Here is a 72089-nt window from a genome sequence, read left to right on the forward strand (position 1 = left end):
TTTCACATCACCTCGCAAAATATTGCCACGCACCGAGGAAAAGATCTCCCAAAGTTTCTCAGGGAAGTCTTTTTTGAGAGCGCTAGCTGAGCCTAGCCGAGCCAAGCCAAAGGGGTCTGTTTTCAGACATAATTAAAGTTTTGACAGGGAATTACTTTGGGTTCTTTGAAAGCTTGTGTTTGAGATGAGGATTATTTTTGCAGCGTGGGTCGATGAGGGTGAATAATTACCGTGATGTTATTTTGTGGCTTTTGGTTCCAGTAATTCATGGCCTGCAGTTTAGAGTGAAATGGCTCTGACCTCTATGGTGCTTGCTGAGAAAATTCAGCATGGTGTGCATGAGATAGTTAGATATAGGGCCGATGGGGGATGACTTTGGGTAAATAAACCATGAACTTAAATCTTGACTTCAGTGAACTATTCTAGCAAAAATATCTTGAAGAATCAGAGAGTGAAATAAGGGTATGATGTAATACCAGCAGGGTATACAACCACATCATCCAAAAACTTTGTTCCAAGAAGATTGTAGGGGGACTCCTTCTTAGTCACATAAAACTGTTTAGCTTAAAGGGAAGGATGTGCTGAAAGCCAAATCTCTCAAAGCACATTCCTCCCGCAGCAAAACTGGACATCTCTTTGTGTTTTCCAGTCCAGAACCCAGGGTCCACTCTCCCAGCAGTGGAAATGGCTTTGACATAGAGTCAGATGTATACAAGATGCTCCAGGACCCAGAGGAGCCAGTGTCGGCTCCCAAACAGTCCGGATCTTTCCGTTACCTGCAGGGAATACTTGAGGCAGAGGATGGAGGTAATTGAAGATTGTTTTTGCCTCCTTATACTGCCTGCTTGTCTGTCTGTCTGGTTATGGGGTTTGATGGATGTGTTTTTAAACTTGTGAAGTACACTGCAAATGTTTAAAATACCTACATATACACAAATACATATGACACACGCAAATGCATACAGGCACACCCACACACACGTACTTCTATGCTTTAAATACAGACTCCATGTTGACTAAGATTTATGTTTGTGACGTAAGACGCAGTGTGTCTCTCACAAGTCATTTAAATGAGCTTTGTGCTATGTGGGTCAACTTGTTCCAGAAAACCACACAAGCACACAAGTATAGCTTTCCTTTTCCAACCTCTAAAAGGTTGAGAAGAAGCCTGAGAAACCAGCCTGAACACACAACTCCAAAACAACTCCTAAATGTCCCACCCTCTCTAAAGGCTCTCTCCACTGACAGATAGCTACTAGACCCAGGTTTGGTGCTGAGCTGGCAGGGCTCTATGCTGGTTCAAAACTAGGTCCATTGCAGAGTGTGGTTCTCTCTGTGACCCTGTTCTACGTTTTGCAGTTCACAAAATTCACTGCAGGTTCTGGACTTTGACAGGAGGGGAGCCTGTGAATGAGGTGAACTCTCTCCACCTTTATGCGCTCTTGGTAAATTTGGCTTTGAAATAGAGATTCCCTCTTGGCTGATAAACAGTTTCCAGTTTTACCTCTAATTGAATGCTTGTGAAAAGTAATTTTGTCACTTTTGTTTAAGGTTGTGTCCGCATGATGCAAAACCAAACAAATGTAAAGATGAAATGAAAACGGCAGACAAAAACAGACTTTATTCAAAAAGTGATGATTTGACAAGTGCCATAATCAAAGCTGTTTTCATTCCCTGTGTCAGGATTTTCCCCTTGGATAATGAATACCGCGTGTACTTATACATGCTGCTGTGCAAAAAGCTAATTTCTGCAGTTCTGAAATTGTTGTGGTGTGTACTTAAGAGGTTTGCCAAAGGCAGTGGCATTCTTTCCATCTCTGACCTCCATCGTTTCACTGAAAGTATTTCACCAGCTAAGATGTGATGCTAAGTCACACTCTTATGGTCTCTAATCGCTTCTTATGGTTGAGACGAGTGAAAGCACACAGCTTCTCATGGTTGAGAAGAGTGAAAGCACACAGGTTCTCAAGCTTCTCATGGTTGAGACTAGTGAAAGCACTCAGGGTTGAGACAATTGAAAGCAGCAACAAAAATGTGTTTCTTTCTGTCTGAGTCTCTGTGTGTCTGAACCTATGTAAGTGTTCGCCAAACCGTATTAGAGGTGTTGAACATGTCTAACAAACATCTCTGAGACTCGAGCAAGAATCACAGAGAGCCGAGCACCGCAATCTTAATTCACATGTGCTGGAGACTCCACACATGAAATCAATCTGTATGCCAACAGCTGGCCTCCTCTTAGGGTAATGTGCCAGCCTTTGGCAGCTTCACAGAACCCAGCAGGTTTCAGTGGGCATGCCTGTTCTTATGTGGTTGCGTGGGCGTGCTGTGGTGTGCCAGTCTCAAGCCCAGATTTACCCACAGCCCTCTCTCTAGGTGTGCCCTGACATGTAACACTACGTCGCAAGGTTGAGCAATGTCTGTGTGGTGTTTGCACACTGACCTGCTATAGCCACTGGGAGGCAAATGTGAAAAACATTCATATAGTCCCCCTTCCCCCCCCGAATGCACACATGAATGCACACACAAACACACAGGCACACACACACACACAAGCACATGTGCGCATACACACACACACACACACACACACACACACACACACACACACACACACACACACAAGCACATGTGTGCATTCACACACTCACACACAGGCACACACAGACACACACACACACACAAATTTTGACAGAGTATGTATATCGTTGTTTGTGTGTTTCCATGTGCTCAGGTATTTCTCCTACAGACAGATCTTGGCAAGTTTACATACTGTTTCCAAGCTTCCATTAAATCTTTGTGTGTGTGCGCGTGTGTGTGTGCGCGTATGTTTGTGCGTGTGTGTGCGTTTGTGTGTGTGTGTGTGTTAAGCTGTCTCTCCCACAGAGAGAGGGATGAGGGGCATGCGCTCCCCTGTTCGATCCCCTTTGCCCAAACTGGGAGGTCCGGCTCAAGCACCGATGCCCAACCTTCAGAAGCTCCCTCAGTGCACGCGCTGTGGCAACGGCATAGTGTGAGTTCAGCGCAGCCCTGACAACACACCCTCAGACAATATAACACACAGGAGACCGTGGTATAACATATATTGTTTATATACATATACAGTTTATTCACAGACTTGTTTCGGCTTAGGCCGAATCGTCTCTGTGAATAAACTGGTCGAAATAAAATAGTAATGAGACAAGCTTGAGAGTGCAATCTTTCACTCGCACCCAAAACCGCCTTTATTTTGGAAGTAGAGCGCGCCTATCCTTACAAATTACATAAATATATCACAACTATTGTTAGCACGATGTGTAAGACAAATAGTTTCCATGTTCGTGGCACTTTCCCATTGTGTCCTCCCTTCTTTATAACGTATAACTTTATAACTTACAAGCAGTTAATTAATATGCCCATAACTCTCTCCAGAATCCTCAGGAGAGATTAGCTTTCTTTTATTTCTGTCTGTTGTTGCTCCAAATCAAGCGTTATGACCCCAATCATAACGATCCTGCCAGAGCTTGTCCCACACACCTCTTCACAGTTCACACTCCCTCTGCCTGACAGTCTGGTGAAGTATGAAGGCACCGTCATCATATTTTAATCATGGCCCATCTGTCCTCGACCTTCTTCTCTTCCACGGAACTATGAGGTCAAGGTAAATCCCCGCCCGGGAACTGTTGGAGTGCTGGCGCGTCGCTGATGTCATCCCATAAGCAGTGGAGGGGGAAACCGAGCACAATGTGTCCATTGTGATCCTTTTAACACGCGGGGGCTGAAACAGAGAGGCTTTACTCACGGCATGCAGCGGGAGAGGCCGACAGGGAGCCCACTGCCGTGACCCATCTCTGGAGAGCTAGTTAGGAGTTCCCAGCCAGCGTATGACACACTGTTTCTCCACTGCGCCGCAGACGGCAGCCAAGCAGGGGAGAGGGAAAGATATTTAGCCTGTGTTGCTAATAAAACATTTTGCTCTTTGATGGGATAATCCAAGTTGTCACGAAAAGTCAGTGACCTTCGGCGGTGCCTGTGTTTGTTGTGTCTTTTCCAGGGGCCACTATAGTGAAGGCATGAGTAGAGTTAATATATACTACTATACAAACCTCGGCGATGCTCTCGTACGGGATAGTTAGAAAAATAAGGAGGCGCAGGACAGCCACTCCGAGGTGCTCGGTTAGAGCGGTTACAATCGGAGAGGCGTTCCCTGTGTCTGACTCCCTGTGTCTGTGAAATCGGAGTAGCATATATTTTGCTTAATGCAACGCCAGTCAGTCAGCGCGGTGACCTTTGACCTGTGTTTGTCGTGTGTTTCAGGGGCACGATTGTGAAGGCACGAGACAAGCTGTACCACCCTGAGTGCTTCATGTGTGATGACTGCGGCCTGAACCTGAAACAGAAGGGCTACTTCTTCATCGAGGACAACCTCTACTGCGAGACCCATGCCATGGCGCGGGTGCAGCCGCCCGAGGGCTACGACGTGGTGGCCGTCTACCCAAACTCCAAGGTGGAACTTGTCTAATCCCCACGGCAACCATCCTACTTACCTGACCCTCCCCCCCCTCAGAGCCCCAATCAGCAATAACCTATCTATGCACTGTATGCCCTCCAGCCATCTTCACTACAAGAGAGAGCGGAACAGACAGAGGAAGAGGAGAGAAAAGAAAAGAAAAGTAAAGATTGAGAGTGTTTGCCAGTTTTAGGATTGCTATCTAAGCCTATTCCAGCTCACAGCTATCATGTTCTCATTTTGGTGTTTTTATGTTTTTGGTTCTTTTAATGGACTCTCTCTCTCTCTGTTTTTCACTCCTGCTGATTTTAATATTAGAGTGTCAGAATTGAATATATTCAATATTGAGTGGAGCTCTGCTCGCTTGTGCCAGCTGCTCTGCCGGGGAACGAATGGCGTCTATGAGCAGCATTGCAGAACACACTATTTACTGACCCTATTTCTTAGGACAGAAGTAACCAGTCTGTCCCAGAGTGGAATCCTTAAAGCAGGCATATGTCAGAGGTTGAGGTGTGAAAGCAGGTACTTTTCCTTATTGCTTCTTTTCAAGCACATTCCATCGCAAGCTGTCCTGGGTACGGAGCACTCACCTTACAGAACACTACAGGGAGCCGAGAGAGAGGTAGAGATAGAGAGAGTGAGGGACAGAGAGAGAGGGAGAGAGAGGGAGAGAAAACAGGGCCCTGGAAAATGTTGAACACCAGCCTCCGTACCCACGAGGCATATGGAACCAATATTCATTTGTTTTGGGGTTTTGGCACAGTTTGCTGAGACTGTCAGTGTGGGTTATGGCAGTTTTGAAGATTATTGATTTATTTAGTTTGAAAGACCAAATCCACTTTCAGTTTTATAGATGAATTGTTTAATTCTTAAAGCACCACCAAAAACATGCCATGCATCTTTTGAGGCCAATATACCTTCTTTTTTTTTGGACAAAAGTATGAAACAAAAAAATTACATTTTGAAGTGATACTTTAAGGTAAAACAAATGCATATTTGCAGTGGTCAGCCGAGAGGATGCCAGTGGATTTGTAAATTATGTCATTTTTGTGTCTTGAGTTCTGTATATATATGAATGTGTGTACCACTGTGATTGTCAAACAGTAACGTGCCATAGCTCACTATGCTCTCTCTGTGCTTGCATACTGTTGAAACACTAACGGATCGAGGTAGACGACTCCTTTACGAATTTCTTAACTTATTGTTGTGCCTACATGTTCTTCTGTTCATTTTTTTGTAATTTGAATAAAGAGTGAAAAAGTAAGCCTTTTTTCTCCTCCAGTGTTACACAGTCACCGGTTTTCATTGCATTCCTGCTTTAGTGCAGCAGCCGTGAGATTTGTGTCAGTAGTCAAAGTTCGTTTTGAGTAAACAGCGCTGAGGGTGAGGACCTCGGTGGGGAGGCCCCCCCGTCACGTCAAGGCCATAGGTCTGGGACGGACCATGACCGCAGATTTGATACTGGTCCAGGGATAGTCTTCTTCAGTTTCAGTGTGTGTGTGTGTGTGGGGGGGGGGGGGGGGGGGGGGGGGGGGCTGTGTCAAATAGTAGGTCTGGGGCTGGATTCACAAATATTTTCATAAGTTTGGAATTTCTTAAGACTGTTCTTAAGTGCAAATCCATATTACTTTCTTCCAAACAGTGTTTTTTTTCTTCGTTAATATGAACTTTTTGGTCAGGATCAGGCCAAGGAACCGCTCCACATCTGAGGCCCTTTTGTGTGCGTCTGTCAGAGTTAAAAACATCGCTGCTCCCTCACAACAGATTCGCTGCTAGTGGTTTTATTGCCCCGTGTAACAAGAACCGCTTGTTTTCATTCACGGCCAAGAAGATGCTTGTGAAAGGACTATAACGTTTTCAAACAGAGCGTCTCAAGCACTCTAAAATCAACACGTCCCCATCATCCTTAGCCTTTATTTACCCCATGCATCAGTCCACCCATGGTCAACTGTCATGTCATAGCATTTTAAGTTCATGCAACAGACGTGCGTTTTTGAATAACATGAGGCCGAAGAAAAGATGTGGTGGTGTGTAACGTGAGAGTTTGGATTATTTCAGGGTAAGTGCAGGGAGCTGTCAGTTGCATGACGAGTGGCCTTGACTTAATCAGAAACATCAGGGAAAGTGGCTCACACAGTGCCTCCCTCCCTAGGCAGCGGCTCACTCCGGAACAATCCAGATCGGCGCCAGATGTGGGCCAGCTCATATCGGGGGTCCAGACTTTAACATGGAGATCTGGAGAGCCAATCGGGCCTGAATGGTGGTCCCATCTGTAACACTTACCAACGACAGGGGTGACATGGCAAGCAGCGTGGGACTTTTTTTTATGGGTCCTGGAGTTCCTTCCTTGAAAACAGCCTGTGTGTGTAAAGTTTTCCAAATCTGTGACACACTGTATAAGTGTGTGGGTGTGTGAGCCTGTGGCTACTAACCCGTCATTTACACACACACACACACACACGTTCCTTACCCAATATTCATTTCATCATGACATCAGTCTTCCCAGAATAAAATAATTCAGTGTTCAGCAGGAATTTGTAACTCTGAACCTTAAGCATCATTAAAAAGGGGGGAAAACAAGAAGGGAAATTGCAACACCAACACAGGCTATTTTGTTTCTGGGAAACTGAGCTAGAGAGAGAGAACGGAGGCGAGAGAGAGAGAAATGTGCCTACTGTATGGAAAGTATTACCTTTGTTTCAACACATCTCAATTTCGTATGTAAACAGTGAGCTGTGTCGCAAGGTAAACATTTCACTGCTCTCACTAACGGTCAGTGTAAGAGGGCCACGCTGCCAGTACTGCTCTAGAGCCAGCTGACTGACTGACCCAGCTCTGCTGTTAACCCAGACATGACAAACATGGCTCAGAACAGCACAGGACCTTCACAGGGACAAAACAACAACAAGCTTTTATTAGCGTGAGAGGGGGAATGGAAGAAAACGATCGAGGAATGAGATGAAAAATTGTACAATAAAACTGAACTGAGTGACTACTGTACAGGCCGAGGTGGGAGATATTATAAAACAAACAGTCCGTCTGAAAGAAGCGAGTGCAGTCTCATTTGAGAAGGGCTAAGTGGCTGAAAGGAATGGAGTGGGTGAATTAGAGAGGACATAAAAACTGATACTGAAAATAATGGTTGCTGTGGCCTACGGTTTAAGACGAGGCAGAGGGGGAGAGGGCAGAAGGAGAAGATGTGTCTGTGTGTGTGTGGGGGGGGGGGGGTGAAGAGGAAGACTATGAAACTATGATGAACTATGAAAACAAACCTGAAAGGAGTAACTGCTGTATGGACTTAGGAGGGGGGAGTGCGAGGGAGATGAAGAGAAATGAAGAAGTAAAACTGAAAGAAGTGGCTGCTGCGCAGATGCTCCAGGAGGTGTGGGGGCTTGACAGGCAGACCCATTCATCCTCACTTCAAACGGACGAGTGCAGATTCGAGCCTGATATCTGGAAACCACCGGGTGCATCGTTTGTTCTGGTTTCTCACGTGGCTGGGTAGTTAATCAAGCCAGATAGTAGCGCAGCCTGGACCGGAACTGGACCGGACCTGGTCCTCATTCGGCGGAGATCGGACCAAATCCTTCCCAGATTCAACAGCTATCTAGGAAGTACAGCTCACTGGAATGCTCATATTTCACTTGGAGTATATCTGGCTTTCTCTCTCTTTTTCTTTCTCTCTCTCTTTCTTTCTCTCCCTCTCTTTGTGTCTTTGATCTTTCTGTAGTATGAGTTGCCGTGGCACAGTCCTGTTATCAGACTAGAGGCGTTATTATTGGACAGAGAGTGGATTCCACAGCCCCAGCACATGCTGCTGATGCCAGCTCATTAGAGAGGTGACATGAAAACAGGAAAGTCCATCTCAGCTCCCACACTGACACGGCTGCAGGGGCAGGCCCAAGATCTGAGGAACAATGTACTGGCAGGAGCACAAGAACAGCAATCCATTCCTCCCTTTTCTCCTCTAAACCACCCTTCTCAATCGCTTTCTTTCTCACTCCCGTGCCTTCTCTCTCTAGCTCTGTCTCTCTCACTCCCTCTTTCACTCTCTCTTTCACTTTCACTGTCTCTCTCTCACTGTCTCTCTCTCGCTCTCTCTCTCTCTTTATCTATCTCTATCACTCTCTCTCACTCTCTAGCTCTCTCTGTATCTCTCTCTCCCTCTCTCTCCTTCTCCGGTTATGGCTTCCTCATTGTCTCTCTGTTCCCCCAGACAAAGCAGCCTGCATGTTTCCTCTGTGTCCATGGCGACCGTGTGTGGAGTGCCACCAGTGGGAAGTGGAGCAGTGGGAACCACTGCTGCCTGCGGCCTGTCAAACACACAGCCTGCCCTCCCTCTCAGCTCAGAGAGGACAAAACCTTGGCTTTCTCTGGAGAGTTCATGCCCTGGCCACACTAAAAGGGAAACTTTCCTCTCCCCTTAAATGCAGTGGGCAGCCATTGAAATCTCCATGTTACAGAAAACCCTCACACATTTGGCCCTCCACCAGCCCACGCTGAGTGCTGAGTGCTGAGTGCTGCACGCCGAGCGCACACTAACGTTATCAGCACCAGTGCCAGATCTCCTTCAGCTCGAGAGGCTCTGCGTGACACGTCACCTTCGTTAACCTCAGATGAAGTGTCGTTGGAAATTTTAATTAGTGGGTGTAAGATCGCTCACAGCTCAAAATGTGGGAAAAAAGAAACTGATATACCCACAGATGAGCAAAAGTTCTTTTACCAGTTTGATTTATGCCATGGGGAAAGCCTTGTGTGATTTTTTCCCTCCTTGGCACTAGCTCAAATGCTAGCCACGGTATAAAGTTTCATGAAATGGAAAAAGGCTACTTTGGTTATAGCCCACTTTCAGAACAGCCACCCATGGCCTCGTTTCATCCTGAGAGCTCCTCTTGAAATTGCTTGGGGTAGTTTAATTATAGTTCAGTGGATATGACATAATAGCAAAGTCATGTGCAGATGTGCCTGCTTTTCTTAAACAGCGCTTGGTAGAAACCAAATCTATATATTAGACCCACAGGAGGGGATGATGTCATTGTGAGATGGGGGCTCCTGGGTTGAAGCAAGGTGCTTTGGAAGAGGAGAGAGAGAGAAAGAGTCAGAGAGGAAGTTGGCCAAGGGTACGGAGGAACAGAAGCTGGGCCTTGGCTGTGATATGCTGTGCAAAGACAGCTTACTGAGTGCCAATTGGGCGACAAAGTAGCCCACAGAATGTAACTGTATCATCACTTAAAAGTCTAAATAGTGTCAGATGAACAATTTCTGGAATGACTCACATGTGCACCTATATCTACTGAACATAGCTTTTGCAGATGTGAGGAGACTTTTCCTCCCCCCCGTTTATCTGTCAACTAGTATCACACAGAGTAGACCCTCTGCCCTGAGAATAAACTGGAACATAAGCTTTAAAGAGTTGGTATAAACTCACATGAAAGCAGTGAACTTGGCAACCTTGGAGTTTGTTGCCATGAATATGAGTTTCCCATTGTCATCTCCAGTGCCAAGTTGTAACTGAAGACTTTAACTGAGGCTTCACTGTCACTACTGATTGTATCGCGCCTCGTTGCTCTTGGACGTCCAAAGGTTGGTGTGCATTGTGTCCTCTGATCCTTCTGGCATTCCAACGTGAATGCACTCAGGAAGCAGGGGAACGTGTGAAAGCACTTCAGTGTGGACCACGGGACTTTCAGTAGGGTGCTCTGAACCCCCCCCCCCCCCCCCCCCCCCAAAGATCAACTGGTGGAACAAGGTGCTCCGCACACCGAGGGCATACATTAGCCTCTTAGCGCACTAACTGATAGGAAAAGAAATACAAATCACTTTGGAAAACCCCTCTTGAATTCCTCCTGATGTCTTCCCTGGTCAAACTGGAGGGTGACTGAGTGGATGTCACTTGTAGTTTGCTGATTTGGGGTGCACTGGCAACAGGAAAAAAACATGACAAGAAATAAAAGTGCCCCCCCCTCATTCCCTTATTCCTGTGCCTATTCAGTAGGGTGAATTACATTTCTAATAAGACAAAAGCTACAACATTTGACCATGAACACCTCAAGTGTTAGTGGCAAGGGCATTGTTACCGGTTTCAACAGTTTTGGTCACAATTTTGATATCTCTTCCTCTGTTGCCTCAACATCAAATCAAGTCAATCAACAGAAAATGGCAAAACAATGTGAATTTCCAGTGCTGAAACCGAAGACTGCATACCAGTTGGTCGAGGGGTCCAGAGCCAGGGTCTTAATATCAAGATTGGAAAATTTCAGAGTAGAGTCTAATGTTGTGCTCTGCACTGCAGATGACCTGAATGAGCTGTGTTTCATATTTGCGAACGTTGCGGTTTTGATTACGATAGTGGGAGGCAGTCAGAGGTCACCAGTGATTGCACGCCTGACACACCCAAGTGTGTCAGCCAGCCGAGTCTCGCTTTCTAACGCATGTCCCAGCATCTAGCTGACGCCAGGCTGAAACGGGCACTGAGAGCTTGGTGGCCACGGGTGTGCCTACACTGGCTGGCAACACTACCACATATAGCTTAAAACTAACTCTTGACTGATTAGTCTCCAACTTTTCTAAACAGGAGGACTCAGTGAACCTTACCCAAGTGATTTTAATGGCATCGTTGTTTGACAGTAATAACACTGTGCCTCTCAAAAGAAACACACTCTCCCTCTTTGTTCAAATGAAAGCGAGATCGTATAGATTTGTGGTGCTTGATGCTGCGTTTTGGTTGCATGAATTAAAAAAAAAACGTCTTTGAAGATACCAGTACTGTTTATACCAGCACAATTAAAAACAGAAGGCCTGCAAGTTACTCAGACAACAAATCATACTTTCTGTACAGTTGTCACGTCCCTGTCTGATTCACTACAGAGATCACTTTAATAATCATACATTTCTTTGCACAGGCAGTAACATGTGTAAACACTTTTATTTTTTGTTTAATAAGGATTCATAAATTCTCCATACTGACTTTGTAAAGGAAGGTCATAAACTTTCTTTTTGGACCTTGAATCTCTTATCTGTGCATCCACAGGAAAGGAATACAAACAAGGATGATGTGAGGAAAAGAGAGGGCGGGCTTCCACATTTCATTTTGGTGCTTGGAAAACCGATAAGGTCTGACATATGGCAGGAAAAAGCTCTTGGTGCAACCTTGGACAGAAATGTGTCTATTGCTGCATGCTTTGCACATAAATCTACTGACCACTGAGTAACCTTTGGCATGGAATACCTGGTTTGTGTCTGCCAAATCACAGTCTGATAAACCTTGACACTGGGAAAGAAGTAAACACAATTCCTTTTTTTCAAGAGACTAGACATTTATTATATCTCGACTTAAGCAATATCTGTCCAGCGGACTGGATAGGTTCACGGTAATAGTTCTCTATTAAGCATGTGTGTGGATCCATGCCGGGATAATACATTATGCACAACACACTACAACATCACCTTATATTATTAATGTAAAGCTGCTTTAGATCATCATTTAAAAACAGTGCTTGGCTCATATACTGTTTAAGTTGAATCTCAGCATGGAATGCTTGGATTTTTTCCCCCATTACTTTTCATCTGGGCTTAAGTGTTCACTTCCCACCCGACCCGAGTGCTGTATCTTGTCTGAGCCCTGAGCTGCAGACACATTGATTTTGCTAGCGCAGGTGAGCTAGAGAGAGGACACACAGAGATTAGTTGCTCTCAATGTACTTAAACTGAAAATATGCAGTATAACACAACAGTTTAGGATAAAATAGATAAATATAATATATTATATAATAACTAATAAAATAATTTAATATAATAATTTTTCAACTGTTCATTAGAGTGACGGCAAGGGGGGAAAAAACTGTTCCTGTGTCTAGTGGTTTTGGTGTGCAGAGAACTTATCTGTGTTTGTCTGTTGAGATGGGATGTGTGGTGATGAATATGGGCTGCATGCACATCCCCTAGTGGCTCATGAAGGATAGGCCATGACACAGGCGTTGTGTATGTTGCATTGCTAAATTCACTTAAAGGACGCAAGGACATTTGTAGTAGGTAGTTTATAATAGGATCGTATAATGTGATTGTGTTTCATGATCCTTTATATCCATACAAGGAAAGTGTAACAAAAGGCTATGAAAACATTTAATATTTAAGGCACTATGGTTTACAGGACCCCTCAATACCTTGTGCTCGCCTGCTGAACCCTTGTAAATGTGCTCCAACTCAGCCACCTAGTGGCTTGATTCTGAAAAAGTTCTTGATATGACATATCATTGAGATAGTTTTTTCCTTCCACCGGGGATGACAATAAATGTGAGTTTGAATTATTCTGTGAAAGATTTTAAACATCTACTTTTACAAATTAAATGACAATCAAATGGGATGACCAGAGGATTCATTTTGTGGTTAGTTAAATCACTGGAGTGCTGAAAAACAACCACTATTCAGCATAACCCTTCGTGGTACACAGAGTAAGCTTTTAAGGTTAATATTAATGGGTTTGTTGCACAATCAGGGCAAAAGCAGGGCTTTAGGTGAAAACTATTCCCACTATATTAAATGTATGAACTGACAGTGGGAATGCGGAGATTTATTATCCCTATTCATTTACCCAACCAACCTCTGCTACTATCAGAAAGTTCAGTTGGCCCAGATCACTGGAATTTTCATCAACTGAAACATTTTCCTGAAAAAACAAGCCGTCATATCCTAATGAGATTGAAGGGGGCCAGTATTTTTCAGAAAGAATCGTAATCGTGTTTTGTGTCTCGTATGGATTGTGTGTTTGCACAACAACACAAACTAAATTATTCTTAAGGTATTGGCCTACCACATTGCTGATGTTGAGGTCAGGTGAGTGTTGTGTGAGGCCTTGCAAGGTCGCAAATGCCACAATGCCAGCACTACCAGGTGTTAAGTTACTGCTTTTGAACACTTTTTATCCTTTGATGATTTGTGGATAACAAACGTGTCTGTTCTTATAATTACCTCAGTGAAGTTTGTTGAAAAGGACATAGATGTCACGTCGTCGATTTACCATAAAGAATTGAGGAAAGACAACTAGGAAGAATATACCCCAAGTACGTGAATCGTTAGCGGAAACACGCGTCATTAAAAGTGACCAATCAGAATGTGATGACGCAAAGGCGCATATAAATAATTCACAGTGACGCAGTAAGTTGTTGAAGTACAGTACCTACGCCATGTTTTGTTACAAGAACACGAAGGAAAAGTGGTAACGATACTTTGAAAAAACGCCGTGTTGGTTCAGGAAAGGGAAATACGAAGAACATGTAATGAGTGAATGGACTTTGTATATCACTTGGTGTATTTCGTTGATCCATTTAATCGTAACTTTAAATAATACATCGAATCAAAATGTCGGACGACGCGGCGAGGGAAGATGCCTGTCGAGAATACCAGTCCTCCCTGGAAGATTTGACTTTCAACAGTAAACCACACATCAACATGCTGACCATTCTTGCTGAGGAGAATCTTCACTTCGCCAAGGATATCGTCGCAATAATTGAAGCACAAATCGTCAAGGTTTTTATGAAAATAGAATTCTTTTCAAGCCAATATGGCTTCGATGAATGGTTCGTTTGCTAGCAGTTAGTGCTATGATTACATTGAGCAGGCCACGGGAATATGGCGGCCACGTTCTGCTAAGGGTAGCTTGCCAGAAATGTAGCCAGTAAGCTAGCTGATATCGCAAATTTTGTGGTGACCTAGGGTAACCATTGTTTGTTTTTTCTCTCACTTGACTAGTTCCTTTATCAAAGTTACTGAAAGTTGTGAAGCAAATAAGTCGCTTAACTTCATGTTTATTAAAATTTAAATGTAGACACTTAACTGTGGGCAACTATTATGTTTTCGCTGACGTTATCGCAGGTCTTTTAGAGACCTTCAGCGAGTCAGTTAAGCCAACGTTACTTGATTTGGCTAACGTCAGCTATCATTGCATAACGCTATGCTAACATTGATGGCGTATATTAGAGCATGCCACACTTACGATTGATACATCGTGTCAGTTAGCTATATTTTGAAATAAACTAATCAAAATGTCCAAATTGCTCCACCTGTTAAGAGTTATTTTATATAAATTATATGTCAAGATGCCGTAAGCTACCGTTAGTCGATTGAAAATTATGGTCGATGGCAACCAGCTAGGTATCCTGGCTAATAAAGTGTCAATAGCTTAGCAGAGGCCTAAAAGGGCAACACGATCCCACGGTATTTCAGAAACTTAGACAACTGGGGAATCTACCAATCTAGTGATTCGAAAACTTACACATTTCAAGTATCACGTTTTTTCAGATTAACATTTATTCAGATTTAGTTACTTCAAGTTTTCAAGATATCTTGACTAAATAATGTTTGCTCACTACCGTCTTTCGAGAAATGTTAGCTAACACTGAACGTCTCTGGGTAACTAACGTTACCATGCATGCTTCCGTTTTATGAGAACTTTAAAAGTAAACACATTTCGATAGCTAACGCTAGCGAGATTGCTTAATGTATCTGTATAACGCATACATCTATCCATAATGTAGATTAACATAATATTAGCTACCATATATGTTATCATTCTTTATTAGTTGGCATTAAGTAACTGTTGCTATATGTTGAATTAATGTAGGTTATATAGATCGCTTTAAAAAGGGGAGGGGGGCATGCTAACGCTTGTATATATAAGATAGTTAGCCAGGTACGTAATGGTTACAATGTGGATAGTATACATTGGGTTTCAGGGGATGGCCCAACTAGAGCCCTGCATTGCATTCATATCATGTTGCTGAGGCCAAATTTAGACCCCACTATGTAGCAGATGTGCAGTTAAGGATTGCGGTTTTCAACTACCTATTCTTCAATTCTCAATTTCGAGACAACTGTTCAGTATCAGTCAGCCCCCTTCGACAATGACTTAATTAAAACATGCAGTTTTATTTAATCAGCTTGTGAATTAAACATAGGCTAGCGGTACACTGTTGATGACCAAGGCAGAGTTCATGGTCAATAATAAGTTGGCTAGGTAGACCTTTCACTTGAGCGTACAGGTAGGCTAAGGAGTTGACGGTTCACCACTGAAGAATTATCTTCATAACATGTGGTGTGAGACCTGTACTACACTAGACGCCTTGGACTGCCCTGTTACTATCTGAAGACCCTTTTAATTCAATTTTCGCAGTTTAAGGTTCACAATTTGGTTGAAGATAGGGCCAGTTAAATAATGTGTTTGGTGTGCCAAAAAGAATGTACCTCAGACACATGTTTGTAGGGTATGCCATACTGAATCCTTGTCCCATGTGATTAAAATAAGGGAATGTGATGGAATGCTAGTATTCTATTTTGTTGAGGTGACTGTTAACAACTGAAGGCTTCATGTAGTTTATCGGTTGCAATACTTCAGGATTCTGCGCCTTTCATGTTTATTTTCTTCCAGTTCACAAATACAGATACACTTCAGTAGTAGGTTTCTGTTTTATATGAATTAAATGTGAATAAATGGTATTTTAATGTGACAATAAAAAATATGAAATGTGATTTTTGTCTTTTTCTTTCCAAGTGTAATTTTTGTATAAAGAGTCACAGCTTCTTAACCAGCAATCAAACTTGTCTTGACTAAAAAGTGTGGTTTAAACAAGGCACTGCCTACATTTCGATCTTTAGTGCTTGCTCTTAGTGTGGAGGTAGTGCTAACAGTAACTTTACAGCAGTGTTTTATCTTGGGGGACTTGGTTGTTAAAGCTGATTTGTATGTTTGCATTGAATACAGAACTTTTCTTTTTTTAAACTTTTTTTTTGGGGGGGGGGGGGGACCTGACCTTTTCTACATCTTAAAAAGGGTGACTTTTTTTTTTTTTAAACCACCTAACAGGACTGAAGACGTGGTTGGCTTTTGGCCAAATCCATGCACATATTCTGAGACTGTACCAAAAACCTAATCTTATTTCTGTACTTAACAAAACATCTCAAAGGGTTAACATTGAACCTAAGACACTTCACTGTGCCATTAAAATGTGCCATTCTAAAAACCTCAACACAACAGGACACAAGTCCTCCTCATTCAAACATTGAACCCCCCAGGAAGAAAAATGGACAATTTCCTCCCTTTTTCTTTTTTTTTTTTCACCCCCTTTGTGGAAGATGTTTTGCAGAGAAGAATCCCTTGCTGCTGTGTGGACTCAAAAGACACTAACGATTTTTGCAATCTCGGACTCCTGTTGCCTACGATGTGCCGGATTTTTTGTGGCTGAACTGCACATCCGTTTTCCCTTCTGTGAAGACCTGAGTGATCACCTTTTTTCCCTCTTTTTTAAAAAAAAAAAACAAAACAAAACTTAAGTTTCCCCCTAATTTCTCCAGCCTGCACTTTTGTCTTTGACGCTAGACTTAACCTTCCCTTTTTGAACCATTAGCTCATGATGTCTATACTGGAAACTGTAAAGATTCTGTGCACTAAACTTGTGTTCTTACTCCAGGCACCAACTGCAGAGAAGCTTCCTGTTTTGTACTTAGTGGATTCCATAGTGAAGAACATTGGCGGCGAATACCTTGCGGTGTTTGCTAAAAACCTTGTCACTACATTTATTTGTGTGTTTGAAAAGGTATACAACAATTTAAAGCTATTTTTAACATTAACATTTTTGTTGTCAAGTTGATTTAGCCAGCTTTGCTTCATCATTTGTGCAATTGACATTCTAAATTTGACACACCCATGTAAACTAAAGCATACAATGCCAAATATGTGGGTCAAGCATTTCCACTTCTTTTGAAACCGAATAACTTAGGTTGACCGTATTGGTATACTTTTGGTCGAGTTAATGTTTAGAGGTTTGAATTGCAGCACTTGCTGTTTCCATGGTCACACATTGAGCACTCTCTTAGGGGACATGTTAAGTTAGTCAACACCTGAGTTTTATTTTTATTTTTTTGTTTTAGGTGGATGAGAACATTAGAAAAAGTCTCTTCAAGTTGCGCTCAACATGGGATGAGATTTTCCCAGCAACAAAAATGTACACGTTAGATGTGAAAGTCAATTCAATAGATCCTGCCTGGCCAATTAAGCCGCTGCCAAATCCAAGCATTCATGTCAACCCAAAGTTTCTAAAACAGGTAAGAACAGAAACACACACACACACACACACATCTTCAAACTTACCACACTAATTATTAAAAAACATCGGGTCCCGTTGAATTGGATTTTAAAGAGTGACGATTTTTCTTTGCTTAGACTGAGGAAGCTACCGCTACTCCTCCTGCTCCAGCTCCTGCTCCAAAGGCCTTTACACCACAGCCTCAACCCAAACCATCAGTGGCTGAGAAAAAAGGGACGGAGGAGCAGGCCATTAGGCAGCAGCTGCTCGCCAAGCAGAAGGAGTTGCTTGAACTTCAGCAGAGGAAGATAGAGCTTGAGCTTGAACAGGCCAAAGTGCAACTGGTAAGTTTTTAAATAAACATAACGTTTCCCTTCCAGGGCCAGTGTTGTAAAAGAGAATGTATACGAATAGTGGTATCCTCTCAGAGGTAGAACAGGTGATGCCTTAAACTAAGTTTGACATTTAGGCAGGCTGTATGTCCGCAGTATTTCCCTATGGGGTATGTGCATGTAAGTTCCTTGTATGTAAATTGGATTTAACACCATATTTTATTATAATTATTATATTATACAAAAAGCCCTAATGCAAACTAACCTTACGTTTGAAACGATATGTAAAGCTTCATATTCAATTAAAAAAGTTTTAGGTGAAGGTTTTTTTTTTAATGCTGTTTGCTTTAAAATGAATACAACAGACGGATCGTAGCTGTCTTTAAGCCCATTACACAACTTGGTTTGGCTTAGAAATGTACATCAAATAATAAACTTTGAACAGTGGCATTGACCACACAAACAGCTTTACAACACAAGCACATTTGAACCAAATATTTTGCGTAAATGAATATGCTTATGCAAACAAGTGCAATCATCTTATAAAGCAGTCCAAAGGCACATTGAGGGGAGAAGGACAAGCCAGGCATCAGTTACTGGCAAAGCAGAAGGAGTTGATTGAACTTCAGCAGAAGAAGATAGAGCTTGAGCTTGAACAGGCCAAAGTGCAACTGGTGAGTGCAGTAACTGTCTTTTGTTTTCCCCCCACAGACAAAGAGCTTTCATAAGAGTGGTAGTTCTCTAACGTCACAGTCTTGGAGTTCAATAGAACAGTTGACACAATTAATGTGTTTGTGCAAAAGATTGCCCGGAGGCAAAAACAGATGAAAAATGAGTGGGCTGTAGTGTTTGCAAAATCCAGCAGAGTTGTGTTGATTTCACCCTTCTGTCAAGAAGAGCACTGTGCATGCTTATTAACACTAACAGAGCAGGTAGTGAAGACTGGCAAGAGCGGTTTGATGGCAGAAACAGTTCTGAACTGTATTCACTGTTGCCCCTGCAGACAGCAAGAGTTTAGTCAGTCGGTCTAGCAGTGTTACAGTCTCTCAGTAGTATCACTAATATATGTGTAATGGAAACGGGTCACTTTCAAATCTCGGGTTCTTGCGAGTGGTGGTGTTATTGTTGTATTATCTGATTGTGCAAACAGTGTCTTCTCACATCCATCTTTTCCATGAGTCATTCCTTTGTGTGTCAGCTGTATCCACAAGCACACAGGCGATCGTGTGCCACTCTAATCATTTGGCTGCTATTCTTTGTAACTCGAAACTATGCCTGTTTCTGCATGCACAAGTAAACCTCTTGCCTAAACACTTAGAGAACTCTTGTGTATTGGTAAACACTGTGATCCGTAAATGACATGGAATTGTTCATCTTTTATCTGTCAGTTGTTAGTGAAATAAAAGCCTTGTCAGATTTTCATATTCTGCATTTCTGTTGATGTATGCAATAGATAGACCTGTGATATCCAGTTAGTCATGATTAAATGTTACCCTCAGACTCCTCTAATTAACCATTTTATGGGTTATGACATGGATGTGAAGGAACATTCAGTGTTAGTGGGGTAGTCCGATTCCCAACTCCTCCTTACCAAGTGTGTAAGTGTCTTTGAGCAAGACACTGAACCCCTAAAACTGCTCCTGATGCATAAATGCAATTTCCTTCTAAGTCGCTTTAGATTAAAGCGTCTGCTTAATGACTAAATGGGAACATTTTCAGGTGCATCTTTCATTAGGATCTGAATTACACAACCTATAGGCCACCGTCTCCTTGTTTCACATGGTAATGTGTTGTAGTGTTGGGTCAAACTCTGAAACCTTTCCTCCAGAGTTATATAAGTATACAGTGAATAAGTAGTTTTATTACAAAGGTCACCGTGCAAGCCTCACCCTAAATACATTCGATAAGAACATGCACCTGTTTAAGTACAGTAGCGAATGATTTACTATTAAGCTATAGTTCAATCTCCCATAAGTCGGGAAGAAGCATTGAAATCTTTCAGGGCATTTAATACTTCTATATTGTAGTCCATGTTAGCTACACGTTGTGTAGTTCAGTCAAGAAATGCAAATGTGATACAAATTAATTTGTCGTAAACCCTTATTAAGTCTGTTGGATTGAAGCAAAAAACTAAAATATAAACCTAGTTTTTCCCTGTCTGTCTGCTTCTTTGTGTTTTCTTCTAGGCTTTCAATCGAATGGGACCAACCAACCCCCATGTCAGTGCTGCGAACCATCCCTCACCCACGGCTACACAAGCAGTGTCCGCTCCACCCAGTAACCACTGGCCACCCCCGCAATCGGAAAAGGTGGTGACGAGAGATCCGCGCCTAAACAGACCTGGGGCATTCGTCAAGGAGCCAGCGATGAATAAGAGGGAACCACAAGGTTTTGGCGGTCTGCAAAACATGTCTGAGAAGAGAGGGCCTCCCCCAGGAGAAAAACATAATAGACTGGAGATGAAGAGGATTCCTCGAAAGGAACCACCAGCTGAAGAGAAGATGAGGGCAAGTAAGAAGGAGATGGCTGCCGTGGAGAGGGCAAAGCTCAAGTCTGCATCGCCCGCAGGGAAGGAAGTTCTCGGCAGAAGTAAAAATGAGCCGGAGAATCTGAAGACCCCAGAAATCGTCAGGAAAGACCCCAGGCTGCGAAGGCACGTGGTCGAGAAGGTGGAGCCAGAGGAGGACGTGCCCAAAGAGAGGAAAAGAAGTCTGGACAAAAAGGACAAGGACAACGCCAGCAAGATGTTGGAGCACCAGAGGATGGCCAACGCCAGAAGCAAACTCTCCAACGGCTCTCTGAACAAGCAGGAGAAGCCAGACTTCAGGATTAATAAGTTGAGTGGGAAACGTTCCCGCTCCAGGTCGCGCTCGCGTTCACCGTCTGTGCCCAAGAGGAAGGAGCGCAGATCGCCAAAGGGCGTAAAGAGCATGTCTGTGTCCCCTCCCAAGTTCAGCAAGGGGAGACAGGGCGCTGGCAAAGACTTAGGTCACCATGGCAACGTCAGAGAGGACCGAATCGCTCCCAAGAACGCGCCGGAACCAAGAAGGCCGAAAAGGTCTCACGAGGATAGAGCTGCAGAACCGAGAGATGCTTACTCAACAAGAGACCCTCCCGAATCAAAGGAGAATATCAAGAGATGGAGAAGTGGATGGGAGGACACTAGACAGTAAGACTCTAATTATTCTCCTTAGCTGTTTCCTTAATCAGATGTTGGCCTGTTACTTTTTCCTTTTGCTCTAGAGCGCTTCCTCCTGTGCTTTTGTAAAATGCCTTTAGAGAGTTTTCATGGAGCAACATATCTTTCTCTCTTCTTTTAGTCCAAAACATCCAGAGGAGTCTCCACCTTCCAAACCCAGCATCCCAAGGGTCAAACCGTGGATTCCTGGTCAGAGATCTACGCCTTCCCGAGTGAGACAAAATCGCCTCAGTGTTGACGCCAATCTGCACATCCCAGACGTTCTTAACTCCGCAAGTAAAGCAGACCTGCTCAAAAAGGTATGTTTTCGTTTCTACCCAAGTGTGTTGGGCGCGAAACTAAAAGGACTTTTAAAGCCATACTATTGGTTAACTCTTGTTAGTAACAGTTCTCACACACACAACTCAAAATATTGGTTAATTTGATTTTATTCAAGGTTAGCCTCCAATCATATTCTGCGTGAGTAACACACTCAAAAAATATGCCATGAAAAAATTGCATTGCTTTGAAAACTGAGTTTCTTCCTCCGTTTCCTTTTATCCAGGCTAGTAAGAGACATGCAGATGGTGAAATAACCAGTGAAGAATTCCTCAATGTGGCCCACCAAATCAGACAGCTTTTCCAGTACCAGGAGGAAAAGCAGCGTTCTCATTCATGGGAATCAAGTGATGATGGATTAGTGCCCTCCAAAGACAAAAAAGACATGTCCCCACACCCCCCGATGGGTAATCCTAATGCAGAGCAGTTATACCTTGAGCACAAATCTAAACTAATAAGAACTCGAGTGCAGCGACAAGGTAAGGGTACAAGGCACCTTAGGTAGATTTAAAATACTGTTTAAAATGGAATGATATGGTATACAGTTATGTTAGAATAGAGGTGCTTTTTGTTAGTTTTATGCCCAGTGGATATCTACTTATTTGGTCAGTGAATGGAAGATGGAAAGACAAATCTCCCCCATTAGGTTTGCTGTCTGCCCTTCCTGTGTGATGTGTTTGTAGAAATGTAGGTCATGTTTGTCGTCTTCAGATTAGTTTTGATCAGCCATTACCTTTTCACTTGCAGAAAGCTGTAGTTTTTTTAATTTTATATATGCCCTGTTCACATAGTGAATATCTGCGTGACCTTTGTTCCTCCTCAGCTGACAGAAATCTACAGCGGCAGGGGAGCGAAAGGACATCTCACCCGACACTGGAAGGGGACTCAGAGGCACAGAGGAGGTTATCTGACGACTCTCCAGAACTGTTCTCCAGGCATGATGCACTGAGGAAAGGTGATCGATCTCTGCCAAACTCGGGCCACTTTTCGAGAAACACCCCAAGCCCCGGCAGCCTGGACGAATACCCGAGGCGTTCGCCTGCTCCACCGGCGTTCGGCCGCTCGTCTCCACTGGGTGTGGAGATGCAAGAGGACCCCGCCAGCGAGATGAGCCCCATTCCTCGTTTCGAGAGTCCAAACAGCGTGCACTCGGACGAGGGGATTGAGATCGATCCGCCGATGGTTCCCCAGAGACCCGCAAGGAACATGCAGGGGGGGCGGATGCCTGGTGAACCTGCCACGTCGGCGCCTCTCCACCTGGCAGATGAAGCCGTTGCACAGCCGAGCGTGCCCAGGAATGAGGTCCCCAACGTCTTGCAGAGGTTTGAAGGCCACAAAGGGCCTCAGTCGTCTTACGACGGTGCGCCAGGACATCTGGGTAAGCCCCGGGCAGAGGGGACGCCCAGAGCGCACCCGCCAAACGTCTACGAAGGCCCGGGGTCAAACAGATACGACGGACCTGGGGGCGGAAACTCGAGGTTCGACGGCCACGGTAGATACGACTCCAACTACGGCCCACCCTTCGAAGGACCGCCGCAGCATGAAGGGCCGGGCAGATACGACGGCGCCATGCCTCACCGTCCAATGAGATTTGACGCGCCTCACTCCCAGCAGGGCTTTGGGAGGTTTGAGCGGCCCATGGGTCACAACAGGTTTGAGGGGCCTGGCCCTGGCCCAATGCAATTTAACCGGTTTGAGGGCCCGCCGAGGGGCCCGTTCAACAATCCTCACATGCAGCAAGGGCCTGGGAGGTTTGAGGCACCCATGAGGTTCCCGCACGGGTCCGTGGGGTACGAGGGACCACACAACCAGCCCGGTCCCATGAGGTTCGAGGGCCCTGGCAACCAGCCTTCCGGAATATGCTTTGAAAATCCCACCGGTCCACCTGGACCAATCAGGTTTGATGGGCAGCCCCGATATGAGGGCCCTGGCCCAGTGGGTCCCCCCAGATACTGTGGCCCCCAGAACCAGATGAGGCCGCAGGGGCAGCCCATGTTTAACGTCCCCCAGGGCCCCATGGCCAATCCCGGGTGCCAGCAGCCACCCAACTTCAACATGCCCAACAGGTTTGCGGAGCCTCACAACGCTTTTGGAGGGAACTCCCAGCCTTTCCTTGGACAGCCGAACGTTCCGCAAGGACCAAACTTCAGCGTGCCACAAGTCCCCACCTCCACAGGATTCCCTAGCTCCTTTAGACCGGTTGGTCCCTATCAGGGGGCTCCAGTTGGAAACCTCCAACAGCCTGTAAGTTTGACATATCATATTTACCATAGGCTTTGTCTGTGGTCTTCTAGCCATTGCTTTTATCAAAGTATAAACACATAGAAATATTTAAAAAACGAAATTATACTTTTAAAAAGTTTTATTTTTTTTGGAGTGGATGTGTTCCTCACTGCATACACTTGTGATCCTTCAGATGAACATGATGCCCAACCTCGGTCCACCCTTCATGCCACAGAACCCAGTGCCTTTCAATCAACCAAGTAAGTGACTTCATATCGTAGCCCGATTGATCACGCAAAACACACATGCAGATGTCCACAAGACAAATCCCCAAGGGCCAAAGTACTGCAGTCACACACGGTAGTGACACTCATTCCAAGATGGCACTGCACAAGACCGAGACACTTTATACATCTGATTATATGTTTCTTGTTACTTTTGTGTTGTGATGGTCTGTCAAAACACATATGGTCAGGGATTTGCTTTGAAGTTGTACGTTTTAGTCTCATCATTTTTCACTTAAAGGATTCAACACGTTGATCACACACAAGGAGTTTTTGCCGTATTGTGCATCCCTGACTGAACTGTAAACGTGTGCCCTCAGATCCTCAGTTCGGGCAGCCTGAGAGTCACCTCGGGCAGGTGGACGTGAACGACCTGCTGTCCAAACTCATCTCCACGGGCATCATCAAGCCCGCGCCCACAGAAGCATCTCAGACGGGTGAGTCAAATGTGGAAACTAAATATTGTAGGGGACGGATGTTGTCACCTTCACGTTTGCATTCACGTCCCTGGAGTTGAAATAAAAAGATGGAGAGCACTGGAGAGTTGTTGTGTATCACCTTGTTAAGACAGACAGCAGACAGATTGTTAAATTCATTTTTAAATATATTTTACAAGATTTTTAAATTGTGGGTGAATTTCCAGGCTTTCCTTCTAAACCTCGGAGTTAAATGAGTCGTATATTTGAAGGCTACCACTTTTACCAGGAGTGTCAGGTCACTGTACCCTGAGGTGCTCCTGCAGTACATCACAGAACGTTTGGACTGCTTCGCTAAGTGTTCCTTGTCTTGTTAGCAGAGTCTGCTGCTACGCCTTCCTCTCCGAGAAGGGTTAAAGAGGAGGAGGAGGAAGAGGAGCAGGAAGACGACGATGATGGTGACCTCCCAGACCTGACAAGCTTCTCGCTGGACGACATGAAACAGTGCGTACTATTTCACTGCATGGGGGCTGTACAGACAGCTTGATTGCTACTGTAGTAATGATGATGTTGTGATGTTGTAGCGTGTTTGGCAGATGTAGACGGTCACCCCTCTTACGCCCCTTGAGCAACGACTGGAATTCAGTGCTTTTCAGACAGAATGTTCTATATTGTTAGATATCAGTCTTAGATTATGCATGGTAGTTGTCAGTGTGGCATGCTTTAGAGATGTTAGACCATCGCCCTTTTGCTCACTTTGAGCAGCTACAGTGATCAACTTTTGCTGTTGAAGAGTCGCCTAAACGCCTAAATCCATTTACCTTGACAGGAGGTACGAGAGCACTGTGACCAAACTCTACACAGGTATCCAGTGCTACTCCTGTGGCATGCGCTTCACCTCCTCTCAGACCGACGTCTACGCCGACCACCTGGACTGGCACTACAGACTGAACCGCTCGGAGAAGGACATCAGCAAGAAGGTCACGCACAGAAGATGGTACTACAGCCTCACGGTACGAACGTCTCTACTTGCATCTCAGGACTTGATGTGCTGAATTAACCTTCTGCGACTACCTGGGTTTAATGCAGTCAGATTGGTGGTTGTCAAGCCTTTTCCTTACATCTTAGTTCACAGCACGTCAGACACAGAATGGCGGGGGGGGGGGGGGTGTAATACAAGAAGCCAATCTGCCCAGTCCAGGCATGTGTTGGGGATGATAACATGATAGCCATTTTTCTCCTGCCAGGACTGGATAGAGTTTGAGGAAATCGCAGACCTGGAGGAGCGAGCAAAGAGCACGTTCTTTGAGAAGGTCTTTGAGGAGGTGGTGCAGAAGACCCAGGAGGCGGACAAGGAGAAGGAGTTCCAGAGTGTCAAAGCTGCGCCTGATGTTGTTGACGAGGTAAGGGATGCCATTGGTTTGGGGTGCTTGTCAACCAACTAAATTACATGTTACCATTTTTGTTGTGGTCGGTGATGGCATATTTCATATTTTTTGCTTGTTTGTGTGTCCAAGTCCTGTGAGATTTGTCAGGAGCAGTTTGAGATGTACTGGGAGGAGGATGAGGAGGAGTGGCACCTCAAGAACGCAATCAGAGTTGATGAGAAGGTGGGTAACAGTGGCTGCAAACAGGCCGTCTCATCCAGCTCTGTGTGCTGAAACATATTCTCCCAGAGAATAAATATTCAAGATTTCAAGGGTTTTATTATTTAAATAAACCATTCATTTTTTTCTTCCCCCACAGACATATCATCCATCATGTTTTGAAGACCACCAAAATGTAAGTGTAGTCATAACTTTTTCTTACCCTTAAAAGGCCACCATGTTCTGTTAAATGCAGCATGTCATAAATGTTCAGACCAGACCTCTCTTCAAAACTCTTGAGCTTGTCCAAATCCAATGTCTAAGTATGAGTTTTATATTCAGTTATTTTGAAATCCAGGTTACTAAGCATGTTTGTTAGTTAGTCTATTTCAGTCAGTAGACCATGGCACCACATCTACAGAAAACAGTGCATCAATTTAGACTGAAATAAAACCCCAAAACTATTGCTGTAATTGGACTCCATATTGCTGTAGCATGTGTTGAATTGTCTTGTTAACGATCTTGTCGATGAAAACAAATGAATATTAATGTTCTCTTTCCCTGCAGACGTCTTCTTTTGGGGAGTGCACTCCCTCACCCAATAAGGTTCTTACAGAGAATCCGCTAACTGCTTTGATTAAGCAAGAGGAAGCTGATGAAATTAGCAGTTGCAGTGTTAAGCAGGAGCCCGTGGCTTTAAGCACAGATGCTCAGGTGACTGAGGAGGACGTAAAGGTTAAGTTGGAGGAGAGCTGCTTCCCCCCTCTCTAAGTGGTCGGTTATTTAGCTGTGTGTGAAGGGAATGAGAGAGAGGCTATTTCTGTACTTGACAGTTCTGAGGCCAAGTTCCTCAGCTATGGATACTCTAAATACATTTTTGTATTTGAAATTGCCTGCTACATTCAGGTGTTTTTTGCTGTGTGAATGCTTATCTGAGTAAAACAAGGTGTACTTTGGAGAAATGTGTACATTTAATTTATAAATAAAGATATTTTTGTTATTTTTGTGTATTATTGATAAAGGGGAACATGGGAATTCTTGTTGACTATATCAAAGGGTGTCTTCTGAAAGTGCACATGGTAATTGTTGTTTAAAAGCAAACAACGGCTAGACGTGGCAATTCTGGCAAATATTTTTGACTACTAATCTATTAATGTCCTGGAGAAAGTACTATGGATAATTTATTGATTTAAAATGGTTAGGAGTAACCACAATTTTACACAAGCTTTGAATTGTAGATAAACTTAAACATCTCATGACATGTAAGTTACATGTCTCAAGCCTGGTTTCGTCACTTCAGTTGAATAATAATTTTAAAAAAGGTGAATAAAGATTTTTTTAGTTTTTCATTTGGAAAGATTGATTTTTTTGTTGTTGCAGAGTATTCAATAAATTCAGTTTGAAAATGGTACGTGTTTGAAAAGTGTTTGTGGTGTGCTTCTTGATCGTCATTGAAATTATAGATTTTTCTTCTTTGCAGAATTTTAATAAAATTGAATTAAAGAACATTCTTGTCCTGTCTCTTCTGTGTGTTTGTGTTGTATCAAATACTATTCATGGTTATATTTGTACCTCTTTATCCTAGGCTAGAGCGCTTATCCCTGAAATTAACCCCTCTTGACCAAGGGCCTCATGTACGACCCCTTGCGTAGGTTTTATATTTTAAAAAGCACTATGTATGTGTGGGCCAAGAGCTACCGTTATACAAAACCCTTGCAGGGGCGGCCTTTCCTACAGGCGCCAGGAGTGAAGCTCGCCTAGGGTGCCAAATGTGCCAGGGCCGCTCCTGCTTGCAAACTTCACCAATGGCCCATGTGGCACAGACACAAGCGAACTGGGGTCTTTTGAGGATATTGTTGAAACTGAGTGTGAAGGCATTCCTTACATTTTCCACAAGGTGTTACGACCCAAGCCACAGGCATTCATAGTGCATAGCCTGGGTGGCTAGTGGGAACGATCGATATTGAAAAATATTTCAAGGTGATGCTAAAAGTAGTTGGTCATAAAAAAAAACGTACCTCAAAGTTACTTTAAATTGTAGCACAGCAAAATAAATTGAGATGTATGCTCGCAAGGGCCTACGCACCTTTTCCTTCTACCTGATCAACCAGAAATGGAACGCACTGGCACGAGCATCACTCCCTCAATCACACTCACGTTTGATATGGTAATCAATATAAATAGGCCTAAATCACCCCGTCTTCAGATTGAGACAAAATGGCATATGCACGATAGACCGCTTACTATTGTAATAACCAGATAGTCAAGTATAATTATGATCAATTAATTTCCTCATTCTGATGATTTTATTGGTGTTTGTGAAACAAATATTAGCCTACAACTAATTTGTTTACAGTTCTGAAACCTGAAGATGTTTTGCCAAGTCGCCTCAGAAATAGACTTAAATTGAAACTTTTATTCTTTTACATCCACAGATTTGTTCACTTTCAGTGTAATCTCTCAACTCTATGTTTGGCATAATAGCCAACGTTTTTGCCTATAAACATATTCTAACATAACAAACACTATCCAGTCACATAATGTTCTACAACCCCAAATCAGAAAATGTTGGGACGGTATGGAAAATGCAAATAAAATAGATCACTGTTTACAGTTTTAATTTTAATTTAACATACTGTTCCAACTTTTTTTTTCTGATTTGGGGTTGTAAATATCTGTATAATGGCAAACTGTGTAGCCAATGACATAAATAGTTGTGCCATTAAAATCTGGCAATTATTACAATTATATTATACAATTATAAATACTAACATGTCACATATGAAAAAAAACATGCTACTTAAAATGGCAGAACAAGAGTGATGCTTCTACTTCATCCACAAGGAGGTAAACAGCACTAAATAGCACTTCAAGTACATTACTATGGAGCCCCTATCTGTCTATCTTCTGTAATCAGGCCCGTGGGAAGGGGTGGGGGGCTTCGGGGGCTACAGCACTCCCCCGCTGGTGGGTTGAAGTATTGCAGTAGTATTATAATCAGAATCAGAACCAGAATCAGAAGAGTTTTCACCTACCAGGATTTTTTCGTGGTACGTTTGTGCAAACAATAAACAGACACAATGAACAATACACATATTAAGTTATTATACACATAGGAAAAACTAAATATAAAAAAAAAATGTACAGAATATGTCAAAGGGAAAACTGAAAGAGCTGTGCAGTCTATGCAGGAGTGTGCAATTAAGAGTTCAGGATAAGAGTCCGTGTTGATAACTATCAGACAGGAACTTTTAGAGCTAAGCAATTCCAATCACATCGCAGTAGATAATGGCATGAGTAAGCTTGTCGCGTAATATGTTGATGCTACTGTAATTGGGGAGCTGTAAAGTGCCATAACAGATGTTGGCCCAGGGGAAGTATTCGTCAGAGCTGTCCATGTTCAGCCTCACAATTTTCAGGCGGCGCCTGGCCAGCCCTCCAAAAGGAAGCCGGTTAGTTCCATAGATGAAGGCTGACATGAAATATGTTAAGATAGTTTTTAACAGATGAAAGAGTTGTTCTCAAATATGTTTGAAAAGCTGTTCTCATATATATTTCAGGGGATGTCTTACTTTTAAGGTAAATGATGTGAACTTACTCAGAAATTTCAATTTATCCTCTTTCGACAGCTCAAACAGAACTCTCCAGAAATTCTGTATCAGCATATCTGCACTCTCACACCCCTTATACTCAGCAATCTGCAAGTCAGCAAATCAGTACACACTTTAATATTCTTGTAAAACATTTATTCTTGTTTTTGCTATTTTGTTGGTATGTTATGTGTTTTATGCCCTATGCACCAACCACCAAGATAATTTCCTGCGTATGTAAATCTACTTGGCCATTAAAAATTATTCTTATTCTGATCTGATCATTTCACTTTTTGGTGTTACAACTTGAGGTGTAGTATAATGCCTTTTTACCTTCCTGAGATCCTCCCACTCATACTCTGCCTCTCCAAAGATGAGCATCCTTAACTCATCAGGATGGAACATCTTCCATGTCTTGGCAGGGCAGGCTCGACCAAAGCCTTCTGCAAAGGCCTCAAACTGTCGTTCCACGGATTTGTTAAACACAAAGTCCACGTACAGATCAACAAATGCTTGCCTGAGGATAAACAGTAAACAGTCTGTTAGAGAGTTAGTATAGGCCTACCGTCCACCGTTTTATTGTTTCACAGTTGTTCACGATTGTTAATCAGTTTAGTTTTTTTTCTTCAAAAAACCTTTTCAAAATGAAGGCACACAAAAAGGGCATATGACCTGTTTGCTTTGGTCACTAAGACCTCTCCCCCGTTTGGAATGAGCTCCTGTCCTTTCACCTAAAATCAATTACGAAGTAAATTAATCAATCAATTAATTAAGATAACAAAAAAAAAAAAAACGGTTAATTTTCTACGTGCCAAATGCACTGAAGTTCTTACAGTGAAATCTAGCTCTAACTCTTCTAGGGTTTCATCCTCATAATCCAGTAATGCTCTTAAAGACCTGGTGTGATCAACAACAAGATAACAAAAGACATTTAAAACATTAACCCCACATTTATCCACATTTACCTCACAGGAAAGAATTCTAAGCATTAGTATAGTATAGTAATTAGTATTATAATTAATAATTACAATACTGAAGTTGAAAACATGCCTGGCCTGACATGGTGACAGTTCCTCCAGGTCTCTCAGTGTTGGCCTCTCCCCCAGAAGCCTTTTGAACAGCGCTGAAGGAAAGGGAATGTTCACTAGATGGTAATTGTAAAATGCCATCCCAAAGATGGTGCCTATATCCCTGTAAACATCAACTTTGTATTCCTGTAAAATATGAAAAACATGTATCATGTTAACATGTTTGTGTATATGCTTATATGTATAGTCTGTGTAATATACCTTTCAATTTATCAATCTATCTACTAAGATACTATGTTAACTTTATATTTTATTTCAAGATCTCACATCTGACGTGAACCAGACAAGTTGAGATTCCTCAAAGATCTCTAGCAGCTTGGAATTCTCTGATCTCAGAGCTTTGCTGAAGAGGCTAAAGAACTCCTGGGATAAACCACCATCATCAATGCCATTTTCTTCAATGAATGTCACCTGATAGACATGATAAAACTCATTAAATAATTAATTTCACCAGTGAAAGAATATTGCTACATCAAATTGACCGTGCTAAACAGACAAACCTTCAATGGCCTGCTAAAGTCATGGATGTTCCTTTGCAGATACTTAAATGCGTCCTTTAGTAAAGTCTTTCCTCTCTTTACATGCAGAGCATTGCCATTTGTCTGCAGCATGTAAGAAGACTGATAGAAAATGGAATATTATTGACCACATTAAACCTGAACATGCATTCTTATCAGCACACCAAACATGTTTCTCAGGGCCGTCACATAACAATTTAGAAATTATCAAATTTAAAGTCTGGACTCACCTGTCTGATGCTATGTTCCCGTAGAAACGCATCCTTCTTTGCGTCCATGTCAAAGATGCAAGGAAATGTTGTTACAGACATGACTATTTTCTAAACATGAAAAAAATCATAAAGCACTGTATTAATAAATTGGCAAGTTAAGATAACCTTAAGATAAATCCATAAATATATTTATGTACCATGTAAAAGTTTGCTAATTCCCGTCTAGATTCTAAGAGCTGTGCAGATCCCCACCGACTATACCAAGACAAATTCTGACGTAGATCTGATTCCTTTTTAAAAAACAAAAACACAGAGTATGAAGTTTAGTTAGTTTCCATCTACAGGGCCTCCAGAATTATTGGCAGCCTTGTTTAATATGAGTGAAAAAGGCTGATGAAAATCATCAGAAAACCAGGTGATCACAAAATAAATTGTTACTGAAAAGCAGAGTCCTTCATGAGTTCAACCCACTTTTGCCTTATTGCAATGGAATATTCTTGAATCTTTCCAATGGTGATAAATGGCTAAGGGATTTTGGCCCTGTGTCACTTCATTTCTGATGGTGAAACATTAAATCGCCATAAACACTCAGGCCAACTTAGTTAAATATGCGTGGGATCATACTTCATCTACATTTCCTTGAATCATATTTTCTGGGGTGCCATGGGGACATAAGTGATTTCATTTACCAATGGTTGCTTTATTCTCAGATTAATAACTGCCTTTTCAATCATATTTAGAAAGGGTGCCAGTATTTCTGGAGGGCACTGAAGGTATTCTCATGTCTAAACTCTACTATGTGGGGGGCTATAATTAATACTTACAAATTTGAAGATATTGTTAATCTCCTTCACATGAAAAAGACTGTCACTGACGCGTTGTCCGTCGTGTCTCTGGCCGTTAACCTGCCAAAGGAAAGAAACACGAGGGAGTCATTTCATGTGACAGGATGGAGGGGTAACTTTTTAAAAGCACATCACATGTCTTTAATAATAACAATAATAATAATAAAACTGTATTTATATAACACCTTTCATGCAAAAGAATGCAGCTCAAAGTGCTTTACAGAAAATACATTACGGTACGTGCACAAAGAAATTACATGCACATAAAAATAGACATCAAAGAAACATAAAAACTCAGATATAGTGCAAAAAAATTATGATAAAAATAATAATTAAAATGATAAAAATGTAATACATAAAATGCATAGCATAAGATAGAAAATAAAACTTGCAGAGTTTATGCAAATGTAATGCAGTCTGGAGATGCAGTCTGGGCTTACTGCATAAAGCTTCTGGAGAACCTCCAGGGTTTTCTTCAACTGCTGTGAGTAGTCTGTCCTCTCATCCCTAATCATCTCAAAGAACTTTGTGGATACAGACTGGAAGTTCTTGACCACAGTTCTGAAGAAAGAATACCCAGTGCTGGACCAGTAGCCCTCTGTGAAGATGTTAAATACTATTATTACATCTTGTGTATGTATATACCATAGCACTATTCATATTTTATTTTATTTTATTTATTGAACTACTTTGCTACTACCAAAGAGAAGAGATTTAGCAATAAATACTTAACCATATAATATGCATAACAATGCCTATATGATATGGGAACTAAATGCGACATTTATTGCAATGCCTTTCCTGCTACTACTAACTACAGCATGAATTAAATAGATGAACATTTGACACATGGACGTTTTAGTCTTTTTGCATACTACAGTACATAATGCTAAAGTTCTGTATACATTTTTGCATACAGTACATAATGCTAAAGTTCTATATACATTTTTGCATACTACAGTACTGCTAAAGTTCTGTATACATTTTTGCATACTACGGTACACAGTGCTAAAGTTCTGTGTACATTTTTGCATACTACAGTACTGCTAAAGTTCTGTGTACATGTTTACATACTACAGTAAATAATGCTAAAGTTCTGTATACATTTCTGCATACTACGGTACATATTGCTAAAGCTCTGTGTACATTTTTATTTACTACAGTACATACTATGAATTATAAGAAATTAAAACAATATGTTTATGGCTGTATGACATGTACAGAAACTAAATTACGAGAAACCCAACGCATTCTTTGGGGGGTGACATGGTGGTACATTAAAAGTATCAGGTCAAACAACTGTGGTTCAAATTTGCATATTTATTCAAGAATGCTACTTTTCAACCAACACAATTACCATATTGAGTTTAGGGTTAAGGTATATAATATTAGTGGCTACTCACCAAGAACTTTCAACAAATCAGGACACAGCTTGAGAATGGCCTCAGCCAATGAGACAACAAGGTCTGTCCCCAGCTGCTGTTTGAGCAGCACCCTCAGCAGCTCAGGCAGGATGAGGTAAACCCTGAGGGCCTCCACTCCAGCAGGGCAGTGGTTCAGGGAGGGGAGCAGATGCTGCTGCACCACACTCTCAACCTGAAACAAACACAGATAAGCAGAGTGGAGTAGCCACAGTCTTCACACTGCTTAAGAGGCTGCAGGTGTGATAACTAGGTTGAGACTCACTGTTCTCTCTCTATCTCACAGACACACAAAATAATATAAAATATAAGATTTAGGCCCTGTTTACACAGAGCCTGGATTGCCCGAATCCGGATTAAAAAAAAATCATCCGGTACCTTTTTTTATCGCGTTTACACAGAGCCGTGTCAAGAAATAATTGCGTTTACACGGAAACGCTAAAGCGGAGTGGAGTGGTTATATCTGCTGTAAAGACGTCATGGAGCAGGCGCATAAATTGACAGAAGACAGAAGGCGAGACCCAACAAGCAATCTTCCGATTCCTGAACGAATTCTCCACCTAAAATTGTTATTGATGTCATCAGTAATCTACTTTTTCTGCCTTGATCTGATGATCGATTGTTTGAGTCTTAGTTCAGGGGAGATCTTGAGTTCTCTCTCTGTTTTTGCGGTTGTCGAGTAAAAGCAATTTTTTCTCATTAGTTCACAGGTATAACAAAATCACTGTTACCACAGCACTCAAACGGTACTAGTTAGAATTGGGCACTTCGCCATAACCCTTGTTTGTGTAAGTTACCGTTTTAAGACTTCCTTTTATAATAAAAATCTTTTCCAGTCAGATTTGCTCATATAGGCTATTGCTGACACTTTTCAACAGTTTTGAACAATGGTCTAACGCAGTGATACTCACTTTTTTTTTCTCAAGAGCCACACAGGAAGAAAAAAAGCAGGAGGAGAGCCGCACATGTACATTAACATACCATGCCTTTGCAAATGTGCACACACGTCAACAAAAAAGACAAAAGCAATATAATTCCAAATATAGCTGCAAGCAGCGATGACGGTTTCCTCCTTCAAACATTGCGAACCAGGGAAAAAAAAAACATTTGTCACTGTATAGAAAATCCATGCTGCAGACTTGCCAATGGGATATTACATTTCAATGCTTTTGCCTTGAAGTTAAGACTGAGTGGAGGTTGTGTGTGTGCGCTTACCCTGTGTGTCTGTGAGAATGTATGTGTGTGACAGCAAGCTGTGTGTCTGTGAGAATGTGTGTGCGTAAAACAAAGCCTGCGCGTGTGTTAAGGGGAGACTGCGTGTGTGAGATTTAGGAGCCGCGCGGATGAGGAGACAGAGAGACATTCTATAGAGAACCACCCTAGCAAGTAGTCAAGCATGCATGTTTCAAATATTCACCAAAAATCCACTTTTCATCTTACAGTCAACTTTTTTTCAGATTTGTGTACTAAACATTCTCAAGTGTCTTCATATGAACTTGTGATTGAATCAGAGTTTCACTTTTTGACCTGCAGATGTGTAAAGCATTATTTTAGTGTTAACAATGTATCCAATTTGCTTTATATCAATCATTTTTCAAGATATGAATGTTGGTGGCGCTAGAGTGGTGTAATGAGAGCCATGAAACTTGGTGAGAATGAAGAAGGGACTGTCCTTAATGAGTGTGCCAAATTTCACAAAAAGTTACCATATGGTTCTAGGGGCTGCCATTGACTCCCATTGCAGCAACATAATAAATATAGCTGCAAGCAGCGATGGCGGTTTCCTCCTCCAGACATTGCGAACCAGGGAAAAATGTATTTTTGTGACAATTTGTCATTGTATAGAAAGATCCATGCTGCAGACTTGCCAATGGGATATTACATTTCAAATGCATTACTTTGAAGATCCTCAAGGGCCATGGCTTCAAGCTAAGAGTGAGAAGGGGTGTGGTCATCCCTACATTTCCTTTAATGTTGTGTGTGTGTGCTTCAAAGGAGCCTGTCAGTGTGTGTGTGTGTGTGTGTGTGTGTGTGTGTGTGTGTGTGTGTGTGTGTGTGTGTGTGTGTGTGTGTGTGTGTGTGTGTGTGTGTGTGTGTGTGTGAGAGAGAGAATCTGGAGCACACACGCGCAAAGGAGCAGAGAGAGAGAGTCCTTCTACTGAAAATCACCCTAGAAATTAGCCAAGCATGCCTATTTCAAATATTCACCAAAAATCTACTTTTCATCTTACAGTCAATTTTTTTTCAGATTTGTGTTCTAAACATTCTCAAGTGTCTTCACATGAACTTGTGATTCAATCAGAGTATCACTTTTTGACCTGTTGATGTGTAAAGCATTGTTTAAGCGTTAACAATTTATCCAATTTGCTTTATATCAATCATTTTTGAAGATATGAAGTTGCCTTTGAACATGGCAACATGTTGTAGTGTCTGCCAGTGACATATCAAGTTTGGTGTTGATTTGTCAAAGATTTGCCAAGATATGACTTCACTTCCTGTTTGGCGACTTTTCTGCTGAATTTGAGTTGCTGTACCGGACAAACGGTTGTGAGGATAAAAATTCTGTTGATACATTTTGTGAGGCTAGGTCTGAAGATCATCTCAGGAGATTTTGAAGAAGATTTGCCAAAAATTGTAGGAGGAGAAGGCTTTCAAAGGTTTTTGATAAAACCGGAAATAGCGGAAAATCTATATAACCGGAAATTGACGCCATGGGGTGGGTTTAATTCGTCTTGATCCAGGGAATCCAATGGTACCTCATTTTTGAAAATCGGTCATACGGTTCAAAAGTTGCGTGTGTTACAAAAGTCCAACTTTGACCTGTTGGTGGCGCTAGAGTGGTCTAATGAGAGCCATGAAACTTGGTGTGAATGAAGAAGGGACTGTCCTTAATGAGTGTGCCAAATTTCAGAAAAAGTTACCATATGGTTCTAGGGGCTGCCATTGACTCCCATTGCAGCAACATAATAATAAGAAAGCCTACAATAACAATAGGTTACCTCCTACCGGAGGAAACCTAATAATAGGAAAGCCTACAATAACAATAGGTTACCTCCTACCGGAGGAAACCTAATTAAGATATTTATTACCTAAGTAATGGGATGAGCGGAAGAGTGCTTGCATGGCCTTGACCTTCTTGATGTTGTATTTGTAGTTTGTTGTTGCGATCACAGTGAGGCATTCAAGATTTGTCAGTCGGTTTCTCTGTTTCCTTTTGATAATGTTCATTGTTGAAAATGTTGACTCGCAGGTGTATGTGCTCACGAAAAAAGACATCACTTTCTGCACAAAGGGTTTCAAAGTGGGAAATCTTTCTTCAGAAACCAAACTCCAGAAGTGACCAACCCCCTCTTTGAGTTCAACTTGGAGAATGGCATTTGTTTGCAGCTCAACTATTTCACACTGCAGAGCAGCACGGTCACCAGGGCAGAGCTGAGAGATGGATGGAGTGAGAGAGGATACATCCATGTTGAAAGGGCTCTCAATAAAATTGAAAATGTTCTGGTGCTCATTCACATCACTGAACCTGGACTCAAACTCAAGCTTCAGTTCCTCCCAAACTGTAACAAATCCAGTATAGCTGAAATGCTGCAGCAGTGATGGGTCTCGTGTAGTTGTTTCTCTGAGTTTGGGGAAGTGGATGAGTTCTCTGTCAGGTATCCACAGAGCAGTTATTTTGCTTTGGAATGCTCTGACTGCTCTCAGCATGTCACTTGGGAGCCTGTCCCTTCCTTGGAGTTGCAGGTTGAGAGAATTCAGGTGACATGTAATGTCAGTAAGGAGGGCCAGCTGCACAATCCACTGTGGGTCTTTCAACTCTGGCTGTTGCTTCCCCTTGCTGTCCAAGAAGGTGCTGATCTCAGGAAGGAGGCTCAGGAACCGCTCCAGCACTTTCCCACGAGACAGCCATCTCACCTCATTGTGCAACACCAAGTCGCTGTATTCTGTTTGGTAGTCATCAATTCATTTTCGGAACTGTCTGTGGTTAAGTGGCCTTGCCACAATGTAGTTAACCACATGCACAACAATTTGCATTATGTTTTGAAATGCATTATTTTTCAGTTTTGACACCAAGGCCTCCTGATGTATGATACAGTGGAAGCTGGTGAAATTTGGCATTTCATCCCTTTTTCTCATGAGGCCAACAAGACCCTTCTCTTTGCCTCGCATGCTTGGGGCACCATCTGTACAGACACTTGCTAGTTTGGACCAGCTGAGGTTATTTTCCTCAAAAAATGCCAGAAGTGCATTGAGGATATCCTCTCCTCTTGTTTGGCCCTGTAGTGGTAGTAAACACAGCAATTCTTCTCGAAAAGAGTTTTCCTTCGGGAACCGTACCCAAACGCACAGCTGAGCTATATCTGTGACGTCAGTACTCTCGTCCACAGCTATGCTGAAACACGGAGCAGAGCGCAGATCAGCGAAGAGCTGTTCACGAACGTCCTTCCCTATATTCTCCATTTGCCTCATTATGGTGGAATCGGACAGCTGTAGTGCTTTTAATCTTTTGACTATCTCTTCTTTGTTGGCGAAGTCTCTGAAGAGTATTTCTGCGGACGCCAAAAAGCAGTGTTTAACTGTTTCAGAATCAGAGAAAGGTTTTTTGTCCCGGGCCAAAATCCACGCTATCTCATAAGACGCCTCTGTTATGAGCTCCGCAGTGGCGTTTGTCACAAACTGAAGTAGTGAGCTTTGTTATTTTATTCTTTCTTTCGACACTGCCAGGGGGGTAATTTACATTAAATTGTGGATGTGCTGTTTTGAAATGTCTCTCCAAATTGCTCCTTTTAAAGCAGGCACGGGTTTCATTGCACAATAAGCACAGCGGGGTCGTGTTATGGAGAACAAACAAAAACTCATCCGTCCATTTATCTTGAAATTTCCTGTGCTCATCTTGTATGCTTCGTACCTTCCTTTTCTTACTCTGACTTTCAGTTTGGCTGCTTGTCCCCTCGTCTGGGTCTGCATGCTGATCTTCCTCACACTCTCTCCCCTCTCTGTTCCTTGCAGCTCTCTGTGTCTCTCCATCTCCTGCATCAGTTACTATTCCTGCACTCCGTGTCTTTCCATCTCCTGCATCAGCTATTTCCCGTCCCTTTTTAATTACAAATCGATCCATTTTGTGATCTGTGATTTGTGCATCTGCATCTCACATCCGACGTAGAATATTGGCATTGCTGCACGCGCAAATTTCAAGTTCAGTAGTTCAAGTTTAAACAAATGCTTGGTGGGGTGCGTTGCTAGGTAGGGCGGCTCCCGTAGGACAAAATTAGGTTGGGTTTTTGTCGTTGCATAGGTTACTTATCATAATGCAAAGCCTATAGCAGCGTCCACTATATGGTTAGTACTTTTGAAAGACTTTTGGTTATTTATTTTTAATTTATTTGCTTGCTTGCCTAAGGCTCGCGAGCCGCGCAGTGAAATAGATAAAACAGTGATAGATTTAGGTGTGGCTTGTTAATGTCATCCCTTTCCTAACCAGCTTCTTCACAACTATGATTAAGCTTATGTTGTTTCTGTTATGAAGTGATGCAACATGGTTAATAAGGGTTCATGCTGAGGTTACGAGGCGGTCACGTGGGGCAATTACGTCATCGGGTTAGAAAGTTTGCGGGTCCGATGTTTACACGGGATCCGCTGGTGGGTTTTGAATCTACCCACTCTGGAGACTGGATTAAAAAGGTTCCGGATTCAGGGACCCGATCCTCCAGGTTCGTGTAAACAAGAGTCCGATCACCAAACATTTCTTACCGGATTCAGGCAATCCAGGTTCCATGTAAAAGGCCCCTCAATTATCCCATAGCAATACATTCTTATTTTTAAGAAAATATTTAGCATAAATCAATATGAAAGTAAAACAAGATTTGCAATTACTTGTGACAAATGTCAAATTAAGCAAAGACAACTAATTTAAATGCTACCTCTTTCAGAACCTTCTCTTTCCGTGACAGCTTCTCAAAAAACTGGCGCGTCATGGACAAATCCAAACCGCACTGATGTTGTGAAGTCGAGTAATGTTTGTCAGAGCTGCAAACAAGAAAAGAAGTGTTTAAAAGGGTGTATGGAAGAGAAATACTGGGTAGAAATATAAACAGCAAATTATCTCTACCTTTTTTCAAGAAAACTCCCATTGATACATGACACAGATGAGAACATCTTTGTGATGTTCCTAGAAGTATGGAGTGAAGCAGGAATGTGTTATAGTATTTTGTGAGTTATAGTATTTTTACAGTTAGTACATACAGTTAAAAACAAATGTTATTATAGTATCTCAGCCATAATTGGTTACCTCTTTGTCCTTGTCCAGTTTTTCGGGTTGCTAGAGATCCATCTGTCTGCAATCTCTAAATCTAACTCCCATATCTTCTTCATTTGATCACAATTAGGATGACTGGCAACCCAATTCTGTAGAATAATGTAATGTATCAAGTCTTGGAGTACAATATCAAACTGCACATTTTCAATTGAAGGATATTTCAACAACCTACCTCTTCAAGCCGGCTAACAGCAAACGACTGGTTAGCCCCTGCAAAGATTCTCTTAATGGTGCTGTCATTTTTTTGCTCTGTTGGGGTTTTCAAAAAGCACAATACAGCAAGTGTAGCATTACCACCACTCAAAAAAACCTAAATTTTAATTTAATTCGCAAATTTATATAGAGGAATCAGAAACCCTTTGACCACCCTGATTTAAATGCAATACCAAAGTAACAGCCATGTCTAGTCTTACACAGGTCTACCATAAAAAGTGCTCATTGCCTTGAGAGAATTTATGTTCCATCAAAAGTAAATCAATTATATATTTACACCACTGCCAAACCTTTGAGCAATATGCTCCAATAAACTACAGAAGATAATGGCTGTATCAGAACTTGCATGTTTACCTAAGAAACAACTAAGAATAAAACTTTGTAAGGATGCGAGAAGTAAAAGGGATGTTTTACCTTGTGGTAGATTAACAGGTAGAGGAACAGTCTGACTGTTTGTCCGGCCACTCCCGAGCTGTCCCTGCTCTCCACATCCAAATGCATACATAATGCCTTGGGACTCAACAAATCCCAAGGTGTGATATCTTAAACAGAAACATATGTGCACTGAGATACAGCTTTTTCCAAGTATTGCTTTACATTTGCTTTTTCTGTTCTAAATACATTTTACAAATTAATGTTACCTTCCACAGGCTATCTGAGACACCTTTGAGCCCCAGAATTCAGCCACCAGTCGTGGTCGTAGTTCATCTCGGAGAGAGTTGTGCCCCAGCTGGCCATAGCGTCCTGATCCACATGTGAACACTAAACCATCCTAGACAAAAAAACACATGAAAGGATATGTCAGAAGTACACACACATAAACTGTATACATATACATCCAGCACACACATATATACATATACATCCAGCACACACATATACATATACATCCAGCACACATAGACACAATGAAATATCTTTACCTTGGTTAACACAGCAGTATGTTCTGCTCCACAGGAAATGGAATTGGTCTTCTTCTGATTAAGGGAAACTACAGGAGCAGGACTGAGTCTGTCTGCACACAGAGTCACATGAATAAAATCAGATATACATATAGACAACAAGTACCAGTACCATCCCAATTATGTAGCATCTAGTACAATCCCAATGATGTAGCATCCAGTACCATCCCAATGATGTAGCATCTAGTACCACCCCAATGATGTAGCATCTAGTACCATCCCAATGACGTAGCATCTAGTACCATCCCAATAATGTAGCATCTAATACCATCCCAATGATGTAGCATCCAGTACCATCCCAATGACATAGCATCTAGTACCATCCTAATGATGTAGCATCTAATACCATCCCAATGATGTGGCATCTAGTACCACCCCAATAATGTAGCATCTAGTACCATCCCAATGACGTAGCATCTAGTACCATCCCAATGATGTGGCATCTAGTACCACCCCAATAATGTAGCATCTAGTACCATCCCAATGACGTAGCATCTAGTACCATCCCAATGATGTAGCATCTAATACGATCCCAATGATGTAGCATCCAGTACCATCCCAATGATGTGGCATCTAGTACCACCCCAATAATGTAGCATCTAGTACCATCCCAATGACGTAGCATCTAGTACCATCCCAATGATGTAGCATCTAATACGATCCCAATGATGTAGCATCCAGTACCATCCCAAGGATGTAGCATCTAGTACCATCCCAATGACGTAGCATCTAGTACCATCCCAATGATGTAGCATCTAGTACAGGGGTCTTCAACGTTTTTCAGGCCAGGGGAATTATTTTTATTTTTTATTTTTTTAGAAATATTAAACAAAGTTGTCTTATCAACCAAAGATTTCGCGACCCCCCTGCAGTACCTCCGCGGACCCCCTGTTGAAGACCCCTGATCTAGTACCATCCCAATGAAGTAGCATCTAGTACCATCCCAATGATGTAGCATCTAATACCGTCCCAATGACATAGCATCTAGTACCAACCCAATGATGTAGCATCTAGTACCATCCCAATGACGTAGCATTCACAACACAGTTCCTGATGAGTTTGAAAGCACCAATCCCGATGTATCATCTTCAACTAGGTAAGCTTAAACCGAAATACCTTTGCCTATCTGATTTTGTGTCTCTATACATGTAATACTTTTTCTCTCCTTTCTTCTGCACAATAGGATGGGCATATTTTGGTCACACAATGACACACCCCTACTAACTTGGGGATGTGATGGAGCGCAGTAGTCAACCTAGAATTTACTGAACGATTAAATGAACCATTATACAATATAAATGATGTTGCTTCAATGTGAGGCAACAATCGTCTGCTTTCCCTGTACAAACCTGTATCGTCTCCAAGGCCCAGCTGGCCAGCACTGTTTTTGCCCCATCCAAACACGGCCCCTGAGAGAGACAGGGCGAAGCTGTGGTCTCCTCCAGCACTGATCTGAGACAGGGGGATCCCCACCAGAGACTTGAGGGGTCGGGGGGATGAGGTACTGGACTCCCCCGTCCCCAGACCCAGCTGACCGTTGGAGTTCTGGCCCCACGTGAATAACTGTCCGTCTGAAAGCAGAATACATCTTCACAGGGCTGGCTTCAGCAAACATCAAATAATACACATTATTATATGGCAACGACAGTACGAGCATTCTGATTGGCTATTGGGTAGTCATGCCAACCGCGCATTGACGTTCTAGCCGGTCTGCAGTCTGATAAGTATTCTTATTACACACCCCTCAATCTTAAAAATGAGTGATACCATGTCCCAAGTACTAAACATTACATCCTTAAAAATTAGCGATATAGCAACAGCCATGAGCATGTATTGATAGAATCAGGACTCCTATTATGAAATTATGTGACAACAGGAAACAGTTGAATGTCGTGGTAACATGACAGTTGAAGAATAAAGACTCAGGAATTCGCGAACATTTTGATATCGGGTAATACTTTATAGGACTTCAGAAGCAGCGAAAATGTGTTATTGAAAGTGATGATGAAGACTTGACAACTATAGTTTGAAAACCTTGTGTTTAACTGTAAATTAAAGCCATTTAAGCTGAGCCCTGTTGTCCGTTTTCTATTGATCATTGTAACTTGAAGTTAGCAAGTCATTGTTTGCTAGGCAACACCTGAAACACTGTGTCGTGAGAAGACTTGAGAGCTGAACAAAACGACATGTTTTCTATTTACAATTACCATTTATTTTCAAAATGAAAAGAGCTTAAATGCCATAATAAACAACTTACTAACCTCGACCGTTCGGTCATGCAGGTATATCAGACTTCGGCCCCCCCCGCATCAACCTCGCTACGCTCGGCCGATACGTTACGGCCTCTGTCTGATATATACCTGCATGACCTCACTCTCGGCCAGTAAGTAGTTATTATTATATGGCAACGACAGTACGAGCATTCTGATTGGCTAATGAGTCATGCCAGCCGCGCATTGACGTTCTAGCCGGTCTGCGGTCTGATAAGTATTTTTATTGCACACCCCATCAATCTTAAAAATGAGTGATACCATGAACCAAGTACTAAACATTACATCCTTAAAAATTAGCGATATATCAACAGCCATGAGCATGTATTGATAGAATCAGGACTCCTATTATGAAATGATCTGAGAACAGGAAACCAGTTGAATGTCGTGGTAACATGATAGTTGACAGAATTCGCGAACATTTTGATATCGGGTAATAGTTTACTTTATAGGACTTCAGAAGCAGCGAAAATGTGTTATTGAAAGTGATGATGAAGACTTGACTACTATAGTTTGAAAAGCTTGCGTTTAACTGTAAATTAAAGCCATTTAAGCTGAGCCCTGTTGTCCGTTTTCTATTGATCATTGTAACTTGAAGTTAGCAAGTCATTGTTTGCTAGGCAACACCTGAAACACTGTGTCGTGAGAAGACTTGAGGGCTGAACAAAACGACATGTTTTCTATTTACAATTACCATTTATTTTCAAAATGAAAAGAGCTTAAATGCCGTATAATAAACAACTTACTAACCTCGACCGTTCGATCATGCAGGTATATCAGACTTCGGCCCCGCAGCGTCAACCTCGCTATCGCTCGGTCGATACCTTACGGCCTCTGTCTGATATTTACCTGCATGACCTCACTCTCGGCCAGTAAGTAGTTAATAAATTCAATAATCAATCAATTACACAAAATATTTTTTTTCTGCCAGATCTTCCTTAATCCTCCATGGGTAATACTAAAGGTAATCAAGGCTCTCCAGAAGACCATATAATATATGTTTACAGTATGACATTACTAAACTAATGGTTTTATTAAAAAATATCACACACTGGGAATATGTGTATGCCAATAAAAGTTGATAATATTTGTAGTGTGCTGGGGGTGTTCCCAGCATGCATTGGGCGTGTATTTTTGGTGTGGTAATTTAGTTGTTATCTTTCGGGTTAGATGTCCCTTTTGTGTCTAGTAGAGGTGTAAGTATTATGTCCATCAATTAGCCTGTGTCTTGTGTTGATTCATTCCTGTGTTAGTATAGTTGTCCACCATAAGTGTTCATTGCTATGCCTCTTCAAAAAGAAAGCTGCAGCCAAAACCAGAAGCAACACTTTTTGTTGTCTCTGCAAAGAACCACTTGTTATCAACCAATTTTTACATTTATAACATGAATACCTTTGGTAAGAGCTACTGAGTGATGGTCCCCACAAGCAATCTGTACAATTTGTCTGTTTTGGAAGTTTGCCGGGCCCCTGAGTATGAAAACAAAAGAAACGTGATGAGCTTGGCAAAGTCCATGATAGTAAACGTAGCTGTGGAACGAAGAAAAAACCTACTTTTGGAGGCTGGATACTTCATAGGAATCCCAATGAAGCAGTGTGCCCTGTTCAGTAAGCAATGCAACATGTGTTGCTCCAACGCAGACTGCTACAATCTTGCCATTCCTTGTTAGACTGACTGCAGGAATGGAAAATGAAAGGTACATTTTTCTAAATTCAAAATAATGTTGACTGTTATTTATATTATAGCTCAAGAATGCCATCTGCTTATAAATGTTTTGTGTATTCGTATTAACATAATGCACATGCCTTTGCCAAATGTATGGAATGTCAAGGTTGTAGGGCAGGCCAACAAAAGTATCTTCCATAAGTCAAACTGTAAAACAAATGCCCGTCGAAAAAAGGGGTGAGGTATACTGTAAAAGAGTAGCCTGGATACCAGCCTGAACTCCGCCCACAAAATATTTGGTCTGTGAGATTCAGTCTGGAGTCGAGCTAGTTGGGAGGGATTCAAGCCCACCGAAAAGTGATCTGACCAATAAAATTGTAAGGTCGGGCTTTATACGTTGATGGACAGATATAGATAGAATAGCCATCGGACAAAGATGGCACCGTCTCGGGAGCTTAGTGGGACATATTTTATATGATTTAAGCTATTTACACGACTTTTTTTATGTCTACATTGACTCGGTTAGTTGTGTATACGCAAAACGAGTGTTGCCAAAGATTGTAGGTCTTAACTGAAGCACTCTAGACCATTATTGATCGGTTATGCTAACGCGTAGACAAAAAAAACATTGAAACAAATGGTAGCTTCTAGCCTTGAGTGCTAATTAAGTAACGTGAGCAGGCATATCTCAACAGATATTGACAGTGCATTCATTTTGAAAGAGGAACAGAGAAACGCGATCAAGGCATTTGTCGATTGAAACGATGTTTTTGCCGTCCTTCCTACGGGATCAGGTAAAAGTTTAATCTATCAGATGGTAATAATACTACGTTGCTCTGATTGGTTCTAGGTATCCAATTCAGCAAAGAGGAATTTTCTTTCCTGGTTTGTTGAAACACGCCCCATAATCAAAGCCCAATGGTTCGGTCTCAGACTCATATTCTGACTAGAATTATGAGTATGACATCGTCAGGCTAGTAAAAAAGAGTAGTTCCTTGAAGAAACTCTTGTTTGTGTGGCCTCCAAATATTCTTTCCCATTAGATTGGTGAGTATATGAACTGCTCGATAGAGGGCGGTATTTAAGCAGATATTTTACTTCAAGTTCCTCGACAGTTATAACGCGCTTAATTTGTGTTCGTGTTTAACATAATCCGATGAAACTATGAGAGATGGCATCAGCATAACATATTCAACATTTCAGTTTGTGTCTCAGTCTACTTATAATCAGAAGTCTGTGCTTTAAGGCAGATTAGTAAATTACATTTTACGCAAGATGTTCACTGCAGAAATGAAGATGGCCAAGACTAAAAATTGCTGTATGAAAGGAAAACTATTCATTAGAATGTTCACTGCTGGACATTAACCCGATTTGAAAAATCACTTTGAGATGAATAGAAGGCTACAACCCTGGTCGTAATGCACTTTAGATACACCACCAATAACGTCGTTGACATAGCTTACTTTGTTCCCACGCTTCTCCCTTTTGACTGTTTGATCTCACTGCCACTGATGCACTTCCATTTTCCCTCAGGATCGCGGTCACTCGTTCTCCAATAGAAACGGCGCTGATTGCTGCTGCGGGGACAGCCATCTGAACCACATCGGATGTATGACAGTACTCTTCCTTCTTGTTAAGTATATTAAGTTCCTGAAGTTTAACTTCCCCCCAACAATACATTTTAAACTGATAGGTCTAGTTTTACATGTAATAACGACAATGAGCCTACTACTGGCAAGGACACCAAAAACATAGACTAGCAGTCAATTCTGAGTAATCTGAGAGCCATCTGCGAGTGTTCATGAGAAGGCAAGTCAACACTTAGCAGGTGACGTCGAGAAGGAAAATGAAACTCATCGCCTAGGGCAGGCTTCAGCAGAAAGCTGGTTTCGAGACAGCTAGTGACGTCAAGCAATGTATTTACTTATGTCGTCCGTGTAATTTCACCTGTGTGTCTAATCAAACGAAATGAAAATGAAAGGCTATTCACCAGGAAGAAGTAGAACAATTTATCTGAATGCCGAGATTGCTTAATAACCTCTGTAAATGCATGGCCATTACCAACTTGACAGTGGTTTCCTGAGGCTCACTATTGTACAAACTACATACATTGTTCATCATCACTGATATATATTTATGTAAAGTATGTAGGTACTTTATGTATAAAGTCTTTGTTTTGTTTTGTTTGTTTATTAGCAGAATTACTTAAACCTACTTGCCAGATTTTCAAGAACATTTGCGGAGAGATGTAGCATGGACCAAGGAAGAACCCATAACATTTGGGAAGGGATGGAACTCACGGTCAGTCTATACGAATTTCGTTTCGTTTTCGCAAACATTACACTTGGACGTATTCAGTTTCGCTTTCATTTACGTTGAAAGAGACAGCCTTTGCCCCTGACAGACGAAAACGCTCCACTGTGGCCTATTGTAGTTACAGTATGTAATTAATTAAAGCACGTGGCCATGAGGCAACTGGATATGAAAGACAATGGGAATTCTGAGCTCGTTTGGCAAACTTACATTGATTTATCTGATTCTGAAAATGAATACTGATTAGTTTCCTATACATTCCCTCATTTGTCTTATCAAGGAACTGCCTGTGATGCAAGACTGGATGTACATGTTGTTGCTTAACCTGTTTGAGATTGCCCCAGTCGTTGTTGATTTTTCTTTTTTTACAGTGCACTGAACTTTCACAGTCTCCTTAAACACCGCCTTACTAGATGCGTGGCTGTCAAGTTCCAAACTCTGGACTGGACTCTTCTTGTGTAATCAATAAATACATTTTACAGGTAAAATTAGCATATTGTGTGGTGGAAGGAAAACAAAGGTAAACATAGGTCACATTTTAAGAGTATATCAGGCCTTTATTGTAACTCAAGATTACATGTCCAAAATTAGTGTGTCATTCATGCTGTACCAGCAGCCATACGTCAAAAATGCAACATACAGTGCTGTCAATCATAGTCGTGCATTGCTAAATAGACACTTATCTGTAAATAAAACACTTAATAAAAGAAAGAGCATCTTTTAGTGCACATGAGTTACATAATTAGATGAATTAAAAGTGAATCTTGTTTTATTTTTAAGAGCTTACATAAACTGAAAAGGTTTCATTAATATGTCAAATTGTGTGATACAAACTTGTGATAAATGCGCAATGTGATACGTGTGATACATGTGTGATGCAGGAGATATTTCTATGATAGCATGTAAGAACTATGAGGGTTCCTCATTCTTTCCAGAAGCCTCTCTTGTGGTTCAGAGCCTCCGTGAGCAGAGTCTGGAGTCTCTCTTTGGACTGGTACATGGGAAGGTCCAGCATGGCATGACATGTGAGGGATTCTGGGAAATGATTCTGAGATGACTCATGCCATGCACGTATGGTCATCCTAATCTGATCCATGCCCAGGATCGGCACGCGACCACAGCCAGTCAGGAACACTTTAAGAGCAAAAGGATGTGAGAAGACGAAGGGAGCGTAAGCCAGTGGCGAAGGAGAAAAAAAAGAAGAAGAAAAACAAACGGATTAGGATCAGACATCCATGCACCTGTTATGTCCTGAGATTGTCTACCAATAATATTTTTGGAATGTTTGTGCTGGACTTACAGAGGAAGGCTTTCTTTTGATCATGAGAAAGCTCGTCAAACACCTCCCAGAATATTTTAATCACAGGGTGGTTTCCATGGTATCCTCTCTCATAAACTGTGTTCTACATGAGATTTAAAGTGTAAAAACAAAACAAAAATGAAATGATATGGCGAATGGCCTACATGTTTAGCAGCAACAGTGATATAGATAGATAATGTAGCTACTGGCTACTGTTTTTAGCAGCAACTGTGATATAGATAGATAATGTAGATGCTGTTTTTAGCAGCAACAGTAATAAAGATATAAAGCTGATGATACACTAGGCACTGTTTCAATAATAATAAAAAAACATCTTTTCATCAGGACCAAACATCCATAACACACATTATATGCCCAGAGTTTCAAATTCACAGTGATATTTGAAAAGAATACTAACTATGAAGTCGCCCAGTGTATCATCACTGCATAGTCATAATAGGTAGACTAATTACCTGTTTGAGTTTGTCCCAGTCGTAGTTCTCGCTCCCCAGCATCATCCCCCTCAGCTCCTCTGGGTGGAACATTTCCACCACGTCTCTGGCACACACTTTGAAGAAGCCCCTCTTGAACTCCTCAAACACCCTCTCCACTGATTTGTTTAAGGCATAGTTCACATAGGCCTGCACAAACTCTTTCCTGTTGGCAAGGATAGGCAAATATGACAAAGGAGAATTCCGTGTCTGTATCTGGATGGTTACACTGATTACGTGGAGGATCAACCTCAGTCAGTGTCATTAGAAATGGGGGGGGGGGGGGGGGGGGGTAAATGTGAAGTGAAGTACTTGTTTTTGCTTGTCACAAGTTTTCCCATTTCTTCTGGATCCAGCTCAATTTCAGTGTCATCCCAGGTAATCTGTTAATACGATATACACAAATGTATTCATGTGGCTGCTAAGTATTTGGTTGTATGCTTGCAGTTAATGACAATTGTGCTTAATTAAAAAAAATGCTTACTGAATAGGTCATGTCTAGATTTTCAATGTCATTATCAGTATAGTCGTACAAGATGTACCGCAAGCTCCTTCAGAAACAAAACACATATGAAGACAATCAAAAGACGTATGTTGCAATAGTATAGCATTAGTAGTAAATAATAACTCCCAACAACCGGTTAATGTTTATCAAGTCATGTGTGCATACTTACTCTCCAAGAACAGGACTGAACTCAGTCAGGTCTTCCAGTGTTACTTTGACACCAAGAAGTTTCTTGAACATAGCCAGAGGAAATGGCAAGTGTACAATGTTGTTGTTGTTCAAGGCTAGACCACAAAGTATTCCAAAAAGGAAGTACGTTTTGGATTCATGGCTTGGCTGTTCAGGAAGAGAAAAGGTCAACAGATAAGGAAGAGTACAACAGAGTACAAGATAGACAGCTCTCTGTAGTAAAAATTGAAATAATTTACCTTAGATGGGAACCAGACAAGAGATTTGGTGTCATCATACATGAACATGCCAAAGTCAGGTGCAAACAAGTCATCAAACGTGTGAAGGAAAAAATCCTTTGCTTGCACAAGTGTCAGTTTTGTCTCGTCAACAAACTGGACCTAAAAACATGTCATTATTGGACACCTCTACCACTAATGCAGTAAACACAAGATGCAAAATTACAATGAATATCAGATTTAAAGCTATCGTGCTTGTCATTCCTAACAATACAGACTAAACCAGTTGATCCACAAGGAAAATGTGTTTACCACCAGCTCTTTCTTGAAGTTTTCATGGTCAGTGGCACCCAGTTGCCTAAATGTATCCTCCAGGAGATGGGTGCGTCTGATTTTGAGCTTGAACACAGGAGTAGGGACCTCCGCAGGGAAGAGGTTAGGACCTACCCTCCCGGTGAGCGCTTGGTGATGGATCAGTTGGTGGGATGCCTGACATACAAATAATCCAGACAATGTCAGGATTATGGCTTTAAAGCAGAGATTCGAGTGTTGTGAATGGCTGTATGAGGTATTATTTCTTATCCATCATATGTGGACTCCAAGGGATACCTTTCACCCCTAGATCCATGCTGTAACAAATTCTAACAAGCTATTTCCTATTTCTTAGTACAGTAGGTCAAGTAACTGTTGATCTGTTGTTCTGAGTAGGTGAAATAATTTAGCTCTCATAGACAATTTATAAGGTAGGGCGCTTAAATGTTTTATGATGAGTAATAAGAATATTGAATAGCATACAAATATATTGAGAATAATAATTGAGGAGAAAGAAGTATACCTTTGTAACATGAGCTTCATAATGGTAAATAAGCACCTTGCTTGGAAGATCTAAGAGGTATGGAAAACGGCATAAAATCGCAGGTGTCATTTCATCTTCCTACAGGAAACAGACAATGACATTAGAATCCATGCAAATACATCGAGATATTGGAATATAGTTAGAATATTTGACACTGATACCTGCACTTGTGACCACTTAATTTGTCTCCACAATGTCACATCTGTCTGAAGCAGGATGGAGTTTTGGCCAAGTTCCTCTATGTAGAAATCAGTGAACTGAACTTGCTTAGACATCTCAGCTTTCCTGTTAGCCTTCAGAGAAAGAAATTATGGAAATGTAAAACACCATGACACTCCCGTTGTCAAGACAAAGCTGAGCAGGTAGATGTTCAAAGCTCTGTTAGTCTTAGTACAAGTACCTGATTTGATGACTTTATGGGTTTGAATTACCAAGCCTCAATTCTGGCCAAGTGAGAGGGGGTTTATTTTGACAATATGGATGAATAGACAACACTACTAATAAACCAGAATACACAGCAGACCTCACTGTTATACAAATGTGTACTTTTAAATGAAGGTGGCCCAGGTGGCGTAAGGTTCCCCAAATCTATGTGCACAAATGAAGTAACCATTCATGATTGAGTTGACCCTTTTATTGTGCACGTGTAGTGGAGCAGTGGTAAGAGGGGGACAGGGGATGCACCCCCACATCTGGTTTTCCATTCCTGCAATACTGCAGTACTATCTCAACATTAAGTTTCTTAGACTCAATAAATGCCATCAGATGGCTAAAGAAACACTCACTCTGTGAAGGCACTTGAGGACCTCTAGAGTAGCCTTCACACCAGGGTTGTAGTGCTGCAACAGGCCGGCTCTCAGGAGGAAGGACAGAGCGTGTTTCCACACCTGGATGTGCTTGGACATCATTGTTTTTCCCATGCATCCCCACCAGCCCTCTGTGGGTCACAGACATCACTGTCACATTTACTACGTCCAACTGCTTTCAGGTATAAGGTTTCAGTTATTGACTTCACAATAAGACGAGAAGAGAGGAAGACAATAAGATAATTCAAACTCAAGAGTTGAAATAAAACTCAGCACTCTATCGGGTAAGAGAGAATTCAATCTAATTATTAAGTCACTGAGTGTAATTGAGTTTCATGAGCTTTTGGTGATCTGGTGTGACTTTCTGAGTCAAAGCAGGAGGATCAAAATATCACAGCAGATTTCTAAACTAGATTGCTGAACGATCAAACAATATTTGGTTCACTATCATGTCCACACAGCATATATGTACTAAATCAATCTCAACATAATCGCAGTTATTACAGAGGTGTCATGTGTGTTTTACTCAGGTCACATGCAAATGAGATGGATGGCAACCAGACCAAGTAATCAAAGGGCAGGTATTTAGCAGATGCTTTTATCCATAGCGACTCAGTCAGCTTACAGCGAACGAGAATCAAACCCTAATCAACCAAAAGCTGCAACGCTAACCACTGAACCAACGCGCCATAGACACGCCACACGTTATCAAAGTGTCACATAATCTTACGTAGAAGTTGCATGACAGAGTCACGAAGGTTAGTTATGGCCACTGCGAGTGGCAGAACCAGGTTAATGACATTCTGGTCTTCATGGAGAAGGGGACAGACAGGAAGTAGTAGGAAGATGTCTGCTGCCTTCATAGCTGATGAGAAACAACAAAGGTTTTCCACCAGTGGTTTGATGTCTATCTGTGAGGATCGAAGAAAACATATCAGTAAAAAGAAAACATTGTATAGTATCTTCATAGGCACTTTTCATAGATCTTAAGAATTCATTATTGCAAAATTGAATATTAAAATGGTTTATGACTTAACTGCTGTGCGGATCCAAGGAACTTGCAGCAGTTTGTCAAATGCCTCACTTGCAGCTTGTAAGTCTACTCTAACAGAATTTGCTGTCATCTTAGCTTGAGGCTCACTGCAATTATTGAGACCACATAGATGAACCTACATGATTAAACCTTCTATTTCAGATCTCACAATATAGTGCAATCTTCAGTTCCACCTGATCCTGTTGTACTTGAGGTGACATAATAACTTACATGTCCTTTACGAAACTTCCCACAAGACTTGAACTTGAGGAAAATATCCTGAAAATTCAGCAGGAATCCACAGTAAGCTAATCAATATAGTTGCATACTAAATGTATTAAATGTATCTCACTGTGTTGTGAGTTTGGTGGCTGTAAAAAGACAACTAAACAAACCTTTCAGCCTCTGCACGGTTTGGATTACCAGTGGTCATTGTTAGCCATCTCTGCAGCTGGGCATCATTCAGTTTTCCAACTGGTTGCGGTGCTGACATTGCCTGAAGGAATTAATAGCCAAGGTACTGTACAGTATATAATATTTTCCATTATCACCCTATTAAATGTAGCCTGCAATTGTACATGTTTTTGCCAGCACTGCTTATGACACGTACCCTCTCAGGACGGGAGAAAGCAAAGTTGGAATTCCATCCCGCTGAGATTTTTAAACCTAGTTGTTGATGACACAGTTTAGTTAAAATAAAACATATTCATCAAATCCATTGCCTAAAGACAGGCACAGTAAAAACAGCTAAATAATAACTGGCATCTTGTGATAGAGGTCTACATTACCACTGACTGCTTGTACTTCCGCACCAGCCCAGGTCGGTTCCACCATCGTGGGCTGTGTCCTGTTCTCTGAGTGGCCATTCCCCAGCTGTCCTCTCACTCCACTCCCAAAGGCCCAGAGGCGATTAGAAGATCCCAGTACCAAGGTGTGGTGGCTGCAAAGGTAACGTTAAGGGCAATGAGCTGCCTCTACCTTAATACCGTAACTGACATGCCAGTTGGCGACCCACATTTGGTGTCTGAGAGGTGAAATTGAGTAGTGGGATGGATGATAATTAAACATGACTGTACATCGCAATTTCAGGAGCATTTTAATGTCAATATGGACGTTAAGTTTTTAAGCAAAACTTTTTTCTGCAATGCTTAACTAGTGGCAAACCCTGTGGCATCCAAAGGAGCCAATAAATGATAACCTGCAGCCTGTGTAAAATGTTGTATCAATAACACAAATGTGCTTCTGCTTACATATATAACATACACTACACTACAAGGAGTTCTGTTGTTAATGAATATTCTTAAGTACCACCTGCCACAGGCTATCTGTGAGGCTGGCCCGTCTAGGCCTTCCACCATCTTGGGTTGAAGCTCATTGGCTGTGGAGCTGTGTCCAAGCTGGCCTTTGGCCCCCTCTCCAAAAGTGTAAACATGTCCATTCTAGGCACCGAAACACAATGACAGTTAAAGTTAATAAATGTACTGATTTCACAGAATGGACAAATAATTCCACAGTCTCTCCATCTCTCGCTGTGTGTGTGTGTGTGTGTGTGTGCATGCACGTGGATGTCTGCATACCCCAGCGAGAACAGCAGTGTGTGCTTCTCCACAACAGATAGACCTTATGTCACGATCTCTGAGGGCAGGCACTGAACATATCCCAAAGCGACCTGTCAGGACGGCAGAGAGAGAGAGAGAGAGAGACTTAAAGAAGGAGACTGTCAATTAATTTACAAGTGTCTGCTAAACCTCTATACCACGTATATCCTTGAACTCTCTTAATGTCATACTTTACAAAAGAGCGTGTAAAAGTGCACTGTACCTTTCTCATCCACCCTTTTAAGGCCCAGTTGCCCTGCATTGTTGGCCCCACAGCAATATACCAGTCCATGGAGAGTGAGGGCTAGCGTGTGGGCCCCTCCAGCTGAGATTTGAGTCACAGGCACCCCCAAAAGGGCACAAACTAGATGAGGCACGGTCTGGAAATCCACTGCCTTCCCTAAACCCAACTGACCATGGCTATTCTTACCCCATGATAAAACTTCCCCTCCTGCAAGAATCGAAAAGTCAACAATGTGTTACTACTTCTAAATATCATCATATCATTTTTGGTAACTTCCGTATATTTTCAATATTTACCTGACGATAGAGCCAATGAGTGAACATTTCCACAAGCAACTTGTGTGATCAATATAGGCCAGGGAGCTTGTATCCTAACCCATCTGAAAATGAAAGAAAGAAAGAATGAATTACTGTTCTAGGCCTACACTATTACCACTAAATACCTCAATAATTAGTCCACAAAGGTGCCATACTGTGGCTGAGACATCTTCGACCGCTGATAGTCTATCCCTAGCTGTCCTTCATCACCACGACCCCAGGAGTAGACCTCTCCAGACTCACAGAGGGCCAAACAGTGCTCCTGACCACATGCTACTGCCGCCACTGCCTCCAGGCCCTCTACCACTGGGAAAAAAAGGATATGCCATTTATTATGAGAATGGTTATATAATCTTAGACAGGTCATGAATAATCTGTTTCTAATCTGTTTTTAATGTTAAAATAAAAACTAATGTTACTATACTAACGTATCTATGTTTCTAATCTGTGTTTTTCAATAACAAGACTTTGTTTTTAAAATACATATGATTTGTAAAGAACAGGTATACTATTCAATAAAGTGGGTGTGTATGTGGGAGGGTGTGTGGGTGTGTGTGAATTGCCGGCCATCTGCGTATAGACTGGTCTGGATGCAAAGTTTCATCTTCCAAAACCAGATGAAGAAACGAAACTGAAACATGTCGCCTCTGCTCTGCACTAGCCGTATGTTAGATTGTAGCGATTCTTAAAGAAAATACGTAGGTCATGCACCCAACTTTATGAAATTGATTGATATATCAATGGCCCCTTCGATAACACTGCAACAACTAATAAAATGTAATAAACCTTTCAATCAAATAAAATAGTTATTTGAGAACAACCCCAGAACTCAGTAAAATTGCCTGTTTGATCTGACTTCTGCTCCTACTTCTGACAGTCAGGCTATTTTAGGAGTTCATTTTTTCATACCTGTCTTTCTGTCATAGGTTTAAGCGTTTAGCTTACCTTTAGAATCTTTATTTTTCCCTTTTCCCAGTTGCCCTTTATTATTGCGACCACATGAAAGGACTCGGCCATCAACCGTAAGAAAAAGGGTATGCTCCTCTCCGCAGGAAGCATCAGAAATAATTTCGGCGCAAAATGCGACATGTTGTGGAACATCAAAACGTGTGAAATCCTTCGACAGAGGCGAGCCCAACTGTCCTCTCGACCCATCGCCCCAGCTGAACATTTCGGAATACCTCGCTGTACTGTGGGTGTCGCACTATTCACACGGTTAGCGCAAACCTCTGCCTCTCTGTCAGATCCTCCCACACACAGGTTAATTTGAGTTGCATAGCCTATTGCATAGCACATCAGCATAGCCATAAGTTATACATTTTAGCATTGTACCGATAACTCTGTTAACAATAATTTACGATGCTAGCTTCGTAATGCAGTTTTTATTAGGAACTCGGGACAGCAAGGGCAGTTCTAAAGTGAGTTGTTTGTTATAAATTGAGAGTGCTGCTTTCAAATGTCGCGGTCATTGATTAGATAATTGTTTAGGTAGCCAAAAATAGGCAATATAAATCACTCTTGTCAATGTCAGTATCATAAACTTCGTAATGTTTACCTGCTGTATAGGCTGATTAGTAGGCCTACGTATCTTCTTGCATCTTTAACAAATAAACTTTTGTTAAGGTTTTTGAGGAAACGGCACGTATGCCACTCGAGAGAGAGACAATGAACCACGTGTAAAAGTTCACACACACTATCTGATCTAGGCTAGAAATTAAATAGCTCATCATAAATTACAAATGCCAGCATTACTAAACATATCTTCTCCCTTTCTCTTTCTCTCTCTCTCTCTCTCTCTCTCTCTCTCTCCCCTTCCATATCATATTGCTTATGCCTATAATAACACTGATAAAATAGCCATATTGCCTACTGTTAAATCTGCCACCCAAATCTCCCTATCTGTTTCTGAAATGAATGTCTACTAACATAAATATTCTCTCTCCCTTAACGCATGTTCCAATCGCTGATGGAAGTGGAAATATTGCTCCTCACCCCCACCACTCCTCATCTACGCACATGGACAGCTGAACTCTACCCACTCACTTTCTTCCTTTTCTTTCCCTTTTCTTTCCCTACTAATCAAGACTATCTCCGCCATGGGACGCTGCTGTAGTCTTGCCACCTGGTCTACCTGGAGAAACCCTTGGCCAATTGCACCCACCGCCACTGCATTGCCCTACACTTACTCTACCCCATACCCTATGCTACCATTTATATACAATATACATTATTGCCACCACTGAAATGTTTCTCTGTCCCTACATCCCTTACCCCTGTAACTAACCCTATTAGTACAGTAATCTGGTCTTGCCTGTATCATGTATGTACCACCGGATGTCTGTATACATACTATGTCCAGTGACCAAATGCTGGCTGTGTACAACCCCTGTTGCTTCCTTTCCTCTTCTGCCACACAACCCTCCCCCTTCCCACCTTCCTTTCTCAACCCGGCCGACCTCAAGCAGATGGGTCCCCCCTTATGTGCCGTGGTTCTGCTTGAGGTTTCTTCCTGCCTAACAGGGAGTTCTTTCTTGCCCCTGTTGTCATTGTGCATGCACTAAGGAGGTTTAGGCTCTGGGCTCTGTTAAGCGCCTAGAGGCAATTGTATTGTTATGGCGCTATACAAATAAAATTGAATTGAATTGAATCATAACGAACATAGTGGTTGATGTGACGCCTTGATTGTGCTTCACCATCAAACACATATTACCCATTATTCATGAGCTATGCAAAAGCTGATGGGCTCTTGCAGGTAATATGTGAGTGTCTCAATCTTTGCAATATGGTGGTGGTGGGCCTGCCGTCAAAAGTTGGGGAACCACCCTAGCCCTGTCATGGCAAAAAGTGACCAGGCGCCAAAAAGAGACCGGGTGACGTAATATTGGCTTTCAAACGACTCTTGAGTGACAGTTGCTATACCAACGCTAGCATTCCGTATTTGCACTGGGGACTGAAGGCCTATATAATAATAATAATAATAATAATAATAATTAATTTAATATAATGCACTCTTCATTCAGAAGAATCTCAGAGTGATAAACGATATACTTCCATAGCCTACGAACAACTTTTATACATAGCCTACAAGAAACTAGCCTATAGCCAACACATCTTCAGTGCATTTATATGGGCTATGAAATTACAAGTCTGTAAGAGTGACAAAGATTGCACATCAATTATGGAACATTATTACACGGCTCTTCTTAATGCTGTAGAATGCTCCATTCACTTGAATGGGGCTTCCCAACGTTCTGCGGTCAACTATTTTCCGATAACTGACCGTTGCTATGCAGTTAATGACCGCTGTCAAGGAAAGTGGCCTTTTTGCCTCTGATTCACATCTTTCGTAGCACTCCGCAAGTAGTACGGTAACTTATCAAGGGAGTTTCAGCGGACGGTTGAGCAGCTGTGTTCTAAAGAATGTTCAACTGTCTTTGAAGTTCAACGTCTTTGGCGAACTATTTCTCTGCTTTTTAACCTCACTACGTATAGTAACAAAAGCAAATACATTGTAAAAAGACACACTGTGTTAAGTATTTTTTTTTTAGTTTTAGACGTATAATAAGCGGGATAATGTATAGAACGCCGGTCATTGTCGGGAAAATAAGCCCCTTCACGGTGAATCAACACCCCTTCGCTTCGCGTCGGGGTGCTGTTCGCCCTGTCGGGGCTTATTTTCCCGACAATGACCTGCGTTCTATACATTATCCCTTACTTAAAGCCTTGCATATCTGTGACATTAATGATGAACATTATGATAATGTACATAAAATGTAGCTTCATGTAGATCTCTACCAGCCTATTAAGTGACACAGGTTAACTGTCTAGAGGTACTCTGATTCCAAGAGTGGTCTCCAAGTGATTGTGAAGGAGACGAAGGTGCATGATTTAAAGTCAAAGGGGGCGTGGCAAGAGCAGAGTTCAGCCCTGGGCGTGACATGTACTGTATGCACACATCAAACCTCAACCCGATGGCCCTCATGCCCATTTTCCTTCAGGGCAACAAACTGAACTAGTTCACATTTCCGCCCAGCAGGCCCACGCTATATTGCAAAGGGTATTGGGCAAAAAGTGTAAAATTATGCAAGGTATTTGTAAAAACTGTTGACAGTGAGAGAGTGTTCGACTACGGGTAAGAAAAGTGGGGGATGACCATTTTATTTTTATTTTCAATGATTCATACTTTCTCAGCCGGATCTGGGCCACATCTCAGCCGGATCTGGGCAGCGTCTGAGCTGCATCTGCCACAACTGGAACCCGGAACCCGGGCTGGAGTTGGAGATGAAAACCTGGAGCGGAATCCAGGGAACCTTTGTGTGGATTAGGTGAGGAGACAGCACTGCAGATTCATTTAACTCTTCCAGAGGTGGAAACATAGAAAAAGCGCCATCTCTGACTTGATCCCTCCATCTTCTGAGGACAGAGGAAGATCAGCTGATTAAACTATCCACGGACAGCACATACAGGAATACATACGACACAAGACCACTCATCCAATTCTGGATTTCTTGCCAGAAAGACTTTTGCTTTGTTAAAGTGGATTTTCCTCTCTTGCCTACTTGAAGAGCAAATACAGGTAAAGACTGCAGCCTGAGGCTGATATGGCACTCTGCCTCACAACCTATAGGCAAGTTCTGTGCTACTGACCAGGGTCAGGCCTCTCACTAGGTAAAAGATTCCATCCATACTTAAGCTTCTCAAGCTACTCAATTCTTTGTCCCTCCATAATTTAATACAGAGCTAACTGTAAGGGAGAAAAAATGTCAATAATAAACAGAATAAATTGAAATGAGTTGTGTATTACAGATGATGTGTTATTCTGTTCAAACATGTGTAGGGGATTGTGTGTGTGTGTGTGTGACTGACACTTAGTTCCAAATAAAATATATGAATATCAGGCCTACATTTGGGGCGGCAGGGGTGGGGGTCCCTGCTCAGTGTCTCTCAGCCAAGGGGTCCTTGGGCTGAAAAAGGTTGAAGAACCCTGACTTACTCATTTATCTTGAGAGAAGCATTACTGTAAATAATTACAAAAAGCCTAACTTTTATAACATTTGATGACCTAAATGAGCCCCACATCAGCATCGGCCTCGAAAGGTTCAGTATGATTTTAACAGTAGATGGCGTATTGGGCCATTTTCAATCCATAACTGACCAATTTCACAGAAATTTCAATTTTGTCTAAAATACAAACTACAAAACTACATCCAAAATGATCATATAGTTGAATCACCACCTCTCTTAAACTGTTTCAACATAAATGTGAAATCTGTACCTTGACCTTGGAGTTCACCTCTAATCTCGTTGGAAGTTGGTCTGGGCTCTTTGGTTACCATTCGTTTTATCCGTCTCTTCAATTTGTCATCAATTTTCCTCTTGTGGCCACGTCCAGGGAGGTTGGCTACAGACCCATGGACCTTAAACCTCTGAATAATATGTGCAACTGTAGTCACAGGAATATCAAGCTGCGTGGAGATGGTCTTATAGCCTTTACCTTTAACATGCTTGTCTTTAGCTTTCTTTTCTTTCAATGTTGTCCATGTCTGGATGCTTTTGAGGACCCAACTCTTCAGAGAGCACCTCCCATCCTAAATGGCACTTCAACTAGTGCTTAACTTGCAATTACAGCAGTTACATCCCTGCACTTCTTCTTTTTTTTTATACATTTCTTATGTAAAGTAATATTTATTGTTACACTAGGTTCTATTGCTCGTAGCTTGACTGTTCTCTCCCTTGTACGTCGCGTTGGACAAAAGCGTCTGCTGAATGACTAAATGTAAATATATAATGGCATTATTTGAATAAAGATTTAAAGTTTCATTTAAATGTATAAAGACAAAGCTCAGTATGCTATATATGTGTACATGCAAGTTGCTTGTTGACTTGATTATCACCGCCACTAGATGGTGGCATTACAGTATAGCCAATTATTATAAACGGGCAACAATTCTATGAGATATCGTTTTCCTTGAAAAAGGAATATTCAATCAAAAATGTTGCTTGTCTGTCCAGGTCATGATTTGGTAATGCAACTTGTAGGTATTAAAAACCATGTCCCTTGTACGTTGCTTTGGATAAAAGCGTCTGCTTAATGACTTAATGTAAAATATAAATGTAAAATGTTTGCTGCTGTATATCCTTAAGTTTGCACTAGTCAAAAGTCTACTCACACAGTTCACTTGAGGTTCTCTTAGTTCATGTATTGCACTAATGGCAACCAAATGAAGTCTAGTGTTGCCACAATAAACACTCTTTCCAGGAATCCCTCCACCCTATGCCTCAGAGCCCTCCCCTTGTAACGCTGTTTTAGTCAGTGAAACATCGCAGGTCATTTCCTTCCCTACGCTGTGGCCCTGGTGGAATGTCTGCTGTTGGTATGGCGCCCAGCACTGGTCACCACTCACACCTCCACCCACCGCCAGAGGAGATCACTAGGTCTATGAGTGTGTGTGAATCAGTGTGATCAGTACCTCCACCCACCACCAGGGGAGATCTCTGGGTGTATGAGTTTGAGTGAATAGTAGACTAAAGAAAATGTGATACACAAACTCCAGGGTGAATAGATACATCCCATTAAGGACCTTACATGGTGAAAAACAGAAACATGGTAATGTTATCATATATATAACACCCACACACACATATATATGTATAATATATGTGTGTGTGGGTAATATAATATAGAAATGATGTGGGACAAATGGCCAATTACAACACATTTCTATTGGCAAGATAAGAGATTGCGCCCCTCAAACTCTACCTGAATCATTTTTAGATGTTAATAAGTAGGATTTTCAATTTTGTGCCTATCATAAAGGTACAGTGCTCGTACGCTGATAGGGTACAGTCGGAGCGACAAAGCACTGGTACCTTTTCAGATCCATTTCTGTTCTTTGATTTCTTAGTGTGTACCAGGGTATAAATTAATAGTAGACTGACAAACATTAAAATAAAGACATACAGTATGTTTGGCCGCAGAATAAAAAAAACTACAGGGTAGAGCATGTAATTTATAGTCATAGTTATTGTTAAGACATTTAGCATTTTATCCAAAGCGACATTAGCGACATTAGATCAAAAACAGTAAAAAACAAATATTAGAAAATTAGGGAATAAGCATAATGAAATCAAAATAAGAATAAAATAAATTAAATGAAGTATCATTTAAAGTAAAAACATACATTATTACAATAATAATAATTAAAATAATGACAATAACAATAGGTGAGTTTTAAAACACTTTTTGAATGTATCAAGGCTGTCGCTGGAACAGACAGCACTAGGTTGGTCATTCCACCACTAAGGTGCCACTAATGAAAAGAGTCTGGCTGCTTAGAGGAGGCAAAGACACTCGTCAGCCACTCTTCATGCTGTCTCCTATCACAGTGTACACACCAGCCTGTTGGTGGAATGTTTTATCTCTGTGATAAGAGTGTCTCCTGTCCTATCAAAACAAGATCACTCGAGCAAGACTGTCTCCCTAAGGTAACTGAACTATATCTTCTCCACTTATATCAGTGGTTCTTAACCTGGATTCGATCGAACCCCAGGGGTTCGTTGAGTCACTCTCAGGGGTTCGGCATGGGGCAAGACACACACAACATAGCTCGCTTCACACTAGTAATGTCGGGCTGTTTTTATATATACCTATGTTTTGAAGAAATCATATTGTATGTTTCCAATTACAAAGGGTTCGGTGAATGCACTGATGAAGCTTGCAGGGTTCAGTACCTCCAATAAGGTTAAGAACCACTGACTTATGTGGTTTTATGTTTGTATTTTGAGTCTAGAATAATTTTATTATTTTTCCGTTAGCATATCAGCAATGTGTGACAATTGAAATAAAATCTAGTGTTATGTAACGTACTGTCAAAGTAGGAGTGAAAGAAGAGTTATGACCTCCATAGTTAATGTACACAGCAAAGTCATTATGAAGGCATGTCCACGGCCATTTTCAAATTTTTGGTAATGTTAAATTGTGATAGTTATTCAGTGATATTTTTAACACATTTTCAAAAAACCTTCATACCTTCAAATCAATTCACTGGTTAGCTCATGAAAGCTGTTTTTTTACTTTGATTTAATTTCACCGATAAAGTCACCAAAGTCATCTAGCCACCACAAGTGTCATCTGCCAGATAGGGTGCTGGCTATAAATGTATTTAGGGAAACATAACTGATACAGAATGTTTTTTGTGTAAATGCGGCTGAAAAGAGATCAAATATAAACTCTACCTCTTGGTCTCATCATACATCTCAAATAAAAATACATGCCCAAGTCAGCTGATGAGAAGCATTTCAATCTTCTTTTTCACCGTCAAGACTTCTAGTCAACAAAGCACGAAAATATTTATCCATCTTTAAAGCAGAAACAGATCTGCACAACTGAAACAAAGCATAAATCCAGATTTATGATTCTCATGATACTTAATAAATCATGTACACTAATTCACCAATCATCAACTCCAATTATTACGCTCCTGAATGTACTTCCAGTGGCTTCTGACTGCTATATGGGTACGCTATTATGACACTTGGAAACATTCAATAAGTATTGACATCTTTCTTGTATATTTCAAAACCTGGCATTATAGCTAAACCCAAACGGCAGTGTAATAGAACACTATAAAATATATTTATCTTGGTCAAAATCTGGCATAGCATTTGATGAACTACAGGAACAGCATCTAGCATTTTAGGAACTGCAGGGTTCAACTCCAATACCCATAATATGACAAGTGCTAAAATTCTGTCTGTGCAAGCCAGAATTGAATCCTGCTGTCCCATGATTCAGATGCAGTTACTGCCAAGCTAACTGAGTCACTATAACTAAATGTTGATGTGTTGCATATTTCAAGGCCACACAAGTGAGCTTATCAGACGTATTTCATTAGTTTTTTCAGCTGCAATAGGAACATAGCGCATTAAGTTATTTTACCATGTCCAATCTACAGTCACCCTATGGTTAAGGTGATCAGATGAAAACAGACCAAATGTGTGATAAGTAGGAGTTTGTGGGGGACAAAGAGGGACCTTTTACCGATGCAGAGAGGTAACGCAAAACTTTGATATAATATCTAACTGAATAAGAAACATTTGTATTATGTCTTTCGGCTCCTAAACACCAATGCCTATACTTTGTCCTGTAGTCGGTTCCACAAGACACCAGTTAGACCACAAAACAACTTTTACCTTATCTGCAAAGTTAGTGAAACTTGTTTTTTGTGACGTGGCAGAGGAGTTCACTGGCCCCACGTTTGCACAGTTTTACTGACGGCCATCACAGCCCCTTGATGACTGTCCTCACTGCTCTCATCTCAACAACTGGATGAAAGTCCAGCTTTTGGAAAAGCTTGGCTATGGTGCATCTGTGAGCAAGGCTGAAGCTTTTGATGTAGCTCCATTAAAAACAGTACAAACTCAGGTAAAAGCATGCATCCATGTGATCTATTTCTTGCCATTAAAAATCAAATGACCAATGAAGATGCGGGACATACATATAGTATATAATGAAGATCTCGATAGATGCGGGTCAAAATGCTGTGCAGTACAACACAAAGCGGGACACCTGGTCACCGTACAGTCTTCATGCCAAATAGACATTCTTGTCTAATATTCCTTTGTCTCACAGATCAGCTGATTGTTTTGTTAACTCAGTGGGGTTTGACAACATCGTATGAGCAGATGTGAGCAACTTTTACCAGTCAGCTTGACATTTAAAAAAATAAAAGGCAAATATACTCACATCATTTGTGTAGTGTGGTTCCTCCTTCCCTTTGTCAATTATCCTAGTGGCCTCCAGTAATTTGCATAGCACTATCTATAAGCAAGATATTATCTTGGGAGGATTAGATAATAATCTTGAGCACATAAGATGAAGTCTCTACCTCTGCCTTTAAATCAGAATCTGTTTATTACCATGGAGGTTTTCACATATAAGGAATTTGTTTTGGTTCAGATGCAGAAAGTGAGATAAAAGACCAGCCAAATTACCTCAAATTACCTCAAAAGATTCATAAATATACACTACATAACATTCATAAATATACACTACAGGTAATATGTATGTATATATATATTTTTGTGGTGTATATATAAACACCACAAAAAATATAGATCTAATGATATATATACAAAAACATATACAAAAAATGTTCTGAATGTGTCTAAGAAAATGATAAGAATGAATGCAATGTGCAAAATAGTTCAAGCATCAGATAGCATCTAGAGTACCTGGGGATTGTTGATGAGGCCAACTGCAGTCAGGGAGAAGCTGTTCTCATGAGGTTTTGGTTCTGATGGAGCACAGGCTTTTGCCAGAGGGGAGTTTTTGTCCAGGTGGAATCTGTAATCTTTGCTGTTTACTTCTGGATCCTGGAATTGTGCAGGTCCTGGAGTGATGGCAGGTTGCAGCCAATTACTCTCTTGGCAGTGTGAATGATACACAGCAGTCCACTCGTATTCTTTTTTGGTGGAGGTAGTGTACCAGATGGTGAGGGAACCGCAGTCAGGATAAACTCATGATGGCAGTGTCAAAGCACTGGATTTGTACTGGATGAACTTCTTCAGCTGCTGCAGGAAGTAGCCTATCCTCCGTTGTGAACTCTTTTTTAGGGGGTTGATATTACTCCTATGAGGTCCGGGCTGATTATGATGCACAGGATACGGACCAATACCACAATGCTTACTGTGGAGCCATAGTGAGGGAGGCAGGTGTCACCTGCGATCTTGATAGACTTTACAAACTGCAAGTGCAGCCACTAGTGCACAGGGAGGAAAGGGGTTGGAGGATAAGAAGGAAATGAACCACAGTGGTAATAACAATAGGCTACCAGGCCATTTCTGGCCAACTGATTACTGTCAGTGTGGAAATGGTCCCTCAGTGATTTGGTGCTGGACTTCCCCTCTCACGTGAGTGTGTAAGAGGCAGGCGTGCAGAGGGGGGGGGGGGGGGGGGGGGGGGACTTAGGGGGCTTGAGCACCTGCCCCTTTTGCCCTTGATGCCCAAAGTGCCCTTTTGTGTGTTGAGTGTTTTTTTATTATTAATATGTTTTAATTAGTGTGTGAAAAGTCCGTCTGTGCGTTCCAAAATAATAATACATTTTACGAAATGATAATAATTTAGATCTACCTTGGTCGGTCACATGATCCACAACGTGCCCTCACTCTGCCCTGACGTGACCTGCTGACCGACGCCTCGGATAAGTTGTGTCTCTGGAGCTCCCGTTTTCTAGGTAAGCCGAGTCGCCTTGTGATGCCAAATGTGCCATGATGACTCGGGAATAACTCGGTGTAAAGTTTGCTATAGGGGCTTATATGCCTCTCTCTTGTAGGCCTACGTCGCTTTGAACAAAAGCGTCTGCTAAATGACTGCATGCAAATATGAGCCAAAAATAGTTGATTAACTCCCGTAAATAAACTTGTCAATGTATGAAGTTTGTATCGTTTAATATAGAGCGTGGTCTTTAAATCTGAGAGCATTTTCGTTAATTTCACGTCATGATTTTGTATTGGTTGGTGAATTTTGGTAACGTTATTTCATAGGCCTATCAATCCGAGAGAGAGAGAGAGAGAGAGAGAGAGAGAGAGAGAGAGAGAGAGAGAGAGGGCCAGATAGCGAAAGCGAGCAGAAGTCTTTGAGCAGAAGAAACAAGAGGACGAGTGCGAGAACTTAAACTGAAACATTTCTGATAGCAACAGTGTATGAGTGCGACAACTTAAACTGAAACACGGCATTTCTGCAAGCAACAGTGTATTTGAGTGCAGACAATCCGTCTTGAGCAGGATCCCCCCCCCCCCCCCCCCCCCTCCATCCGTCTCACTCCCTCTCTCACTCTCTCCATATCTCTCACTCCCTCCCTCTCTCTCCATCTCACTCATTGAAAATGGTCAGTTGAAATGGACCCACATTGACTATAAACATTGCACCCTTTTGACAACTTTCATACTCACAGTGAAACACAGCTGTCTACAGTACTTGCTGCCTGTAAAATTATAGTTTAAAGGCCTTGTTCCCTTAAAGTTCCCCCACTCATTTAAAACCTAATGAGTATGCACCTGTTTGTGAAATGGCCATGTGTGTATGTGTGTGTGTGTTGGCAGCTGTGGGTGTGTCTTGGGGTATAAACCAACCCCTTGTGACAGCACTGTCCTATAGTGTGAAATGAACTCAGCGTCACACTGGTGGAAATGACCGTCACACCAGTGGACATAGGCTATAGAAAAGGCCTAGATAAATACATTTATACAAATCCGTGCTACATGTGCCCCCTTTTTAACTTCGAGCACCTGCCCCTCTAAAGGTCTCTGCACGGCCCTGGTAAGAGGGCAATAGGATGTGTGTTCATGTGAGAGAGAAGTCCTTGCCTTGTGATTGAAGTGTGTCCTAAATTAAAACACATCATTATGAGTCAAATAATATTAGGAACATTCCTAATGTGTTGGAATTTTCACAGCCAGGTTCATTAATTTGTCCAGTTTCTTTTCAGGTCAAATTTTTCATAGACTTGTATACGCTATTGTGAAAGGTTTTGATTAGGCGATTTCCTTGAAGGTCTTTACATATAGTTTAATTCTACATTCCCGTTGGTTGGAACTGTACTTTAAAAGGACCATTCATTCCCGTAGTAGGAGGTGGGTATGGGGTTGCCCTGGAAACCAGGGGTGGAGCAGCTGCTATAAAAGTTCGACGGCTGTGCATCGCATTAATTCTTTCACTGTAATTTGGTAGTTAACAAGGCGATAAACCTAACGCTAACAAATATTTATATTCTCGCTTTGGAATTTCAATAAAGAAGACCTTCGAACTTTGAAAAATGTGTGGTAAGAAATCTATCCTATATTTTGCAGTGGTCAGACATCATTCAGATGGCTTAGATTAGCCGTAACTTTAGCTAGCTTTGATGTCCATAACGTTAATAATCGTATCATCATCTTTGATCCTATAATGGTAGGATTCGCATCTAGCTAGAGTTAGTTTATTCAAATCTACCTTTTTATTTACAAGCTACCGAACGTAATTAAGCAAGCTACCGATAGCTAGCTGTTTGATAATGAAATGCTAATAATGGTTTGACAGTGTAACCAAGACCACGCGTTGAAAAACGTCATCTCTTGCCGGGTAAATGTTAGATTAAGTTGTCGTTGTTAACAGCGACAAACGTCTAAACATTAACTGTCTTAATCTAAACTGGCTAGCTAGGTGGACGTGTCTTCGAAAGAGGTCTTTAACCTTCCCATCTTAACACATTGAGCTCGTGGAAAATCGTGCCTAGCTACACTACAGCATGTACAGTTAAGGTTACAGAATAATGTAGGTGCCTGGTTGCGTAGGTATTGATAACTGATTAGCTGCTATTAACAACGTGTCAGGCATTGATAGAACATTGTTGGGTAGATGTGTTACTATTTGTGCTAAAGCAGTCGTTTGTAAGTGAACATTGTTACGAATTCTGATTGTAGCCATAGGCTACGTCATTTCGTTTCATTGAAGAATTGTCCTCTCAGACGCTCTTCAGCATTATGCCTACCTGCATTTAAGGTTGCCAATACAGACTTACAGATGTGTGTTTTCTCCTGCAGGGATTTTTGCTTACCTGAATTACCGAGTACCACGGACAAGGAAGGAAATCTTTGATACACTAGTTAAAGGACTGCAGAGACTTGAGTATCGGGGATATGATTCCGCGGGTAAGCGTAATAGTTGCTAAAATATCATGAACACGAAAGGATTAGATAGATGTATCACTTTCACCGAACAATTGTAACGTTATATTGTCACAAAGTTTCAGCTTTCAGGTTGTTGCAGCACTTGAATTGTTTATGTTTATAGAAGTCAGTATTGACATCATTACATTACGTTGAGTTATGGATAGCCACTAACTTGGATAGTGGCTCGTGTCTCATTTCCTGTTCCTTTTTTCAGGTGTTGCTGTCGATGGTTCAAGGAAAGAAGGCAATGGCAGCATTTGCCTGTTTAAGAAAAGAGGGAAGGTGACAGCCCTGGATGAAGCTCTCTGCAGTAAGTCAGGCAATGCTTTTGATTAGGTTGCTGATGCACTTGGTTAATTTCTGGTGTGCAACGTATGACATGTCCCAATTGTGACTTTGAATTTTAGAAAATGACTCCATCTACCTGGATGCTGAGCTGGATATACACTTTGGCATTGCTCACACTCGCTGGGCGACACATGGAGAACCCAGTGCCGTCAACTGCCACCCGCACCGATCTGACAAAAACAACGGTAAGTTTGTCAGTTCAACTGTTCTACTGAATTGTGAGGCTTCCTTCAGCACTAAGGTGACTACTTGTCCGAACTTGTCCGGACAATCTGTTTTATCAGCCTCGTGGTTGTCCCACGGTTGGATGTCCTCCCTTTTTGGCCATTTGTCCTCCTTTTTGACATCTCCGGCATGCAACAGCGACCAACACTTCTAGTTGCTATGATGATGAATGTAATGCGATGTTTCGCAAAGGACTTTGGAACAGCACACATACACTGTTACTGTGTAATGACAACATGGATGTGTGTGTTTTCACTTAGATGTGAATTCACTTTCATGTTGTAAGGGGTTCTGAGGGGGTAGATAATCCATATAGTATTGACTTTGGTTTTATGTAATCAAAGAGTCAAAATAAAATGGCTTAATGTAAAAAAAAAAATGATGAAGCTAGAAAAAGTAAAGCTTAGCTTTATTGCTACTGAACGAAGTTGTACATTGGGTTCTTAATGAATGCGTCTTTTTTGCTTTTCCCCCAGAGTTTGTTGTTATACATAATGGCATAATCACCAATTACAAAGAGCTCAGGAAGTACCTGGTAAGAATATTAAGTTTGTCATGTTGATATCACCAACACTTAGGCAACTTCCTTTTTGAAAACTGCACTCTAATGTATAAGGTTTCAATATAAATAGAGGACATTTTAGGTGTTAACAACAGGATTCTACCAGTCAAATGTTTTTCTTTGTTTGATTGGTTGCCTCCCTTGGTGTTTGCTTTCCCGTCTGTTTCTCATTTATAAATGAAATGTAGTTTCTTAATGTTTTCATGTTATGCCAGTATAGTCTCATAAGGTTCAGTACGCAGTCGTTGGACTGTAATTCCATGAACCTTTACTAGTAGGACAGTTTGATCTGTAAAAGCATCAGAGCAAGCAGTTCATTAAAGTGTGATTAGTTCTGTTTAGAAATATATGTCAATTTCATTAGAGGTCTTAAACTTCATGAACTGTTTTATTTACTGTTAGACCGTTGTGCACTGCAGTAACATAGTAACAAGAGGCCATGATGAATTATGGGGTCCAAAGTCTTTCTGGCAGTAAAGAGAGCATGTGCAGTTCAGTAGGCGAGAGGTACAGAAGGCTTGGTTCATTCCAGGGTATACAAAAAACGTCCTCCCCTTTTTCATTGCGACCACATCCTTTGTTTTGCCAATGGCCTTTACTTTAACTGTGGTGTCCCACCCTTCTGACAGAATTCCAAAGGCTATGAGTTTGAGTCTGACACCGACACAGAGGTCATCCCCAAGCTGATCAAGTATCTCTATGACAACCGGGAGAACGATTATGTGTCCTTCTCCACCCTGGTGGAGCGCGTAATCCAACAGCTGGTAAGCATCAGGACTGCTGGCGTGTGTGTGTGTGTGTGTGTGTGTGTGTGTGTGCGTGTGTGTGTGTGCGCGTGTGTGTGTGTGTGTGTGTGTGTGTGTGTGTGTGTGTGTGTGTGTGTGTGTGTGTGTGAGAGAGAGAGAGAGAGAAATCATATGCACAGGCTAGACAAAAAGTTTAGTCACGTATTTTCCTCCATGCTGCGGTCAAGTGTGGGCTCATAATTAAACAATATTAGACTGGTGATGAAAGTGACCATCTTTTTTGTTGGGTGTTGCCAAGAGTTAGTCACATAAGCCTATTGGGTCACTGCAGTAACAGAACTCGACACCAACACAAATCCCGGCAAGAGAGAAGCCACCCCTTTATGAGCCACGTTCTGTTTGTGTGTCTGCTGGAGCAGTACAATGAAGAGAAGAGTTCTACGACGAGAATAAGGGAGTGAGTTATTGGTGTCTTAAATTGAACGAGGAGAAAGCTGAGGATCCAGCTTTGCCTTCAGGCTAAATTGGAAACAGATGCAACCTCTGGAGGTTGTGTGTGTGTGTGTGTTTGCGTGTGTGTTTGTTTGTGTGAGTTGCTTAAGCACACATGTGGTGTCTGTGAAGTAGAATGCGTATATTTGTGGGGCTCTGGGCTCTCCAACTCCCCCCCCCCCCCCCCCCCCCCCCTGCTTTCTGCTCCCTCCGTGACGGTGTATGTTCAGTCAGAGAGAAGGCTGCCGGAGGCCAGGAGATAGGAGCTGTGGACCTCGCACACAGACGGCTCTTATTCCCGGGCCCAGTGTGTGGACCTCTGTTCTTCATGTTTTGCGCCTGTCCCCCTGCCTCCCCTCTCTCTCCCTCTCCCTCGCTCTACACAGGGGCCCTGCTCTGCTCTAGAGGGGCAGGACGGGAGTGTGGGCCTAGCTCTCAGATTGAGGCATCTGGAAGGGCCAAGATAAATACGTGGTTCTTTTACAGAGGAGCCATTCACATAGACATTTCTGCCTGATGAGTTGATGGGGAAATTTTCATATGTCACTGACAGAGCAGCTGACTAGAAAATAGAGAAAAAGTCCATTCCAGATTAAAATGTCGAAACCGCACCAAGGGTCCACCAGTATTTCTTCATGTTGTTTACTATCATGTTTTTTTTACTGATCTTTTCTCTCCCAAGGAGGGGGCCTTCGCTCTTGTTTTCAAGAGCATTCACTTCCCAGGAGAGGCTATCGCCACAAGGTTTGTAAGATTAACGTTTTTTTGTGGTTTATTGCCTGCAGTCAACTATCAGCCTGTGAAGGCTACAAGATGGGCCGCACATTATCAACACATTACAGAAAGTACGCGTTTAACAATCTGACCTTTGTCAAGGACTAAATGGAACCATGTTTTGTTTTATCTTTTATTGACAACAGGATCAGGCACATTTGTTTTACTGAGCTTATTAGTTAAGAATTTAGTAAAGGCACTTGAGGATTGGTCCTTTTGGTTCTCTCACCGCACTCACTCAGATGTGCTATGCAGAGTGAATGCGCATGTGCATGTGTGTATTGTGTTTTATTGTAGATCTTTGAAGGGAATTGCTTGTCAAGTAGGTCAAGCTCTCAAGTT

At 41.8% G+C, this 72089-nt stretch overlaps 4 protein-coding genes and 1 pseudogene across 6 annotated transcripts in view; 3 read left to right on the top strand and 2 right to left on the bottom strand.

Moving 5' to 3' along the window:
• pdlim4 (PDZ and LIM domain 4) overlaps positions 1-5691 on the top strand; it is a 30241-nt gene extending 24550 nt beyond the window's left edge. The window contains exons 5-7 of the mRNA XM_080833996.1: positions 650-807; positions 2869-3010; positions 4294-5691. Coding sequence (XP_080690122.1) covers positions 650-807; positions 2869-3010; positions 4294-4498 — 505 coding nt within the window. The 3' untranslated portion in view covers positions 4499-5691. The remainder of the gene's footprint in view (positions 1-649; positions 808-2868; positions 3011-4293) is intronic.
• A 7974-nt stretch (positions 5692-13665) lies between these two features.
• Positions 13666-27347, top strand: pcf11 (PCF11 cleavage and polyadenylation factor subunit). Of its 2 annotated transcripts, none has more exons than XM_080847890.1 (17): positions 13666-14011; positions 16948-17073; positions 17408-17581; positions 17700-17906; positions 18443-18568; positions 20081-21063; positions 21215-21392; positions 21638-21890; positions 22235-23655; positions 23828-23894; positions 24239-24355; positions 24712-24838; positions 25164-25347; positions 25582-25737; positions 25852-25944; positions 26081-26116; positions 26488-27347. In XM_080847890.1, the coding sequence occupies exons 1-17, from the start codon at positions 13844-13846 to the stop codon at positions 26689-26691; spliced, it is 4620 nt and encodes a 1539-aa protein (XP_080704016.1). In that variant the 5' UTR covers positions 13666-13843; the 3' UTR covers positions 26692-27347. The 2 variants fall into 2 exon arrangements, with proteins under 2 accessions (XP_080704016.1, XP_080704017.1); XM_080847891.1 differs by having other exon boundaries at positions 24715-24838.
• A 1830-nt stretch (positions 27348-29177) lies between these two features.
• LOC308370485 (putative E3 ubiquitin-protein ligase HERC3) lies at positions 29178-47953 on the bottom strand (the record flags this gene model as incomplete). Its single annotated transcript, XM_080845141.1, has 16 exons — positions 29178-29392; positions 29519-29618; positions 29844-30027; positions 30561-30724; positions 30866-31009; positions 32153-32233; positions 32614-32771; positions 33577-33769; positions 39516-39621; positions 39704-39763; positions 39884-39999; positions 40538-40601; positions 40765-40895; positions 41047-41138; positions 42435-42656; positions 47944-47953. The coding sequence occupies 16 exons, from the start codon at positions 47951-47953 to the stop codon at positions 29178-29180; spliced, it is 2040 nt and encodes a 679-aa protein (XP_080701267.1).
• A 159-nt stretch (positions 47954-48112) lies between these two features.
• On the bottom strand, positions 48113-56061 carry LOC308364069 (putative E3 ubiquitin-protein ligase HERC4; annotated as a pseudogene). Its single transcript, XR_013969086.1, has 23 exons — positions 55836-56061; positions 55046-55196; positions 54870-54952; positions 54553-54780; positions 54309-54400; positions 54043-54170; positions 53520-53671; positions 53342-53397; positions 53118-53227; positions 52963-53010; positions 52736-52838; positions 52429-52609; positions 51678-51829; positions 51054-51185; positions 50872-50970; positions 50349-50525; positions 50058-50198; positions 49799-49965; positions 49609-49675; positions 49437-49507; positions 49107-49290; positions 48634-48736; positions 48113-48467 (listed from the first exon to the last, which is right to left on the bottom strand). The product of XR_013969086.1 is annotated as a putative E3 ubiquitin-protein ligase HERC4 (transcript).
• An 11553-nt stretch (positions 56062-67614) lies between these two features.
• gfpt2 (glutamine-fructose-6-phosphate transaminase 2) overlaps positions 67615-72089 on the top strand; it is a 16146-nt gene continuing 11671 nt past the window's right edge. Inside the window, exons 1-7 of the mRNA XM_080847575.1 lie at positions 67615-67712; positions 68472-68579; positions 68815-68910; positions 69008-69133; positions 69650-69708; positions 70365-70499; positions 71656-71717. Coding sequence (XP_080703701.1) covers positions 67706-67712; positions 68472-68579; positions 68815-68910; positions 69008-69133; positions 69650-69708; positions 70365-70499; positions 71656-71717 — 593 coding nt within the window. The 5' untranslated portion in view covers positions 67615-67705. The remainder of the gene's footprint in view (positions 67713-68471; positions 68580-68814; positions 68911-69007; positions 69134-69649; positions 69709-70364; positions 70500-71655; positions 71718-72089) is intronic.

This window comes from Sprattus sprattus (assembly GCF_963457725.1).
Source record: "Sprattus sprattus genome assembly, chromosome: 1".
In the NCBI taxonomy this organism is placed as follows: Eukaryota; Metazoa; Chordata; class Actinopteri; order Clupeiformes; family Clupeidae; genus Sprattus; species Sprattus sprattus.

Bases quoted from the DNA above. Each gene is read 5' to 3' on its own strand.
- pcf11 (XM_080847890.1), top strand. From the start codon at position 13,844: ATGTCGGACGACGCGGCGAGGGAAGATGCCTGTCGAGAATACCAGTCC. The intron at 17,582-17,699 runs GTAAGAACAGAA...TTCTTTGCTTAG, and splicing joins ACCCAAAGTTTCTAAAACAG to ACTGAGGAAGCTACCGCTAC. The intron at 23,895-24,238 runs GTAAGTGACTTC...GTGTGCCCTCAG, and splicing joins AGTGCCTTTCAATCAACCAA to ATCCTCAGTTCGGGCAGCCT.